This window comes from Rosa rugosa, chromosome 3 (genome assembly GCF_958449725.1).
Source record: "Rosa rugosa chromosome 3, drRosRugo1.1, whole genome shotgun sequence".
NCBI classification, from domain to species: Eukaryota; Viridiplantae; Streptophyta; class Magnoliopsida; order Rosales; family Rosaceae; genus Rosa; species Rosa rugosa.
Genome location: NC_084822.1, coordinates 18,363,868 through 18,429,313, shown reverse-complemented (window position 1 = coordinate 18,429,313; position 65,446 = coordinate 18,363,868). Strand labels below are relative to the sequence as shown.

General features: G+C 38.5%; 5 protein-coding genes across 13 annotated transcripts; 3 read left to right on the top strand and 2 right to left on the bottom strand.

Annotated features, from left to right (window-relative positions):
• Positions 1-7,950: 7,950 nt before the first annotated feature.
• Positions 7,951-13,593, bottom strand: LOC133738656 (DNA replication licensing factor MCM4). The gene is made up of 18 exons (XM_062166234.1): positions 13,446-13,593; positions 12,689-13,345; positions 12,429-12,557; positions 12,263-12,344; positions 11,405-11,537; positions 11,240-11,311; positions 11,021-11,143; positions 10,817-10,930; positions 10,487-10,699; positions 10,295-10,393; positions 9,812-9,972; positions 9,493-9,589; positions 9,241-9,402; positions 8,764-8,844; positions 8,593-8,671; positions 8,370-8,506; positions 8,222-8,275; positions 7,951-8,136 (listed from the first exon to the last, which is right to left on the bottom strand). Exons 1-18 carry the CDS (start codon positions 13,480-13,482, stop codon positions 8,062-8,064), a joined length of 2,505 nt encoding a protein of 834 aa, XP_062022218.1. The 5' UTR covers positions 13,483-13,593; the 3' UTR covers positions 7,951-8,061.
• Positions 13,594-22,959: 9,366 nt separating this feature from the next.
• On the top strand, positions 22,960-24,035 carry LOC133737360 (uncharacterized). Its single transcript, XM_062164931.1, has 2 exons — positions 22,960-23,638; positions 23,746-24,035. The coding sequence occupies exons 1-2, from the start codon at positions 23,092-23,094 to the stop codon at positions 24,033-24,035; spliced, it is 837 nt and encodes a 278-aa protein (XP_062020915.1). The 5' UTR covers positions 22,960-23,091.
• Positions 24,036-24,195: 160 nt separating this feature from the next.
• LOC133735749 (uncharacterized) lies at positions 24,196-26,105 on the top strand. Its single transcript, XM_062163186.1, has 4 exons — positions 24,196-24,451; positions 24,546-25,348; positions 25,449-25,526; positions 25,630-26,105. Exons 1-4 carry the CDS (start codon positions 24,304-24,306, stop codon positions 25,867-25,869), a joined length of 1,269 nt encoding a protein of 422 aa, XP_062019170.1. The 5' UTR covers positions 24,196-24,303; the 3' UTR covers positions 25,870-26,105.
• A 1,815-nt stretch (positions 26,106-27,920) lies between these two features.
• On the bottom strand, positions 27,921-33,777 carry LOC133741053 (pentatricopeptide repeat-containing protein At2g17210). 9 transcript variants are annotated; one of them, XM_062168990.1, is made up of 8 exons: positions 31,208-33,777; positions 30,772-30,837; positions 30,441-30,558; positions 30,264-30,331; positions 30,118-30,166; positions 29,212-29,373; positions 28,888-29,018; positions 28,726-28,798 (listed from the first exon to the last, which is right to left on the bottom strand). In XM_062168990.1, exon 1 carries the CDS (start codon positions 33,688-33,690, stop codon positions 31,429-31,431), a length of 2,262 nt encoding a protein of 753 aa, XP_062024974.1. In that variant the 5' UTR covers positions 33,691-33,777; the 3' UTR covers positions 28,726-28,798; positions 28,888-29,018; positions 29,212-29,373; positions 30,118-30,166; positions 30,264-30,331; positions 30,441-30,558; positions 30,772-30,837; positions 31,208-31,428. The 9 variants fall into 9 exon arrangements, 7 of the variants coding, with proteins under 7 accessions (XP_062024974.1, XP_062024976.1, XP_062024972.1 ...); XM_062168992.1 differs by lacking the exon at positions 30,118-30,166 and having other exon boundaries at positions 30,225-30,331; XR_009861581.1 differs by lacking the exon at positions 31,208-33,777 and adding an exon at positions 27,921-28,513 and having other exon boundaries at positions 28,598-28,798; positions 29,212-30,331; positions 30,772-31,199.
• A 15,945-nt stretch (positions 33,778-49,722) lies between these two features.
• Positions 49,723-60,615, top strand: LOC133736236 (V-type proton ATPase subunit a3-like). The gene is made up of 18 exons (XM_062163673.1): positions 49,723-50,019; positions 50,770-50,814; positions 51,559-51,678; positions 51,752-51,859; positions 52,523-52,630; positions 52,724-52,897; positions 53,609-53,746; positions 54,461-54,568; positions 54,718-54,825; positions 54,974-55,122; positions 55,844-55,997; positions 56,974-57,134; positions 57,221-57,427; positions 57,625-57,808; positions 58,880-58,963; positions 59,066-59,259; positions 59,826-59,885; positions 60,125-60,615. Exons 1-18 carry the CDS (start codon positions 49,885-49,887, stop codon positions 60,327-60,329), a joined length of 2,442 nt encoding a protein of 813 aa, XP_062019657.1. The 5' UTR covers positions 49,723-49,884; the 3' UTR covers positions 60,330-60,615.
• Positions 60,616-65,446: the final 4,831 nt, after the last annotated feature.

Sequence of the window (65,446 nt, the reverse complement as noted above, 5' to 3'; positions counted from 1 at the left end):
CGATCACATTTTCACATCTTAACCGTTCAGTTTTTAGGTCCTAATGTATAGATCACCTCTGCAAAATTTCAGCCAATTTGGTGATCGTTAAGGCATCCAAAACTGCAAATTACAACAATGTACACGAACGGTTCCGGTTCGACAGATTCGGTTCGTTCGTGTAAATTACAGTTTTGGATGCCTTAACGATCACCAAATTGACTGAAATTTTGCAGAGATGATCTATACATTAGGACCTAAAAACTGAACGGTTAAGATCAAAATATGTGATCGGAAAGTGGGTGAAAATCGGAAATCCGTACCGAAATTTCGGTACGAACGTCCGCACCTGAGAAAAATTCTATATATATATATATATATATATATATATATATTATCTATTAGCCTATCTATTTTTATCTTAACTTTTCTTTCTTTTATTTTATCAAATTCATTTTCTATTTTAATCAATTTTACAAAGGAAAAACACAAATTTTTACAACAGGTTTTACCGTCATTGCCACTTTTGAGGTCAACTACGTAACCATTTTGCACTGGGTCTGCATTCTGCAAGAAAGTTCCCAGCAAACACTTCATGGGTATGGTCTCCTAGTTTGGGGATTGTGAAGCCTTATCACGGTTCGGGAGCATAAATTGGCCTTTATACCTTCAAGTTTGATCATGACGGGTTTAAATATGTACTATGTTAATTTTAACCCAGTCACTTCTCTAGCCCTAGTTCCGGCTTAACCTCAAGTTATATTATCATGTCTAGGCTTTCAGAATGAGGCGACTGTTCATACAGTTAATTAGGTCCTAGTCAAGCGAATCGATATTATATGCTCCAAGCTGATGAAAGCAGTTATTGATAAAGCCACCTAGCCTTATGCTTAAGATGCCTCTTTCTACAGCATTCGGATGTGATGCCAAATCTCCTAGTTAACACCAGCAAAACAATCACGATTGATCGACTAAGGTTCAAATAATTGAGAGGACTCCTCAACCCTTTTGGCATTGACCCGATTTTAGCCCGTCCTTCATCTAATGAGATGAGATCCTCATAATATTTCACCGGCAAAACTGTAGTGACGTATTGGCCGCCTAATAGAAAGCATAAGTATACCTGATTAAGGACGGCCAGAGCTAGCTAGTTATGTAGCAAGATGGTAGACATAGCTCAAAGGGACGTGTGATGGTTTTTGGACCTGAAATCAAGTCTTTTATTGTTGGTCTTTGTCAGAGGCCCAGTTTGGTAAAACTAAATTCAAGAAATAAACAACTTTCAGCTTATGAGAGTAGACTGATATTTAAAAAAAAAAAAGATAAATTATGAGAGCCATAATAGTTCACGCACACTATGAGCCATATGAGGGAGGAAAAAAAAAAATCTCAAAAAAAATTTATACATTTTTTTTTTTCTACCTTAAATCAATTTTTTTTTTTTTTATAAAGTATTGATCAACTTCCACATGTATACTGTGATCATGTTGTATTGGGTTCTGAGATATGTCAATAACAGCCTTAATATCATAGTAGAACTTTAAGGCGTGCTAAAATTTAAAATCCAAAGTCAAAAAGCAAATTTCTTAGCCATAATAATTCACGCACACCACGAGCCATATACGGCCCCTATATAGTCTATGCACTAAATTTATCAACTACCTCATGTTTCTTGCTCCTCTAAGTAACCAGATTTCCTTCAACAAAGGTGAAGTAGCCAGAAGTAGACTTTCGATTAGTGATGCAATCAGCCCAATCTACAAATGTATAACCACTAACCTCTAGATGATTATGTTATTTCATGAACATGAGTCATTTTCCTTGTGCAAATTTCAAATACCCTAGGATTCAGACTACTACATCCATATGATCTTCACTTGGATTGTACATGAGTTGGCTAACCAAACTAACAATATTGCATCCTAATCTAGTGTGAGAGAGATAAAAAAAATAATAATAATAATAAAATAAAAAATAATTACTCATCTTACCGACCTTTAGTATCTAGTCCGATTAAATCTTCCATATTCGATGTTGAAGATGACCTAGTATTGCTCTGCTAGGGTTTACTTTCTAGATTTCTAGGAAGCAAAATTCTCTCCTGCCATGGATGTGGAGATTCTTAGTTGGAATTGCAGAGGGATCTGCAATGACACGACAACAAGGGCGCTGAAGGATCTGATCAATCAGAATCGTCCCCAAATTATTTTCCTTTGTGAAACCAAGATCAATCGTTTGAATGACTTCGCACTTCAAGCCGCATTAGGGTTTCCTAATTCTTGTGAGGTGTTAAGTGATGGACAGTCAGGAGGACTGGGAATGTTCTGGAGTGACGAAGTGAAGGCGACTGCTGGTACGTCTTCTGCACATCATATTGACCTTATCATTGATTGTGGAGCCGGAAACCCTAATTGGAGGTTGACGGGTTTCTACGGCTATTCGCGCACTGCAGATAGGGATCGATCATGGCAATTGCTAAGGGACTTAAGGGACCTTGACTCATTACCTTGGGCTGTCATTGGGGACTTTAATGAAATCCTCAACAGCAGTGAGAAAATAGAGGGGCCAGTCCGATCAGAACAGCAAATGCGCGGGTTCCGGGATGCCCTAGGCTATGGTGACTTGTTGGACTTAGGGTTTTCTGGCCCTCAATCTACTTGGTGGAATTCGGAGACGCAGCTTAGATTGGACAGAGTAGTCTGCACGCCTTCTTGGTGTGACATTTTCAGTTATGCTCGTCTAAAGCATTTACCACCAAGCGACTCGGACCATGTTCCGATTCTGTTACAAGCCAGTACAGCTCCTTTGCCAAAACAGCGACATCACCGTCGCTTTAAGTTTGAGGCTTACTGGCTACAGCATGGCGAGTGTGATGGGGTGGTAAAAGAGGCTTGGTGCACTGACATTGTTGGCTCATCGATGTTTCAAATTACTAAGAAGCTCACACGAACACGTTTGGAGTTGGATAAATGGAAAAAACAGGCCTTCAAAGGAAGGCAGCAACAAATGCTCGGGATTAGAGCAAGACTCAAAGAGCTGCTTGATGTACAGCTATCTGAAGCGGTACAGTTGGAGAAAAAGCAGCTGTTCACACGGCTACAAACTCTCCTTGCCCATGAAGAGAGTTTTTGGCAGCAGAGATCTAAAGTGGCTTGGCTAAAAGAAGGGGACCGGAATACCGGTTTTTTGGCAGCAGAGATCTAAAGTGGCTTGATGTACAGCTATCTGAAGCGGTACAGTTGGAGAAAAAGCAGCTGTTCACATGGCTACAAACTCTCCTTGCCCATGAAGAGAGTTTTTGGCAGCAGAGATCTAAAGTGGCTTGGCTAAAAGAAGGGGACCGGAATACCGGTTTTTTTCACCGGAAAACGGCCAACAGAAGAAGGAAGAATACCATCTGTGGTCTGTATAATGCCAACGGTGAGTGGTGTGAAGATGACGAGGGGATGGAGAAAGTGATAACAGATTACTTTGACTCTATGTTTACTGCCTCGGATATAGATGTGGAAGCTATGGAGACAACTCTAAATGCTATTCAACCATGTGTTACTCCAGCAATGAATGAGCAATTGTGTGCTCAATACTCTTATGAGGAAGTAAAATCTGCTCTATTCCAAATGTATCCTACCAAGTCTCCGGGTCCTGATGGGATGCCTCCTCTATTTTTCCAGCACTATTGGGAAACGATTGGACTGGAAGTTACTGAAGCAGTTCAAAATTTTGTGCATTCAGGTCAGCTACTGAAGCAAATTAATTTTACTCATATATGTCTCATCCCCAAGGTGCCTCATCCGGAATATGTGTCAGAATTGAGGCCTATTGCCTTATGCAACGTTATTTACAAGATTTGTTCGAAAGTTATTGCTAACAGATTGAAGGTGATTTTGCCAACTTTAATTTCTCCTTTCCAAAGTGCCTTTGTACCGGGACGATTGATCACAGATAATATCCTTGTGGCTAATGAAGTGGCCCATTATGTGCACAACAAGAGGGGAGGCAGTGAGGGTGTTATGGCTTTGAAGCTCGATCTTAGCAAGGCATATGATCGAATGGAATGGCTTTTCCTTAGAAAGGTCATGGAGAGATTTGGATTCGCTTCCAGTTGGATTGACATGGTGATGCAGTGTGTATGCTCTGTGAGATATTCTTTTTTGGTGAGAGGTAAACCTCGGGGACTTCTTGTTCCTAGTAGAGGGTTGAGGCAAGGTGATCCTTTATCACCTTACTTATTTTTGCTTGGGGCTGAAGGTTTTTCCGCTTTGCTTCAACAAAAACAGGAGCTCGGTTTTCTGCCTGGGATTGAGGTATGTGATGGTGCTCCTGCTGTTAATCATTTACTTTTTGCAGATGATAGCATGCTCTATGCAAATGCATCCTTAGATGATTGTTATCAAATTCAAGATGTCATTGAGACTTATGGCAGGGCTTCTGGTCAGCTGGTTAATTTTGACAAGAGTTCAGTGGTTTTTAGTAAGAACGTTTCTGACTACATGAAGGAAGAGATATCTAGCCTTCTGGGGGTTGAGGAGGTGGAGTCTCACGAGAAGTACTTGGGGCTGCCAACTTATGTTGGGAGGAAGAAAACCTCTACTTTTCAATATATTAAGGATAACTTGGCAAAAAGACTAGCTAATTGGCAAGGTAAATTGTTGAGTGGAGCTGGAAAGGATATACTCATCAAGGTTGTGGCTCAGGCGCTGCCTACTCATGCGATGAGTGTTTTTCAATTAACCAAGAATTTTTGTGATGACTTAGAACAGATGTGTGCTCTGTTTTGGTGGGGAAGCTCTCTTGATAAGAGGAAGATTCATTGGAAAACTTGGAAGGCACTGTGTAATCCTAAGGAGGAAGGAGGGTTAGGCTTCCGAAGTTTGTCCAATTTTAATTCTGCAATGCTGGCCAAACAGGCTTGGCGGGTGGTGAACAATCCTAATTGTTTGGTTGCTCAAATTTTCAAGGCCAAATATTTTCCGGATACTTCTTTTTGGTTAGCTACTCCTCATGCGACCCCTTCCTTTTCATGGAGAAGCTTATTTTCCACAAGAGAACTGTTACGGCAAGGTTCTTATTGGCAGATTGGTGATGGAAATACCACTAATATATGGGCTGACTGTTGGCTGCCAGGGGTGCCAGAGTTTAAACCTTTGGGGAACAATGGTGCAATTGAAGAGGTTGGACAGGTCCGAGATCTCATTACTAATACAAGGCTATGGAATGTTCCCTTGATTAGACGTCTATTTCCTTTAGCTGAGGCAGAAGCTATTTTGCGTCTCCCTTTGAGCAGAAGGGTTGTTCCAGATAGAGTTGTGTGGCGGTTGGAGAAAGATGGCAAGTTTACTGTGAAAACAGCTTATAGGTTTGATTTCTCGTCTTCTAATTCTAGAAGCCCATTCCAATTGTCTGTTGGTGTGAATTTTTGGAAAAAGTTATGGAAAATTACTATACCTAACTCTGCCAAGGTGCATATCTGGAGAGTTTGTCATAATATACTACCCTCAATGGAGAGGCTAGCATCGAAAAGGGTAGAACTGGACTCCCAAGTTTGTGTATTGTGCTCTTCTGCTTTGGAGACAACATTGCATATCTGTAGAGATTGCCCTTACACTAAGCTACTGCTGCAATCTAATGGAGTTTTGACTCAGGTGTGTTTTAGTCCTCGTATTGCCAATTCCACATTATTAGATTGGTTCAGTTATTGCGTTTTTGAGCTAGCTTTGAAGGACTTGGGCGACTTGGTCTATCTGCTTTGGGGAGTATGGAAGGAACGAAATTGTAGAGTTTGGGAAAATAATAGTCTGCCTGCTAGTGATGTGCTAATCAAGTGCTTGACTAGGTTGAGTGCCTTCAGATTTTACAACATGAAGATGGGGGTTGTACGTACAGTAAGGGTCGAGCGTTGGTCTGCTCCACCTGAGGGATGGTGTAAGATCAATATAGACGGGTCTTTTAATCACATAACAAAGAATGGAGGCATTGGTTTTGTTATTAGGGATCATCAGGGTTTGATGCTTGCTGGGGGAGGTCGACCGCTGTTTGGCCTTTTGTCTCCTGAACATGCAGAAGTGTTAGCTTGTTCTATGGCAGTCCAATTTGCAGTTGATAATAATTTCGTTCCAGCTTTCTTGGAAACAGATTGTCAAATCATGCAGAGGCAATTGTCTATGAGGGTTGGAATTAATACCTCTGTCTTGGGTAGGCTATATGAGGATCTTGGACTGGTGTTGGAAAGTCAATCCAATATGCAGTTGATTCATATTAACAGAAGTGCAAATAAGGTTGCACACCTTCTGGCAACAAGAGCTTGCACTGAGTTGCACGAGTTCTTTTATTTTTCTTCTCCTTCTTTTTTACTAGCTGCATTAGCAGCTGAAGCTATTTCCATGTAATTTTCAAAAGTTCAATAAAGTTATGACCTCCTTTCTCTCAAAAAAAATCTAGTCCGATTAATTAGTACATTGCTAGTAGATGGTTTTGGCAGTCGATGGGTTTGCAAAAGTCTATCATTAAGTCAAGCACATATTTTTGTTATGGGTCTTTCTAAATGTACCCAGCAAATATCTAAATACACCCAGCATATTTTTTACACTCATCATATGTATGAGATTTTTAACTGCACCCAAAATATTTTCCTATAATACCCTTTTCTTTTATTAAACCCAGCAATCCTGATCTGATTAATGCTATTGGAAAATTCATTACATTACCTATCACATATATACATGCTACCAGAAATTCATGAACGACAGCAGAATGATAGTTGAAGACTAAGTTTCAAAACTTGCGCTAGGATCTCAATTGTCTGATAATCTCTCTGGGCAGAAACTCCATGAGACATCAGTACAAGAGCCTAGCTAGCATTAAAAAAGGCCGATGAAAGAGGAACGGGAGAGGATATTAATTGCACCAATGTTTATATACACACTAGCGTCTATGAGGCATCAGTACAAGAGTCTAGCTAGCATTTTGTGAAACAATAACCAAATCTGTAGATAATTCAAGGGCTTAGTGGGGCGAAAAGAGGTTCGGAAAGAGGAAGACGAGTGCAGCTTCCAAGAAATTTACAAACAATTGAGAAAGCAGAAACAAACCTTCCAGAAATTCAAACCCTAAACAAAGAAATTAAACTCCTAAAAGAATTTTGGAAGGAAATTTAAACCAATAAAACTATAAGAGAGATACGTTCAAAGTCTGCAGGTGCAAGAGAGCGAAGGAGATTGAGAAATTCTTGAGTTTGAGACCGGGTATTCATCCGTCATACCAAATCAAGGTGAATATCAACGAAGTTTGGTATTCTTCATCTCAGAAGAACGAGGGAGTTTGCTGGGTGTTTGGTATTCTTTGTCAGGGTGTATGAGTTTTGCTCGGTTTAATTAAAGAAAATGGTATTATAGAAAAACTTGTTAGGTGTAGTTAGAGATTTTATAAATTTGTTGGGTGTAAAAAATTACTAGGTGTAAATATACTGGGTATATTTAGAAATACCATTTTCGTTAATACAAGAAGATGCCCCTTCTCATCTGGGCTACCTTAGTACCAAGACACCGTACTGCCCATTAGTAAACAAGACACCAATTTGGGTCAAATCCTAAAGGGAAATATACGCATCCCATTATGACGTGTAAGTGATGTTCGTTGCAGGAAGCCAGTAGTCATAGAATATATAAAACTGTTTATCACACGGTGGTAAATGATAGCTTCACGCCTGCTCGACTTGTTTCTAATCATGATCTTTAATACGGAATTTACAAAATAATCAACATAGACATCATTGTGTGGTGGTTCGAAATGGTCCTCATTTTCGTGTGATTTCCTCAGTGACCAAAACACGGATATCACCTCTGCAAATTCTAAAATTTTTAGTTTTTTACTCTAGAGTACTTTTTGTTTTACTCTTCACGACTGAAGAACTGAGTTTGTTCAACTACTTGCTACTTGATGGCGGTGACAACTACACGAAAATAATTTACATAATTCCAGCAAAAACACGATCTGAAAAACCTATATTAATCTTGAGTAGCCTCTTGTTACAATTTAAAAAGCAATGTCAAATGTCAACCAATACATTTCTTCTTGATCCTCCTATCATACTCTTTTGACACTGTCTCCATGAACAGCGACAAATCCCTCACTTGCAAGAGTAGCAATTGCATTCCTAAGCTGAAATACCAATAAAAGAACATCAGTATGACTACTGTGTGTGTGTGTGTGTGTGTGAGAGAGAGAGAGAGAGAGATGTACTAACATCGTTGAGGTGAATTTCACTGCCAGAACTCTGCTTCTTCAGCTCCTCCAGCAGCTACAGGACATTAATTAAGCACATTGAGATATTAGTTCTAGCTTTTCTAGACATTTGGATTTTGATTGTATATACATCTTGTAATAAAGCATACCTCTAACAAACGCATTGAGGGTCCCCCAAGTTGCATCTTCTCCATAATTAAGTTGCGAGCTGATGACACTAGATTCTCCCGTCTCATTCTTTCACTTGCCGAAATTCCAGTATTAATAAGATCCATGTCGATCGTTCCTTGAGTAAAAAGTCATGACATTAAAATGTTGTCTTCATGGGAAATAGAATTAGAAAAAGTATGCACAACTGCAGTAAATTTATACCAGTGGAGTGATCTGTTGCTGATTGTTGCATTGCAACTTCAAGAAGCCGAAATGCCTCCATTACATCATGCTTTTCAACCTGCATATGTTAGGGCATAGTTAAGTTTATTTTACTCATACTCGTGATGTAGTTATTGAAAATTGTCAAGGTAGAATGCAATCTTTGCTAACCGATTCTGAAAAACGAATCCGAGCTAGAGCTTCACTAAGACGTATCAAACTCTCGATTTGCCTAGGAGTTGCTGTTATCACCTGTTAAAATTATCACACAAATGATCATGATATATAGGCATCTCAAATAGGTATTTAAAAGACAAAAAACAGCATAATAATGGCCAAAAGCATTAAGAAATCTTTCTGGTCAAAAGCACATAATAATGGCCACATTAATGTTTTTCTTATGAAAAGAAATTGCAAATGCAAGTGCAAAAAGATAAGCACTTGATGGAAGAGAGGATATTTTTGATGGGGAGGGAACAATTCAATTGTATCTAATAACTGCCATTTGTTATCATTAAATAATAATCTAGTACAACTCTCAAAAACTGGTATTTGTGACTAAAGTAGAAGGCAGTGACATTAAGTTTATAATGATGCAAAACAAGTGTTACATGAAGAGAATATGTAGAGATGCATGCAACATTCTACCTTTTTGCTGCTGCCCGGAAAATTTCCTCTCCTCCTCAACTCTACATAGCCACGAGTCAACTCCTCTGCAGCTTCATCAGATAATTGTGGGTGAATATGCTTTCGGGCATATCCCACATAAGCAGTCAACGTGGCAAGGTCTAAAACATCCTGCTGTACAGTCTGCAAGGGGAGACAAGGTGTGTTAAGTAAAACAAAGGATTTGCTAAAATTATTCCATTTTCTTGAACAGAAATCCCATATTCACCAGACCTCAGGATTCTCAAAGTGCAAGGCAACAATATGCTTTGCAAGGCGCCTGTCTGTCTGCTCATCAGCCTTGTCAAGGATTAAGTAGATCAGATCAAACCTGAGAAAATCACCAGAGAGCAGCTCAAGTCAGTAATAAACTCCAGTATGTTGTCAATGGCTTCATAACAGAGAGAGAGAGAGAGAGAACAATCAGAACATATTCAAGAGAAATACAACATTATTACACCAATTCATTAAATTGGATGAACAGTGCCCTTTTAATGTCACTACTGGCTCAAATAAATCATTCTTCTATTGGGATGGGTCAAGTATTTCTTACCTGGATAATAAGGTAGGAGGAAGGTGTATGTTGTCAATTACTGACAAGCGAGGATTATAGCGAGATCCACTTGGATTTGCACAAGCCAGGACTGATGTCCTAGCATTAAGGGAAGCAATGATTCCCGCCTTTGCTATTGACACAGTTTGCTGCTCCATCACCTGTAAATATAAACATAATTAGAAACAGAGCCATCAATTGCAAGCCAGGGAATACTAGAATGCAGTTTCTCAAACGTCTTGGTTTATAGATAATACAACTTAGCATAGTATCTAGTGGAGCGTATTATATGCCTGACATATTAATCGTTAAAGAAAAGCAATTATGCCATTAAACTGTAGAATACAGAATTTCGGTCTTCATATATCATGAACAAAAGGTAGAAGACAAAGTTAAGCAATTATAAAAAGATAAAATGTTATAGCTTGTAAAAGAAATGCACATGTCTGCCATATATTTATAATAAATAACAAAATAACCAACCTCGTGTAACATGCTCCTTGCACTGTCAGACATTTTGTCAAATTCATCAATGCAACAAATGCCTCGATCACTCAAAACTAAGGCTCCACTCTCTAAAACCTGAGAAGTCGTATATTGTTTCCGCTCAACTTCATATGTTTTTATGAAATGTGTAAGAATAAACCATTTAAAAAGAAAAAAGAAGAATCATACAGTTTCCCCTGTTTCAGGATCTTTTGCAACATAAGCAGTCAAACCAACAGCAGAACTCCCTCTTCCACTAGTGTATATGCCACGGGGAGCAAGCTTGTGTATGTACTGGAGCAGCTGGGACTTGCTGGTTCCAGGATCACCAACAAGAAGAATATTAATATCCCCACGGAACCTAGCACCAGATGGCAACTTCAAAGCATTCCCACCAAAAAGCTGCATTTAAGACAAAGAACAATAAGCATCGATTCAGAAATTAATGAAAACAAACTAATTCCTGTGCTTATTCAAACAAAGTACTGAAGGAATCAGTATGAGTAACATATAATGTACCTGGCAAAGAAGGCCTTTTTTGACATCATCTAACTCCCAGATGTTTGGTGCCAAAGATCTGGTTAGGCGATCATATATATCAGGCTGTTTTGCCAGCTCTTTCAATTGTTCCACCTGCAATTGAAACAATGGGATATGATAAGTGGAGACCGTACTAACAATGCCTGATGCAAGTACAAGTGAAAAGACAGTATATTGATCTACCTTCTTTTCATCAAAAAGAATCTCATCTGAATTTCCACCCAAGGAATTCTCAACTTCCGTCTGCTCCTCCGCCAGCATTCTTGACTTGTCAGACTTTTTTATATGCAGACAATCAATATAAGTCTGCAATCAAAAGAAAAAGATCATTGTATGCATTATAGGCAGCCACCTCAATGACAAAAAGCTTGACCTTCAATGGAGGAAAAGATAGAAGCATGCCTTGAATAATGATTTTACAGTTCTCTGTGTAGGTCCAACTCTTACGCTCATAGCCCGATATATCCCAGTAACCTATTGGAAACAAACAAATTGATCAGATAAACAAAATATATATTTATCTTTCTTAGGACCGACAACACTTTTCCATATGGCATATGGCCTTACCTCAACTCTGTCACCTGGTTTTCCCGCATCAACCAGTTTGTCATGCATCAACAAACTCACAGTATGCGGTGTCCCTCCTTCAGGGATCTCATCAGGCGTCTCCTGGAGCCTCACAATCTGTTTATCAGTAAACCTGATTCACAAAGTAGGACCCATTAAATAGTCTCATTACAAAACTCAGTTCTCAAAACTACAAAAGTCTCATTTTGAAATCAATTATTAGCCAAATAACTTCATCTGATAAAAGTTTTGCTCTTTGATCTCTCTCCTTTTAGGTGTTTTCCTGAACATACTTCATCCAAACCAGTTTAGAACAAAGGCAGTAGATTAACATTGCCCCCATTTTAGTCACAATTCCAAGTAAGAAAATGGTTTTAAACTTTAGCAAAGAAAAGCAATTACTGCCACTTGCAATCTTATTAAATTTGGTACCCATCTTTCATAGTATTTAAACGTTTAGATTTATACAGGACTTGTGATCCACTAAAACTAAAAACCGCATATGTTTCAGAATGCCCCCAGAAATAAAAAAAGGTTACAGACGACAAACCAATGTAATATAACTTTAAGAAAGATAAGAACAAAAAATTAATTAATTTCTCTTATGTGCTGACAGCTTCTAGCAAACAACAATCATACAGAGAACTCAAAAGATATTTACGAAGAATACCCACTACAAGTTCAAGATGTCAGTAAGAAACAAATATAGAGCAAGTTCGTAAGAAAGGAAAATGGGATAAAATGTACCATTTCTGGCCATAGAGTGATAATCTAACAATTAAAACAGCATAACAAGCGCACTTGTATGTTAACGGCATGACCTCAAGACAAAAACTCCAACATAATGCCATGAATTACCTGCAACGGTTGTGAACAAGTGTCATAGAATTCTTGGCTTGACACTCTTCCTTCATGCATCTTGTAGGTTCATTTATTTTCCCTGACAGCACTCAACATTCAGCAAACTATAGATAATTACATACAGAAAATTAAGCTAACAAACACAAGCTTCTGTAGTGTTAACCTTTTTCTACAGGAAGAGGGTCAGAGTAGTAACCACACACGAGGCATCTAAATATTGCTTCCCTTATCTCTGGTATTATTGAACTAGACCGAATAATCATCCCCTTTATTGAAACCATCCTCTCAATATCTACAAACAGATATACTCAAATCAGTCCATTTCTCCATATCCACATCACACATGATCAACAACAAACCAAAAAACCCAAAACCAAAAGACGAAAATTGAATTGAAAAACAAGAAGGGTGAAGAAAACTAACCAGATGGGTTCAGATTTCTCATGGATGTTGATGTTTTGAGATTGAAAATGCGAGTCTGAATGTGCTTCTCGAACAAGGGGTTTATGACAGGCAACATTTCCATCAAAACAATGTCGAAAATAGCAAGAACCTCAAGTGGGTACCTGACCATCTTGGCATACAAATCGGAATCATAATCAAACACATTGCGGGCATCCACATCTAGCGAATCGCCTTCCATTTCCAGAATTCTCTTGATGGCCTCAATGTACTTGCCTTCAGTAAGATAATCGCTCTCGGAGTTCTGCGATTGGTCCCGAAAATTCTTCAAAAACCTAATAATGGCGAGCTTAACATCATTGACGCTGATATTGGTGCCCCAGACGAAGGTGGGGCGGTCCTCGTCCATGCCGTAGCTGTCGCCGCCTTCCGAAGAGGGGGGGCCATCATCGGTTGAGGAGGGGGTGCGTGTGGTGCCGTTGGGGCGGCGCGTGCGAGACGATGGGGTTGGGGTTGTTTCGGAGGCGGCGAAGCGGGAGCGGGAGGCGGGAGGGGTTGCGAATGCGGTGGGTGTGGTGGATCGGCGGCGGGTTCTCTGGCGAGCGGCGGCGGCGTCGGCCGGAGAAGAGAAGGTGTTGCCGATTGGGCTGGAGAAGGAGTCATCGGGAGAGGAAGGCCCTGTGTTGAAATTGGGAATCAGAAAGAAACCAAATTGGGATTTAGGGAAATGCACCGAAACAAGCAATTTGAGAGAAATAGAGAGAGAGAGGGAACTTACCGTTGTTGAAATTGGGTGCAGAAGAGTCGGAAGCCATTGTTAGAGAGAGAGAGAGAGAGAGAGAGGGAGTTAGGGTTCAGAGAGTGTGAGCAGCACAAACTGTTTGCCTCTATTCCTTCTAAAGTTTTAGATTTAGCGGGAAGAGGCTATAATTTTCCCGCCCAGATATGTTGCTGGATTAAATGGTCTTTTTCTTCTCTCTCGGCTAGTCCCAGCTATTTTTTTTTTTTTTTACTTTGTCAAGGGGAACCCAAAGGCTTCCTAAGCCCAAGATAAACCCCTTCGGCGCATGTGAAATGCTCCAACTGTGCATTGCAGCACAGTGTCTGACCACTTTTACAGTTTCGGGGTTCGAACCTAGGTTGGGGAGCACCCCTCATTTTCATTGTTTGTTCTTTTTAACTCAACCTCGAAGGACTGATGTGTGACATGCATCTGTTAGGTATGGTTTTCACATGAGATTTACAAATCGCGTAACCCAAAGCAGGATTGCCGGCAGCGGGATTGAACTTAGATTGGGGTTCAACCACAAACACGACCATACCAACTGAACCAACCAACGTTGGTATTGTTTGTTCTTTCTTTTTTGATAATCTAATTAACATTTATCTTTACCTTTTTTCCTTGCAACAACATAATTACCCATAAATGTCTCTTAAGATTTTTATTAGGGCCGTGACCACTTACCCAATTTTAGCCTAAAAATTGTTCACTTACTCTACTAAGAGTTTTTTAACCTCATTTACCCAATCTAACATCTATTGACAATTTTGCCCTTCGTATAATTAAGAAACTGTATAAATGCCACTATTTCCTCTCTCTCCACACTCTCCTTTCTCTCTCCCCGATCTCCACCTCCAGTTTCTCTCTCTCTCTCTCTGCCATGGCAGCTCCGGCGGCCCATTAATCCAATTAACATTTGAATCTGAGTCGCCCCTGCTAGGAAGAAGGCGGCCTCGATAAGGAAGAAGGCCACAGAGGTCGGCGCCCGAGTCGACGCAGTCGAGACGGCCATGCGGCACCACAGGGCTGGATAGCCATTGGATGCGGTAGTCATTGTCCGGTGAAATTCTGACCGGCGTCAGGTGGAGGGACAACCATTGGATGAGCCGCATAGCGGACTGAGAGTCGTCCTCCGCTGTTAGATCTGAAGCTGAAGAGGAGAAGGGATGGCGCCGCCGCCGCCCTCTGAGCGGCCACCTCCTTCGAACTCGCTCCTCCGCCTCCTCCGCACACTACTTTACAGTCTCACTGTAGTTCAAGCTTCGATCGGGAGCAAACATGGAGGAGGAGCCTCAGAACGGTAACGCGATCGCAGCGGAGGGTGAGGAGGAGCCATGGTCGGGCATGGCCCAACCCCTCAAGCTCGGCCCAAGCGCCCTCTTCAGTTCGAGCAGGCATACCTCGACTCTTTAATCTTCTCTGGATTTGACCTGAACTTTTAGTTTAGGAAATTGAATTATAATCGTTGGAGTTTCACAATTTGTGACAAAAATTGGCTTTGTCTGTGGATTTGGAAGTTTCTGGGTTCTGATTGGAATTGGGTTTTGAACTTTGATGTTGTGATGAGTGATTTGGAGAGTTTGGCAGACATTTGAGGTGATTTTCATAATTCAATCGAAATTGAGTCTCCTTTATTGATGTATCTAATTAGGAGCTTTTTTTTATTTCTTTTTCTTTTTTCATAAAGAAACGTTTTTTTGGGGGGCAATGATATTATTATTAGGGGGCAATAATATGTTTATTGGGCAATAATATGATTACTGGGGGGCAATAACATGTTTATTCAACTGCAATAATAAGATTATTTATTTGGATAAACCTCCGAAAGCTTTCAAAATTCAAAACATCTTCATTTTTCACTAATTATTGATCCCCAATAAACTTGTTGTTATTGAGGAGCAATAACATGTTTATTGGGGGGCAATAATATGATTATTGGGGGGCAATAATATGATTACTGGGTATTATTGGGGGGTAATAAAATCAGAAGCCGGAATCCGATCACCTGTCCCAATAGCCGAATTCGAGATTCCGGGCACCGGTCGCCGGATTCCGGTCACCGGTCGCCGGAGTCCGGCAAGGTCCTATCACTTCTCTCTCTAAGTGACAAAGAATGAGAGGGCAAAATTGTCCCAAAGATAAATAAAAAAGAATAAAAAAAATACTTAATTGGGTATTAGGGAAATAATCTCTTAAAGTGTTTGGGTAAGTGGGCAATCTCTTAGAATGTTTGGGTAAGTGGGCAATTTTTAAGCTAAAATTGGGTAAATGATCATTTCCCCTTTTTATTAATCATTAAGCCTTAATTTTGTTGTCGGTCATAACTCATAAGGCCAATTGGCCAAGCCAAAACGCATGTGTTTACCTTCAATTTTTCCTCCCTGATCATTTTCCCCTTCCAGCTTCTTAACTAAGAATACGAATTGATTTGAATCTCCAATCAAATCGATCATACCCAACCTAATGTGCTGTTTTTGGAGAGTTTGGAGATTGTTGTTCGTCACTGATAGTGTTCGATGAGCTTGATGCAACCTCTCTTGCATACAATCCTCCTCACTCATCTTCTTTCATCGTTGTTCTCGTCTTATCACTGCGATGAATTTCATCGATGTAAGTAACCTCTTTTCAAGTTTTCCAGCACCGTTTTGAGTTCCATTTGAGTGATTTTATGAATGTTTCAAACTATTAGGAATTCAATAAGAATTTCACTCCTGTATTTAATCCCAAGTTCCCCACTTATACACTAGTATGCAGTCTGATGAGTTTTTGCTCCCACTTATTTGATTTCTAAGTTTCTCCTAGCAATAATGTAGGGGAATAAAATTCACACTCCCTATTTTACAATTTACCCTCTATATTTATTTTTTTAGTAACTTAAATTCTTTTCTTTTTTTTTTAGAAGAATTTATACAAAACAAAAAATGAGCGTGAATTGCAAATTGAGAGCAACTCCGATTTCAGATATTGTTGTAAAATAGGGAATTTGTTGGAGTTTGAGAAGAAAAATTGCTTAAAGTTTTAACTTTAACTTCCCTATACTACAAAAATTATAAAGAAGCTGTTGGAATTGCTCTGAGGAGTATGAATTTCATTCCCCATATTGAATGAACCAGTTGCTAATGAAGTTAGAGTGATAGCTGTGGAAAGCATTGTTTCTTACATATATATCATTACAGAGATGCGATTGACCGGCAATGCTCAAAATGCAGTGGATTTTTAGGGTAGAGATGACTGAAATACAATCAAAAAGAACCTCCAGAACATCTAGAGTTATTGGCAAGATTGGGATGCCACTTGGATTGCAAGATAATGTGGGCATATAAAAAGTACACTAGGCCTGTCATCCTAGATTATATCTCAGATCGTTAATCAAAATGAATGGTTGTTTATGCTCTATAAATTAAATCAAGTAAAAAAGAACAGTTAATCTTCAACTTGAGACCAATGTTGAAGGATATTCGATTTATGTGTGCCATACCAAACTAGGATTACTTTCCATTGTTGTAATAGAAGAATATTGTTCTAGATTTCTAGTCTTAATTAGAATAGTCATGTACTCAAAGGAGTTGTACTTGTATCTTCCATATATAGAGGCTCCTATTATTAATGAAAGATACAACTATTCTTTCTATTCCTCTCTGTGCATCCGACTTCCTAAACCCTAAAGATAAGTGGAATACATCACTTCTCCAACTTTAAGATAGTTCGTAAGTACAACTCAGAGACTCTCCGCATCAGATCCTTGATGCATGCAATTATGTAACCAACCGCTTACAGAGAATGATTTGATTGAGAAGACTCTCTTTACCTTCTCCGTTTATGCTATGATAGTAGTTATGCCTTGAGGTAAATAATAAATACTAGATGGTTCACGAGGCTCCATCAATTGATGACGGCTATGTCTGTGGCTGAAAAGCATGACAATATCCTCGTGAAAAATTATAATTCTAGACCAGTTGGGACCAAGCCCATTACGGAGTCGAATTATAATGGCAAGACCAAAGGAGGTCATCGCAAGCGAAACCCTAAATGTAGGGATTGGTCCATATAATCGCTCTGCTCAAGAAGGTAACCGCTAAAATAATGAGCGGACACGTGACCATGGGGGCTGACTTGGGAGAGAAGCAGCTGGCAGTGGTGGCTACGCCACCGCCAGTCCTAGAGGACGTGGCTCACATGCACACGTGCCTCAATCAAAATAGAGTAATTCTAGTCATGGTGAAGTATGTTTGCAATGTGGGTCATCTGATTATTAGGCAAAAATGTGCATAGCACCTAAGAACGTAGCTACATCATACAAAGCGTTTAGGAATGCAAGAGAAGCTCATCTCATGGAACATGAAGATCAGAATGTCAAGCTAAAAAGTTGATGACTTCAAATATGGAGTAGATGACATGATCACTGCAAATTTTGATTAAAGTCTGTTTATTTTTCCAAGAACTTTTGTAATGGCACTTGCCATAGAATTTATCAATAAGACCATGGTTATAACTCTTTCAAATGCAACTAGGCTCATCTAATTAAATGCGATGTCTAGGGAAGGTCTGATATGAGAAAAGTGTTTTCAAGTAAGCCTTACTCCACCAAAATCTCGCCTTACCTTACCTGATCGCGGCTAATTGGAGTTACCGAAAGGATTGAGTAATGACCATTGGTCAATGGTCAAGAAACTTTGACGTAATCATTGGCTTTTGAGATATTCAAGCCAACATGCGGAAATGCATAGTGAAAATGGGAATAAATTTCTTTACATCAGCTCTAATGATTGCGGATAAAAGCGCATATTAAAGAAACATATGTGTCTCTCTAGTGGGTTGTATGTCACTACTATTCGAGCAATTGAATCTAACAATGTCATAAGAGATGACTTGTGAGATTTAGATACATATTGGCTTTGGCACAACAAGTTAGGTCATCCTGATCGTGATATGATTATCTGTATTCTAAAGACTTCACACAGACATGCATTCTTTCTTTCGAGCGAATAGAAGTAAGAATCAAAAGTTGATTCACGAGAACACTCGAACAGCCTCGTCGCCACTTGGTACCGCCGTCATCCACCGCCGGCGCTGCCACCTTCCCTTGCGGCAAGCACATGTCTTTGACGCCACATGTGACGTCTTAGTTTCCAAACCTACTTCTGACCCCCATGATAGCATTTTGGCCGAACCAAAATCCTTATTGGTTGTTTCTAAGGCCCCTCGCTTATTCTGCAAAGTCTGTTACTTGAGGAAATTAAGACCGAGACCGTCCTATGCAAAGGATATGAAAGTTCACATTGTATTCTTACATAGAATTCGAGGGGATTTTATGGACTGATTCAACCAACTTGCAGACCGTTTAGATACTTTATGGTGTTGGTTGAAGCGTCGACATGCTGGTCACATGTCACGCTATTGTCCACCCCTAATGCTGCTTATGCTAAACTCCTAGCTCAGATCATAAGGCTACGACTCACTACCCGGATCATCTCATTCAGTCAATTCAACTTGACAATGCTAGAGAGTTTACATTGAAGATTTTCGATGATTATTGCATATCATTGGGGATTGATGTTAGACATCAAGTTTCCATATACACACCTAAATAGTCTTGCAGAAGCCGCCATTAAACAACTACGATGGTAGCCCGGATATTGATAATGCACACCAATCTCCCCATTTTCACTTGGGGTCATGTAATATCACATGCAACTTTGCTAATTCGTCTACGACCTACTGCTGATCAACCTTCCTTTGCATTACAGCTAGTGACTGGGTACGAGTCTGACATCTCGTACTTATGCATATTTGAGTGCGCGATTTATGTTCCAATTGCACCGCCACAGTGCATTAAGATGGGCCCTCACAAACGGATGGGCATATATGTTGGATTTGAGGCCCCAACAATGATCCGCCATTTAGAACCCTTGACATGCGATCTCTTTACCGCTAGATTTGCAGATTGTCTCTTTAATGAGATAGTCTTCCCATTGTTAGGGATAGATGAGAACGTTAAACGTTCAACAGGAATGATAGGAATTGTCATGGTCTGTTCCCACTTTGTCTCATCTCGATCCCCGCTAAAGTGATGAGATCACATATACTGCTGCAAATATGCGTGCAAGGATTGATGTCTTCTCAAGAGGACATCACGCCACCAAGAAGAGTTGGCACGGCGGCGCCGCCATAGATGGTGGCATGGTGACGGCACAAGGTGGCATGATGGTGTCACAAGCCATGGGTTCCGCGTGGGTAACCCATAGGTTTGATGGATTCTCGCCCTAGGAAGAGAGCGAGTTTGGCACAACCTGATTCATTGATCATCAATTCTCAAATCTGTCTCCTGAGAATGTTTTGGATCATGGTTATGTCCAAGATATATCGTTGGGGCCCTCAAAGTTAGAACCAATTCAGTCTTGAGAATATTGAGATCTCTACAACTATAGTAGTGTACATGGGATGTGGGATAGAATCTCCATCATCCTTGATAATGTATTCGCGTATTCTGTAGCGCGTGAGATTATTGAGACCGATGACATTGATTCTCGCTCCGTTGAAGAATGTCAACGTGAAGCAGATTGGCCTAAATGGAAAGATGTGATTCAGGCAGAATCGGATTCACTCACGGAGAGGAAGGTTTTTGGGCCTGAGATGCCGACACCTCCTAATATAAAACATGTTGACATAAATGGGTCTTCGTTAGAAAGCATGATGAGAAAAAAGGAGGTTGTAGACTCGCCTCATGGCGCAAGGCTTCTCACAATGCCCTGGAATCGACTACAAGGAGACATATTCTCCCATAATGGATGTCATTACACTCCACTACCTTGTCAGATTAGTAGTTTCTAAATAACTGAACTTGCAGTTTACGAATGTGGTCACTAAATATCTTTATGGGGATCTAGAAACAGAGTATACATGAAAGTTCCTGATGAACTTCATTTACCCAAGTCAAGTGGCTCTAGACCACGGATGGCGTTTTCAATAAGCTTGGAACGCTCACTAGGTGACTACTTGATTGGGAAGGGATATTTCAATAATGAACTATGCCCGCCCGTTTTTATGACAATTTGCTATGGTCGCGGTTTATGTTGATGACATGAACTTCATTGGAAGCCCTTAAAAAGTTAAGGGGACCCGTTGAAAACTTGAAATCCGAGTTTGAGATGAATGATCTTGGGAGAACACGGTTTTGTCTCGATTTGGAACTTGAGCACTATGCGATGGATGCTTAAGCATTTTCATAATGTCAAGCCTTCAAGCACACTCATGATCTTTCGTTGTCTTGATCTTAAAACGGACCCACTTTGTCTCAGGAATGATGACGAAGATGTATTAGAGGCAGAAGTGCCCTACCTAAGTGCAATAGGCACATTATTGTACTTAGAGTTAATTACTGTTTACTCCCTATACTTTTAGGGTTTCGTCGTTTCAGTCCCTGACATTCGAATTTCACCTAAAAAGTCCCTAAACTCTCAATTTCCTCTCAATTCGTCCCAATCGTCAACCTTCAGTCAAAATTGTCTGTTAAGATGCTGATGTGGCAACTTGAGTCGACACCTGGCGCCACTTGAGTCGACACCTGGTTCCACGTGGATCCACGTCGGTTGTAAAATGACGAAAACAGCCCTGCCTCTATTACGGTGCGTTCGATCTGATATAGTCGAAATCAGATCGTAAACTCCGAAGAAACCCTAAAAAATCGATTTTGTGAGAACGGATCTAATCGCTTCCAAGTTCCAAACTCCCAAAAAACCCAGATCCGGCAACATTGCAAATCGAAAACCCAGAACCTATCATGTTACTAGGAGCGAGGAAGGCAACCTGAGTCAAATCGATTTTGTGAGAACGGAGCTAATCTCTTCCAAGTTCCAAACTCCCAAAAAACCCAGATCCGGCAACATTGCAAATCGAAAACCCAGAACCTATCATGTTACTAGGAGCGAGGAAGGCAACCTGAGTTGAAGAAGAGCGACGTTTTGTGGTGGCGACATGGTCGCGAACGATGCTGATTTGTGGGTTCCTCGAGCTACAGACCGGGAGAATGAGAAGGATGAAATCCCGAATTATGGTAAGTTTTGGAGGGGAACTATTCATCTCCGATATGAAGGGATTAAAGATGACGAAATCTAGGGTTTTGAAATACAAAATTGGGGGTTTTTAAATTGGTTAGGCCTTCTGTTTCTGGGTTATTGCAATGGGATTGCTGGTAGCTAAAAATGGTTTTTCTTAGTGTGGTGATGGTTTCGAGTGCTAGGGGTTTGATTAAAATTTGAGGATATGGTATGCTTTATGGGTTTCTGCCTTTCTGGGTTTCGAGAAAGATGGCTTCTTGTATTGAGTGGTAATAGAGATTGTGCCTACTATGTGTGTGGGTTTAGTGAATTGAGATTTGCATTCGGTGGTTGTTGAATTTGCTAGGCTGGCTTTTAATACTGTCGAAATTGTGGTTGGATGTGTAGGTTAGGCTTTTAATATTGCTGTTTCTGTCTGGTTTCTGGTTGTGGTCCTAGTTTGGCTTTTAGTAAAGTAAAGAATTGTGCTTGTCTTTGTCTCCCATGTGTGAAGAATATTGGCCCTGTAAAGCCTTTTTTGTTTGGTTCCTTTTTGTTTTCAGCTATTCATGGAGGCAGTTTGGTTAAGTGTTTTTTGCATTGACTAAATGTTTTTGGTTGACCATTTTCATTGACTAACTATTTTTAATTGACCATATGCATTGACCAACCATTTTCATTGTTGAATTTGCAGAACATGCAGACTATTTTACGGTTAATATCATGGAGGGTGCTTGAGGCAGGGCACATATGTTGCTGGAAAGGTGGATTACTTTGATAACGTAGACAAGGACAAGATGTCCCTTGTAGAGGTTGACAACATGGCTAAGCAACTGAATCCGGGATATGAACACCAAAGAATCGATTACTGGTATAGGTGTGGGGATGAAACTGATGAGTTGATGAAATTGGAAACAGATGCAGACGTGATGGTTATGTGTACAGCTATTCCCCATTGGCGGTTGATCATACTTTATTTGGACCACATGGAGCTTAAAGGGGTGTTTGGGGAAGAGGATGAGGATTGCTTCATATTTGAAGATTTCTTTTTCAGTCAAAAAGGTAGCTGTGGGGTGGTCATAGAAGAATTACCGGATGAACCAAGGAAAAAGCCAGGTGTGGTGATTAAGGAGATATCAAATGAACCAATACCAAGAAGAAGCAAGGGAATTGAGATCAGAGAGGTTGACCAAGACCATGTACCGACTCAAGCAAGCACAGCTTGTGGTCTTAATCCAAAGGACAAGGGAAAACAGAAGCTGTTGGAGTATACTTCAAGTGGTAAGCAAGGCTCAACTGGAGGGAAAGTCAGAAGTGGTGGAGGGCAGTTTAGCGTCCAAAGGCAATCTAGTGTGCAAGGGCAGTCTAGTGTGCAGGGGCTGTCTAGTGGTGTAGAGAATGAAAGTTCAGGTCTTCATGATGTAAATATCGATTACTTCAATGCTATTCAGACCAATGATGATGGGGGCAGTGAGGAAGGGGTTTTTGATTAAGATGACAGTGAGGAAGTCAGTTCTGGTGAAGATGGCAGTGAGGATGATGACTATGACCCCCAGGCCAATGATGAGGAGTATGAACAGTATGGTGATGAGGACAATGAGGATTGGATGGAAGGAGTTGTGCATGAAGAAGCTACACAAAGAGCACCTAAGGCTGGTGTAAAGCTTACTAGTAGTCAAAGGGAAAGTGAGCAAGAAAATGTGACTGAGTTTGAAGATAATGAGGCCATGTTTGGTTTTCAAGATTCTGATGATGAGAATTTGGGTTTTACCATAAATTCCGATGGGGAGCTTGAAGATGAAGGACTGGAATTCAATCCCAAATCCGACATGAAGAAACCAGAATTTAAACTAAAACAGAAGTTTGCCACAGTTCAAGTATTGAGAGATGCATTGAGGGAGCATGCTATTCAAGGTGGATGGGAATATATCTTCATCAAGAATGATAAGACAAGGCTGCGGGTTGTATGCAAGGAGGACAATTGTCCCTTCTTTCTGTTTGCTTCCAAAATGCAGCATGAGAGCACTCTCATGATCAAGGGATATGATGGTACACACAAGTGCACAAGAAAATTTAACAATAGCATGGTGAAGCTTAGATATTTGACAGCAAAGTTTAAGGACCAGATTGTGGTTAATGAAAGTGTGAAGCCAGGTATGAAAGTTCAAAGTCTAAATGTGTTGTCCATTGGTGTTGGTTAATTATGTTTGCAGTTGTGTTGCTTTACCATATATTAAAGTGTTGACTGTTTGTTTTTGCAGAATCTCTTGCAAAAACAATGTCCTCAACCATTCGAGCAAGGGTTTCCAACTCAATGGCATATAAAGCTAAAAGGCAAGCTCTGTTGGAATATGAGGGAAGCATTCGAGAGCAATATGCAAGGCTTTGTGATTATGGCAGGGAGCTTCAGAGGGTTGATCCAGCAACCTCTATTGATATTAAGTGTAGTTTTCCTAAGGGTAGCAAGAGGCCAGTTTTTAAACGGATGTATATTTGCTTGGGAGCTCTAAAAATGGCTTCAAGGCTGGATGCAGATCTGTCATTGGACTAGATGGGGCACACCTGAAGGGACCTTTTGGGGGGCAACTGTTAATAGCTGTAGCAATTGATGCAAATAACACATCATGGGTGGTTGCATATGCGATGGTGGAGCTGGAAACCAAGGATGCATGGATCTGGTTTCTGGAGTTATTGGTAAGGATCTGGACATTGAACATGAAGGAAGGGGTTGGGTGTTTATAAGTGATAAACAGAAAGGTTTAATACCTGCATTTGAAGAGGTAGTCCCAAGGGCTCACATTAGATTTTGTGTGAGGCATATGTGGACAAATTTCACAAAGCTCTTTCCGGGAAAGGTCATGAAGGATAAAATGTGGGCTTGTGCCAAGGCAACCACCTTGCCTTATTTTCAGAAAGAAATGAATGAGATGAAAAGCCTAGATGATGATGCCTACAAGTGGATGACAGGTACTTTTATGTGCTTTTACTTGCAATGTTCCATTTTTCTATTTTCTTTACAATATGATGTTTTTTATCACAACCTAATTGATTATGTTTGCAGCACCCGAGAGACCAGCTATACATTGGTGTCGGGCTTTCTTCAACACAGATGTGGACTGTGACATCATGATTAACAACATCTGTGAGAGTTTCAATGCCTGGATATTAGATGCTAGGGGTAAACCCCCTGTGACTATGTTTGAAGAATTAAGGGTGAAGCTAATGAGACGGATTGCAGTGAGGAAGGAAAAAATGGAAGGATACCATGGGAATATCTGCCCCAAGCCAAGGGCTATTATAGAGACAAACAAGGAAAAGGCTGTTGTGGATTGTATTGCAACATTCAATGGTGGAGACATTGCTGAGGTTGACAATATTGAGGGATCAAAGAATGTTGTGAACCTTGCAATGAGGACATGCACTTGCAGGAGGTGGGACTTGACTGGAATTCCCTGCAAGCATGCTATTTCTGCCATTTACATGAAGAGGGAAGACCCGGATGATTATGTGGCAGCTTGCTATCTCAAGAAGACCTATATGAGTATCTATAGCAACCTGGTCCAGCCTGTTAATAGCATGGATTTATGGTTTAGAGGTGAGGATCCACCTATCTTACCCCCCCAATATACAAGGCAACCTGGAAGACCAAAAACAAAAAGATTCAAGCATGCTTCAGAAAAGGTGACAGATGGTGGTGTTAAACTACGAAGGGTACAAAGATCGCTGAGGTGTCGTAATTGTGGCCAAGTTGGTCACAACATCAAAAGTTGTCAAAGACATTTACCCCCAAAAGAAAAGAAGACTGCAGCATTGAATAGGAAGAGGAAGAATTCCAATGAGGAGGGACAAACTTCTGAAAATCAGGTAAAATGGGAGCACAAAGAGCACCTATGACTCAAGTAATTGTCATTTAAAGTGTTGTTGTCAATTAACATGGTTATTACTTGTTCCTTATTTGTTGCAGTCCAAGAAAGCCAAGAAACAGTCCATGACCAATAATGAATTGAGGCAAAAAGCCAAAGAAAGGGCAGAGTACCAAAGGGTAACCTAATTGATTATCTTTTCTATATCTCCATGTATGTAATGCTCAACCTTTTTAAAACTCTGCTCATGTACTTCTATTGGGTTTTTGTGTATGTTTCCAGAAAAAAATGGCTGCCTTAAAGGCATCAAGGTTGGAAGCAAATAGGTCGGCTCCAAAAGCATCAAGGCCTCAACAAGCTGCAGCATCTGCTAAGCAAACTTCGAGGCCTGTTCAAGCTGCATCTGCCCCAGCAGGTTCAAGGCCAGTCCAATCTTCGAAGGCATCAAGGAAGCAGGATGCAACAGCTACAAGGTCCTCTCAAAGGATCAAGCAATACTCAGGTAAAGGAGATGGAAAATAGTTGTCGAAATGGAATTGACATTAGCAAGCAGATTATTAATTTTTAGGCATCCTTTTTTTGGGCAACCTTGTGCTGTGACACTTGGTTGCTAGCTCTAATCTTTTGATAAGATGATTAGAGCTATCTTCAATTCTAGCAGAATTGGTACTTGAACAATTATTGAGGATGTAATGCTCAGATTTTTCTTATTTTGTGTAAATTAGATCTCTGTTTTGTGGCTTGCTATTGCTGAAAATACCATGTGTTTTGAGTTTATTATGAATGTAGGTGAATGGTTGTCTTGAACCTTCATACTTGATGAACCTTAATTGCTCAATTTATGCTTCCAGCTTGCTCTGATTGTTTGGGTTATACCATGTGTTTTGAGTTTATTATGAATGTAGGTGAATGGTTGTCTTGAACCTTCATAGTTGATGAACCTTAATTGCTCAATTTATGCTTCCAGCTTGCTCTGATTGTTTGGGTTATTATGCCATGCTTCCAGCTTACTCTGATTGTTTGGGTTATTATGCCACAAAAAATTAGCAGAAATCATTTTTTGGTTTATGATCTATGTGATTTGGGGATTTGGAGCAAAAAATTGACCGAGTTAGGAGTGAAAACATGGAAAAATTGAAGCACGGGGTAAGTTGGTCATTTTTCCTTTGAAATTTAATGCACCCAGCTGACTTGGCATGGAAATGACTGCCACCTCAGCGAGATAACGGACTGTTTGACGGAGGGTTGACGGTAGGGACGAATTGGGAGGAAATTGAGAGTTCAGGGATTTTTTAGGTGAAATTCGAAGGTCAGGGACTGAAACGACGAAACCCTATAAGTATAGGGAGTAAGCAGTATTTAATCCTTGTACTTAGCACAATGCACAAGACCGGACATCGTATTTGTTGTGAACTTGTTAGCTATTTATAACTCTGCGCCAACTCAACGCCATTGGAGTAGTGTAAAGACAATCTTATACTTAAAAGGTACAATAGATTTGAGCTTGTTCTATCCCTACAGAGAGAAAAGAAAGGACGACATGATGGAATCGGACTCCATAGGCCATAGGGTAGTCGCCACCTCCATGCATGGGGTCGCGCGCCACCTCCACAGGCGAACGAAATTCCTCCTCCCTTCATCGAAATCATGGTGACGTTTTGATAGGATTTGTTGATGCCGGGTAGCTCTTTGACTAGCACAAAGGTCCTTCCCAAACTAGTTATGTCTTTACCATGGGAAATACCACGATATCTTGGAGATCTACAAAACAGACCCTTGTCGCTATGTCTTCGAATCATGCAAACCCTTGTTTCCTGTTCTAGAGGAAACAAAAGTATACGCTGACCAATGCACTGCTTTTGTATCAAACCTTAACGTAAAGGCAAATAATGAACATTTTCGTCAGTTCTTCAGTGATGTTGGAGGAGTTGTTGCTATTCGAATACTGAAGGACAAGTTCACCAGAAAGTCAAGGGGACTAGCATATGTGGACTTCTCAGATGATGCACACCTTGCTGCAGCCGTAGCAAAAAATAAGCAGACACTCCTAGACAAGAAGCTGAGCATTGCACGATCAGATCCAAAGCGTGGCAAGAAAGAACATGGGCATACTGATCAAACTGGCGCAGCCAGGGGATCTCATGAGACCTCCAATGAACCTGGAGAATGCCGAGGAAGCGACAGTGCGATTAAGGGGAAGAACACATTTGCGGTTCCAAGGAATGTTGCGCACTTGGTTGGAGCACGAATAAGCCAAAAACTCAGGATCCGGATGATGAAAAGCCAAAATCTAATGATGAGTTCAGAAGCATGTTCCTAAAAGGTTAGAGATATGTTGTTGGGTTTAGGGGATGTCTGTAATCTGCATCAGGAACATATCAAACCAACTTTTGCCATGCATAGGGATAGTATTGGGATTAAGAGCTTTCAGTTTCTGGATGTATGGAAAAATAAAAAAAATAAAAGAAAAAAAAAATTTAACCTTCAAAGGAGGCATATAGATAAAAGTTAAGGAAACTAGAAACAAGCAGTCTCCCATTCCAATACAGTAATACACATACATCATGGCTGGAGTTACATTATTAAGCAAAATCTGCATCAACTTAGATGGCACAGTTCTGGCCATTATTCTTCCTTAGTCGAGTGGAAGATGAAGTGTCTGCAGCAACTGAAAAATTAAAGGCAGCAAAAATAGAATAGATCAATGATATCCCACTAATTTTATTGTGGCCCAATGGACAGAAGCACCAAAGTATCTGCTAATTGAAAAACAAGAATCCAGTACATAAACTCACCCCCACCTTGTCAACCTGCACTATAATGTGCCTTGATGTGAGAGAAAGGTCCTTCATTCAACATGGAACCGACAAAGAAAGGAGATATAGGCCTTACAACTAGACTCTCAGTTATAGTAAAGATTGCAAGTGTATATAAATCTTCCATAATCACATCCAGATTCGTAACACGTAAGTTTGAGTGGAGTAACAGTCTGAAGTAAAAAACCTAGGGGAAATAGAGTTGCATTAGTAGTCAGCTCCTTCTGCCAAGATCGCCATATTCCCTCCTGTCCGTGCTCAATTCTTAAAGATGGTTGAAATAGCAAAAACCAGGATAAAGTTGGGAACTCCTTGACATTAAAGTACTGCCTGTCAAGGTGGACATTCTTCTGTAGAAGATCAATGGGTGCTTTAAAGGAACTATCTTGCATTTGTTTCAGGAAACTGAAGAGGTAAATTAACAAAATCCTCACCTGATTCTGCATAACAAACCACCTTTTTGGTAACCATAAGCTTCACAGAATTTTTTTTTTTTTTTTTGCTTCTCATTTGTCGTGTCTAACCAACATTGGACATTTGCTACACAATTTTTTGACTGAGATTTTCATTGCTCAATTTTTGTAAGGATCTGTTCAGAAAAGTCTCTGTAAGAGGCATCTTTGATACAAATGAACCTTGCAGAAAATAGAAAAACAAACAGGTAAGCAACCACTCTGTAACAAACAAGAAAAGCATAACCTGCAATTTGAATGTTAACCATTACCTCAGCTGAGTGGCAAAAACAGTGGAACCAATTAGTTCTTAACCCTGCTGCTTTGCTACAGCTAATCTCAGCTGTATAGATTAGATGAGCATTCCTGTTGTCCACTCTTTGCACACTCCACCAAGGCGTTGCTGGAGAGACAAATTTCTGGTTCAGTATATCACGAATTGATAAACAATTACTAAATCAGATGAGTACCGAAGCATAATTTTCCATATACTGCTCAAGGGATTCCGCTAAAGTATATCACAGATGACAATTCAAAGCAATCGTGAGAGATATATAAATCATGTTTAACATAAGACATGTAACAGATGCACCAACCTGATCATCAGGTGGACACTAGGAACCATTTAAATAATTCCCACCGCAACCAAAAGCCTCGGGAATATCCATACACACGAGAAAATCACCAAGCCAAAAGGCAGCCGACTGAGAATATAGGTTCATTCTGGTATAAAGATGCTCTTGATCGAGTCTTGATATCTGCAGCATTACACATGAAAGGAGGATTGGAAAAAAGTGCATGCTCAATTTATATTGGGTGATGGAACATAACTGGTTAGTACGTCTTGATTCTGAACTGACATAACCAAACACTCACTTGTTAACTATTATAAGACAGACATTCTTAGTTTTTTTTTTTTTTTTTAACTGTGGGGTGAATGTTTTAGCACAGAACAGGGGCTTGTACTAACCTTCTTAATATGCAGCAGTCATAAAAAGACAAATAATAGCATAAACCATAACAAAGTTTTCTTACAGTTTTACCATAAGACAAATATATTAAGTCACAATAAACCAGAACTCCCTTGAAATGAAGTCACCTAATCATGAATTTCTTTCGAAGAAACTCATGTCAGTTATCTTACAGGTTTACCAGACTGACAGAGAAAGGATCTTAAGAGTGGACAGAATCCATCTAATATGTGCTTAGTCAGAGAATTATTTACCACCTAAAAGAGACAGAAATTGACTGTATAAGGCATGGATATGTTTGCTTTATAATAAACAATAGAGAGAGAGAGAGAGAGAGAGAGAGAGAGAGAAGGGTCAAGTAACGGAAAAATTCATGTTTTAGACACCTATCACTCATTCACTCATAGTTGCAATGCAATTATTCAATTTCTTACGCAATATCTTCTCACATGGTCATTGATCGAAAATAATCCAAACTATAATACAGAAATGAACATTTGAATGAAATTAGAATGAAGACTGCATCAATACCTGTAGTTGTAATCCTGTACAACAAATTTGGTGGTCCAAACCAAATACCCTGATATATTATTGAAATACCCTTCAAAATTTGAATGATTAAACTGCCAAGAACTTACGAGTATAAGGTAAGAAGATTCCAGAAAACAAAGGGAGACCTGGAGGTAGGAGTCCAGGGGAAGGACAATCTGCTGGTCCAAACCAGTTCAATCCTAGTACATCATGCCTACAAGGACCAACTCATGTAAAAAACTTACGTGACGAACTCAAGAAATCGATATAAATAAAAATGAATAACTACGAGTTGTAAGCATCATTAGTGGTAAGCTACTTACAGTCTTGCCAAGTTAAAAGCAACAATGACAGCAATGACGACCATCTTAGCCACACAGAAAATTAAGAATGTGCATGCATGCACTTCCTACAACATAGCCCTGATCAACATTTCTCTTCCTTCAAGAAAAGAAAGGAGAAGATGTAGGATTACTTTTTTTAGGTAAAACAAAATAAAATAAAAACGAAAAAAATAATCGCCCATTGTTTATCTCCAAATATAGAAGAAGAAAAAATAATTGTTTCACTTATTAAAATGGCGAATAGCCTCGTAAATTTCGGATGACTATGACTCATATCCTGTGAGAAGACCCAGAAATAAATAACATATACCAAGGGAAAAAGTTATCTTCATATAGCTGGCCAGCAATCCAGTTCTTCTATCATAGATTCCTACACCTGATATGATAACTAGATTAGAACTAAGACTAATGTGAGAAAGGAGAAGAGAATGTGTATATGACATGAAAGAGAAGACAAACTAAAATCAGTAGTATACTAAAGGCAAAGCAACCTCAACTCACTACATGGTAGCATGCAAATATACATTTAGTAGTTTCGACAAAGTGAAGAGACTTTTATGCATGGAAAACAATCAACACTGGATTCCTCAGCTCTCAAAAAGTCAAAATATATCAACACAACAAATGCAGTAACTTGGAGAAATAAGTCCAGCAGAACAGGAAGGATACAAAAGAAAGGTAGATTTACATCAGCGTAAAAACAAAATTCCAAATTACTCCTTCTAGGCCATAAAAAAATTATTTACCTGCAAACATGGAGAAGACACGGCACACTGGCATAGGAAAGCAACTTCCCACTGCAAATGCCAAAACCTCAGACTAACTTGCCAGTGTTATGGATGGGCCAACTTCAACCAGTTCACTACTTATTTGTCTTTCTAATGGCAATTCCAGTGCATTACTTACCTTTTTTCTCACTATTATTTTTCTGGTTAAATCTATTGTTATCAAATGGCCTCTCGAGTAACTAATCAATTATATCAAAATTACCAGCATTTCTCTTTTCAGTCTTCATACAAGCATGCAACAGCTCAACTGTAGAGTGCATCTCTCCAGCAGCTAGTGAATGGCAATCAATATCCCCAGCAACAAATCTACATGCCTTGTTATCAACATAAACTAAGCTATAACCAGCAACAACCTTCACCTCTTTTTCTTTCACCATTCTTCTAATACTTGCAGCATCAACCCACAACCCACCTGCTGCATAAATACTTGAGGCAAGTAAATACCCAGTTGAACTTTCAGGCTCTAACTCAAGGACATGAGAAGCAGCTACTGCGCCAACGTCACTATTGCCATAGCTTCTACAAGCACTCAATAATGCACTCCAAGCAGCATTTTCCCCAGTGACCTTTAAACCTTCTGGAATGTTCTTGATAAAATCCATAGCCATATGGAGCTTTCCTGCTCGGCCCAACATGTCAACTACACATGCATAATGTTCCAATCTTGGTTCAATTCCATAAACTTGAACAAGTGAGTTGAACAAGGAGAGCCCTTCTTCAACTAAGCCTCCATGGCTGCAGGCAGATAGCATAGAAAGGGTGGTCACTGCATTTGGCTTTGCACCATACAGCTTCATTTCCTCAACCAAAGCTAGAGCTTCATGTGCAAGACCATTCATGCCATATGCAGCTATCATGGCACTCCATGACACAATGTTTTTTTCGGAAATCTGGTCGAACACCTTTCTTGATTCTCCTATTGCCCCGCATTTCGAGTACATGTCAACAGTTGCAGTTCCGACGGCTACTTGATCTGCAGTTGACAAACCTCTTCGAATAGCAATTCCATGTGCCCCTTTGGCCCATTTCAATTCAGCTGAAACTGAACAAGCTTCCAAAAGATTTATGAGTGTAATCTCATTGGGCTTCTGATCATCCTGCACCTGCAGCCTTGTCATCTCACCGAAGACAGCAATTGCTTGATCAGGTCTGCCACAATGCGTAAACCCTGCAATCATAGTGCTCCACGAAACCACATCTCTTTTCTTCATCCTATCAAAAAGTTTCCATGCAAGCTCGATACAATTGCACTTTGCATAAGCATCAATGAGCGAATTTAGGAGCAACTCATTTGATTCAAATCCCCACCTGATTGTTACACAGTGCACCGACTTGCAATCAACTAGGCGCAAATGCTTGCATATTTGAAGAATATTCACCAGAGTCACTTCATCTGCGTTGATACCTTCCTTCCCCATAGAATAAAACAGTGACAGGGCATCCATGTACCTTTCATTATGGACAAATGCAGACAACATAGAATTCCATGAGACCCTATTTCTTTGCGGCAACTCCTCAAAAACTTTAAAGGCAGAATCCGCATCACTACACTTGGCATACATATCAATTAAAGAGTTTCCAACAAACAGATCAGAATCTAACCCTCTATAGATTACCAACCCATGGAGCGATGTTCCCATGGTCAAGTCCCTCAAACTAGCGCACCCTTTAAGAACACTGACCGCAGTTACGCCATCTGGTTCAACTCCAAGCTCACATACCATCTTTCGGAACATCTTCATGCCGATTTCAGCTTCCACGCAATGCACATGACCTCCTATCATCACACTCCAAGAGATGACATCTCTCTCAGACATTTCGTCGAACAGCTTGTGCGCACTCTCCATGTCATCATCTTCTGCATACAGACTCAACAATGAGTTCTGAACTGAAGATATATAACAAAACCCGCCTCGAATCACGTAACCATGTACTTTCAGTCCTTCATATTTATCTCTAAGCCGACGACAGGCTTGAATCACAAGCACCAGAGTAGAAGTATTGGGTTGAAACCCACAAACCGAAACCCTGGCCTTGTTAAACCACCATAACCCTTGTTCTAAATTCCCCAGATCAAGGCTCCCATAAACCATAATATTCCAAGAAACTTGATCTCTCCACCTCACAGAGTTAAAAACACCCAATGCAGAATCTGGGTCCCTGGTTTTGATGTAGAAGTCCATGGTGGAGTTAGCAATGGAAGTGCATGAATCACACCCAGTTTTGATCAACCACCCATGTATAGATTTTCCATAGGAGTAGGAAAGCAGGTTTGAACATGCTTTGAGAATTGGAGGGAAGACTGAATAGTGTGTTGGGTGAAGTCCAGCTTTGTTTACTTGATGGTAGTGGCAGAGTAATTCTACCCATTTTCCATTGGATGATAAGTCTTTGAGCTTCAAATGCCAATTACAGAGGTTGGTACTGCTTGGAACGCGCATGTCCAACTAGAATGCACGAATTGTTGGTTCTACTTTGGCGCTCTCCAACCAAATTTTATACATCTTATGTTAAAATAGACGAAACATATTGACTCCAGTTATTATTTCAGGACATTATCCATGAGTATAGTTTTAAAGCTTGTAATGCAACTCGGAGTGTAGGTTTACTGTCCCCTCCGAGGTCTAATGTTTCTACTGAATAATCATAATGGGTTGGGTTTAATTGCCACAAAATATGACACAAGTTTTTATACAAATTCATTACCATTAGGCCTTGTTTGGTTCACGGAAATGAAAGTAATTCCTTTTTCTTTCCCATGGGAAGAGAAATGAAATTTCCCAACAATTTTCCATTCTGATGTTTGGTAACGTAAGGAAAGTTATCAGGAAAATTGTTAAAAAGTTGGTAAATAAAGTAGTAAAAAATATGTTGTGAGTAATAAATGCAAGGAAAGAAGAGGGGGAAAGTGATTCCTTTGGGATTTGGAAGGAATCATTTTCTCCCTTATTTTCCCTTCCTTTAGGAAATGATTTCTTTTCCTTTTGCATCCCAAACGCAGGAAATGAACAAGTTTCCTTTCCTGATTCTTACTTTCCGCGAACCAAACGTGGCCTTAGATTTTATGGCGGTCAATGGTATAGATTATGGATGACATGACATATTTCTGGTAACCTAGCAAATTAAATTAAATTAATTTACTCACAGAAAAAAAAAATATTTATTTAAGTCCTTCTCTCCTACTGCATTCATGGTCGCCTTCTACTCTTCTTTTTTTCTTTGTTTGCATTCAAATCAACGGTAACAGTTTCTCTCAAAAAAAAAATCAACGGTAACAGTGATTATGCAGGGAGAAAGGCATAGGTCATTATAGGCATTTGCATCATCTTGGAAATGGATTCCTCGACTCTCTGTGAAACTGGAATACTGGGTGATAATCAATAATTTGCTTTAAAATAAATCTATCAAATTGAGTTTAGATTTGGAACTGTTTTCAGCTTTTGGCTTTTCAACCTCAGCCAATCTGCGTTTCACCTCAACCAATCTGAATTTATAAATTATGATCGATCACTTGATTCACACATTGTCTGTGTTTTGTGAAATCATTGAGGGCATATCTTGGTTTGTGAATCTGGTCAAAATTAGAGAAACACACAATCGATCAGGAATACATATCTTGTCTTTTTTTGGTCATATTCATCAATGTTTGTGTGGAGCTGCTAAAAAAAAAAATCCTAGACCACGAAGGCAGAAGATGAGTAAAAGAAATTAGAGAGAAAGAGAAGTAAATGATTTTATCAAGATAAATGATAACAGCAAAATTAAAAAATTACATTTTTTCTTATAAAATACAGAAATAAAATATTTATCTGATATATCATATATGTCATCATTCATAATCTACACCGTCAAATGTTATAAAATCTAATGGTCAGGAATTTATGTAAAAATTTATGTCATATTTTGTGGCCATTGAACCTAACCCAATCATAATTTGGGGTGTTTTGCCTATCTTTCCCTCGAAAAAAGATAAATGAGCTTGAGTTCGTAGATAGAACGAATCATGGATTTTCTAAGACGATGATTATTGATGAATAATTGAATATGGGCTTGGGGATAAAACCTAGGCTTTTTAAATAGAACCATGAAACATAACATTTAGAGCTTAGCTTATTATTGCATGCAGCTAACTATAGGATGATAAGGATAAGTGGCAGAGCTATAGCATCAATCAGTGCACAACCACCTCTGTACATATTACTATTTCAACGTCCACTCTTACTTCATGCTACAATGTAATTTCAGAGAAGTTGATCCATTATCACTATACAAAAGGGAAGAGATTGAAAATGGATGCAGGTGATGAAATCAACAACTTCGTCAAGGTGTGGATCGTAGCCATTGCATCTCAATGTTATTGTTATTATGTAGCAGCAAGAATCCAAACAAAGGGCATGATGAGGTTCATCTCTCTCCTCCAAGTCTTGTGCCTTCTCATCATCCTCCCCTTTAACCTCCACTCAATTCATCTAGTGTTAGTGTTATATTCATGTAATTGGCAATGCAAGAATCATGTCTATGTTGTAATAGTCCTTACTCGTGGAACTCAGAAGTTTAGATCACATACAAAGATTCGCTACTGATCAACTCACCTTAGCACCTTCAAAAGGTAAATCTGCATTCATGTGTGTTTAATTACTTTTAGAAGTGAACAAGTAATTATGTCCTAGATTAGGATAGCACAGCTTTTTCGTTTGTTGAGTTACTGAGTTAGAAATACATTGAAAGGTTTTTATTATCAGGCTAGGGAGTTAAGTGTGTCTTAGTGTACTTAATGGGCTTATTATGAGATAGTTTATTATCCATGCCTCTTTAAAAACGTTTTAAAACCCATGCACAACAGGAACCCTAGCGAAGCTCCAATATCTCACTAGTATAAATACATGTTGTTTAGCATGCTAGGGTTACGACTTTTTTCAAAGAACTTTGAGCCTAAATAGATTTTTGAGAATTCTTCATGAGTTGTTTCATGTTTAATTCTTGAATGATTATCAAAACTTTAAATATCTCCTTTCAGAGTTTTGGTTTATGCTTCTGTGTGTTGTTGCTTTCATGCATGGTTTATGCTTTGAGGTGATTGACAAGCGAGTCTAGTGTTGTGCCATTTCAAGATTGATGAAGCCATGAAGGTGATCAGATCCACTCTTCAAATTCAGTAGCAAAGTAAACTGCCTTTCTAGTGGGGTCTAGTAAATAGAGTTTGTGTGAGTTCTTTATGTACTAAACTTTTATTAGTGGATTGTTTACTGACATAGTGCCCGTAGTTGTTTTCTTCTTTGGAGGGTTTTACCGCGTCAACATTTCGTGTGTTGTTGATCTACTACTTATACTTTCTTTGTGTTTAATGTTGGCCTATTGACAACATCTCAATAGGTTGGGTGATACTATTTCTACAATTTCATCTACGTTGCCCTTCAAGTTTCTTCTAGTTTGGCTTGTCGTCTCCAAACTCCTTCTCTTTTCTTTTGTCTTCGGCCCTTTATCGCCGACCCTCGACCAGACTTTTTCACTTCCATTTCATAGCTTTTCTTCCCATCCAAACTCAACAACTAGTCCCCAAGAAGCCCAGTTGCAGTACTACTTATATTATTACAAAGGTGGTGCCAAACAAGTCACCTTTGTGGGCAATAAAGACCTTGCTCGTGGGTGTAGTTATTCATGTATACCATGATTATGGAAAAGATTCACACAGTTATGTAATTACAGCCTTGTCATGTACCTACCTTTGCCTTGTGGAAATAGAATTTGCCATGAGCGTAGCTTTTCCTTGAGCCCTATTCGGGTTTGAACTGAAGTCACAGTTCAACAAGCCTTACCTTGCCACCTCTCTTCAAGACTTTTGGGGACGCAGATGGAACCACATGGTCACAAACATTATGTGTCCCATTGCATACCATCATGTAAGGCGTATACTTGGGCCTCGGTGGGGTTCACTTTTAGGTGTCATCTTCGCTTTCGCCATCTCAGGTTTCATGCATGAGGTTCTCTTCTATTATGTAACTCATGTACGTCCCACATGCAAAATGATGTGCTTCTTTGTCCTACAAGGTGTGTGCTTGGTGATTGAGCTGGGGGTGAAGAAGGTTGTGGCTCAGAAGCTGCGGTTTCACACTTTCACCCATTAGATTCGGGGCCACTGATATTGGTGTTCTTGATTTTGCCACATAACTTGAACTGGTGTGGATATATATATTTTTAAAGAGTCTGCAAGTATGGTGGATTTGGTGAAACCCAAGATGCCATTACATTACTATTGGCACAAAACTTAGCTATTATTACTCATATTTGTTATTCGATAAGTGCTTCAATGCTAGTTTCTCTTATAAAGGTTCATTAAAATTAGCTATTATTACTTAGATTTGTTGTTCGATAAGTGCTTCAACGCTAGTTTCTCTTATAAAGGTTCATTATCAACTGCACTGAGAACTCGTCGTTAGAAATAATTAAGAATATACAAAGTAGCTTCGAGTTTGAACAAGTACATTGTACACTAAGAGCAAATCAATTTTGTGATCTATTGAGAGGAGAATGTAGTGTGAAATGTTATGTTTTTTTGTCTTTTGTGTTTTATTTTTTAGGATTAAATACTTGTTACTCCTTAAACTTTTCCTTAAAAAACAGTTTAGTCCATCGCCTTTTAAATTAAGCTGGATAGTCTTTATTCTCTCTAATTCTCACACAACAGGTCCACACCAGGTCCAAAATGACTATTATATCTCTCACTTGCTCTTTTATTATTATTATTATTATTTTTTAAAAAAAAATCTCTCTTTTTTAATTTATTTTCTCTCTCTCTCTCTCTCTCTCTCTCTCTCTCTCTCTCTCTCTCTCTCTCTCTCTCTCTCTCTCTCTCTCTCTCTCTCTCTCTCTCTCTCTCTCTCTCTCTCTCTCTCTCTCTCTCTCTCTCTCTCTCTCACTCCAGTCCTCCAACCCCAATTCTAGCTCCGATCTCATTTCCAACCAGCCCGCCTCTACCGAGCTCCACTCAAACCCCTAATCTCTCACCCTCCTCTATCTATTATGCTCCACCGAATCCCAACCCGAAACCCCAACCCCCAAATCGGATCCACATCTAATGTCCCACTTGACCCGCAAAATGGATGATGCTAGTTTCCTTCTCGGCCCAAACGATGATACCGGTCGTAACGTCCTCGACTTGGAGAACTCGGAGTACAACCTGGAGCTCGAACTCGATGATGCCCACCAACCCAATTCTGGATTGCTCCGATTTCCCTTTACTCTGAGATCACTTTTTGGTGACAATTCTACGGTGACTGTGGTGGCTGTGACGACGAGTCGTATGAGCTCATAGCTCGACCCGCAACCGGGGATAAAAGAAAAAATGCCTTGCCCCATTTCGCTCTTGCCTTGCGTTGAGCGTAGAGGGGAGGGGGGGAGGTAGGAAAAAAAAAATTAGGAAAAGAGAGGAGAAAAAAAAAAGGAAGTGAGGGGTATAATAGTCATTTTGGACCGGTTGTATGCAAATTCAAGAGAATAAGGACTTAATTGTTTAATTTAAAAGGTGAGGGACTGAACTGTTTTCTGGAGCAAAGTACAGGGAGTAACAAGTATTTAATCATATTTTTTTTATTAAGAATTCAATAGTCTGTTGTTTCTTAACATGTGTGATAAGACCCCACAAGTATAATTTTTATTTTTTGAGGAGTATGAAGAAGTTTTCGAACGACATACTAATACTAAAGTCAGCAATTGCATTTAGAGAAAATGTTTTATAGTTTACAATCCAATAAGCCCCTCTTTTTTATTAATTTCTTTTTAAGCCCCCTTTATAAAAATTTTAAGATAATTTTATTATTTTAACCTTTACATTTGCAAGTTCACCTTCTTCCTTCTCTCTCAGTTTCTCTCTTTCTCTCTAAGCAATTCATTTTCCAATATCTTCAGTCCTCAATGTAGATCTGAGTGTTCCTCGAATTTCTCTCATTCTCCACCGCTTCTAGAATATTTCTCTCACAAAATTTGCGAATCGGAGGTAAAAATGGTGGCATCAATCTCCTGTGGCATCTTCATGTGCCTAGAGTGCTCCAGCAAGCACCGCGGCCTCAGTGTCCATATCTTCTTCGCAGACGAAGAAGATTATCAACATTTATCGAATTTCTGGTTATCTGAAAAATCTAGGGTTTACAGAACCTAATCAGAGACCACCGCCATGGATATTTGGTTCCAGTACTCACTTGTGGAGGTTGCGATGCTGAGCTCGTTCCAGTTGGCTCAAGTAGAGTAACCATCACCATGAGGCATAGGTCATCAACTACAAAATTGCTCTGTAAAATGTGGTCTTTATTATTTACTATCGCAAAATGTAAGAAATATTTGACAATTTTGATCCAACAAGGTAATAAGCAATTGTCTATTTGTGTTGGGCATGACTCTGAAACTACCAACTAAAATTGAGTGAAAATGTGTATTGTTGATACAACTTGACGTGGCACGCCCATGCCCCAAGGGTGATTTGAGACAAAATTGAGTGAAAATGTGTTTTTTTGATATAGTTTGATGCATCTTTCATACAACTTGATATAGTTTGATACAGCTTGATGTGGAGGGCACAGGCCCGCCCGAGGGTGATTTGGAACAAATTGAGTGAAAATGTGTTATGTTGATACACATTTAATATGGCTTGACATGGCGGGCCTGATTCTCAAGAGTGATTTGAAACAAAATTGAGTGAAAATGTGTTTTGTCGATACAGTTTGATACACCTTTAATACATTTTGATATGGCGGCCCTGAGCCCCGAGGGTGATTTGTGACAAAATTGAGTGAAAATGTGTATTGTTGATACAGTCTGATACACCTTTAATACAACTTAATACAGTTTGATACAACTTGACGTGGCGGGCCCAGACCCCAAGGGTGATTTGAGACAAAATTGAGTGAAAAAGTGTTTTGTTGATAAAGTTTAATACACCTTTAATACAGCTTGATATAGTGTGGCGGGCTTAAACCCCGGAGGTGATTTGAGACAAAATTAAGTGAAAATTTTGTTTGTTGATACAGTTTAATAATCTTTGATACAGTGACGTGGCGGTCCCGGGCCCTAAGGTGATTTGGGGCAAAATTGAGTGAAAATGTGTTTTATTGATACAGTTTGATACGCCTTTGTTACAGCTTGACATGGCAGGCCCGGGACCTAAAGGTGATTTGGGACAAAATTAAGTGAAAATGTGTTCCATTGATATAACTTGACGTGGTGGGCCTTGGCCTCAAGGATGATCTAGGACAAAATTATGTGAAAATGTATTCATTTGATGCAATTTTATTTGAAAAGGGTTTCAAAAGAAATAGAAAAAAAAAGGGGTATTAAGATGAACAATTTTTTTTTAAAGGGGTCTTAAAGGAACTACCTCTTACATTTATTAGTCCTAATGACATGGGCAATTATAAGACTTATATTAGTACTTTGGGGATTCCAATTGTTGCTTATCATGAGAAGTATTTGGGGTTCCCACTTTTGATTGGGAGAGGTAAAAGAGTGTTGTTCGAGTCAATAAGAGACCAGGTTTGGAGGAGTTGGAAAAAAAAAATTGTTGTCTTAAGCGGGTAAAGAGATTATACTCAAACCGATGATGTATGCAATTCTGGCATATCCAATAGGGGTGGGTTCAGGTTGGTTTTTGGCCCAACCCGAGTTCAATTCAAATTTCTCAGTTGAGCATAAATTTAGACCGATAATTGTTTTTGAATGGGGTAGGCCGAAATATTCGGGTGAGCCGAATTGAAGGAGCATTATATGCAGCGTTTTAAGTGTTTTTCTACTCACATTTTGCTAAGTTATTCTTTTAACATCATCATTTCTTAGTTTAGTGTTTTAGGTACATTTGAGCTACTAATGAAGGAAATGAGCTAAGAAGCAGAGCCGAAAATGATACAAATGAAGGAAATTAAGGAGGATATGAGGCGCATAAATGGAGAAATGAAGCATTCCCAATCCTACAAGGAAAATGAATCTCAGTTGAAGTATGAATCTTGAGTCAACTAGGAGTTAACCTTGGGGAAATGACGAAAATGCCATACTAGGAGTCCCTGTTGAACAAGGATAGCTCGTGAATGTTCCAGAAGGTTCAAGAATATTTCGACATAAGAGTCCTTATTGGACTAGGAAACCTATTGGCATAAGGAGTCTTGATGATACCAGGATACCTGGGAAGGCTAAAAAATCACGTGGCTTCAAGATGACTCAGGAATGTTCAAGAATACTCTAGAAGACTTATGTATTTAAAACAATTGATGGAATCTAATTAATAGAATAAGGTTTCTAGGATTTTGAAAAGGAATCCTAGATGGATATTGAAAGTTTTTGTCTATCCTAAATGAAGATTTTAGAAGATCAGGACGTCATATGCAAGAGAGGTGGTTTGTGCAATCAGTTTTGGATATGGAAAAGAAGAATAAATGTCAAATAAGGATTAATGATTGCATAATATTTGTTGCCGAAATATAGGAGATAATTAATAAAGATTTCGGCACTGAATAGGTTTTTCAGATTCATTATGGATTTCTACTTCTTTTGGTGGATTTCTATTGGTTGAAATCGTTGAATGATGCAGAAGAAGTAGTGAAAGACCAAGACATTAGGGCATGCCGTGCACTATATATAAGGGGGATCCTTTGATGTTAAAATCATCATCAAAACCCATAATCAATAAAGCAAATACCTTCCTTTTCTCTCTCAAAGTTTCGACCCCTCTCCATTGTGCAAGCTTTGAAGTCGTGAAACAAGCTCCATCATCTCCATCACATCCTTGCTGTAGCCTTCATCCTCTTGAAGTTCGTCTTGTGTCCTTGAAGATCTTCAAAAGTGTAACCACGACCATCTCTATATTTTTTTTTTCGGTTTTATTAGTTTGTAATTCAAAACATAGTTTTGTTTTGTTTAATTAATGGACGTTTCGAAACCTTGCTAGATTAAACTTTATATATTGATTCAAAACTTTGAAGCATGAAAATGTTTTAGGATTTTCAGATTTATAAATTGTGATTTCTTTATGTGTTGATGAATGATTTGTTGGTTTTGTACTTCAAATTGTCTTTTATGTGTTTGTGTTATTTGATGGCCAACTTAGGATTTCAAGCATGTAAAAGCATGTAATTGCATGTTTCTAGAATTAAAAAGCTAGCGTTCTAGGTTTTAATTCACAAGTAGAAATTTTTTTTAACTAAAGTAAATCAACAATGAATTTTGCATGTTTGTATGACATTCCAACTTATGTGCTTTGCTTAAATCAATCAAACTTTCATTGATCTTTATGCTGTAAATGTGTTTATTGTTAGGGTAACGTTTTATCACTAGCAAGAAATGTTTATTAGGTTTAACTATGGTGCGTTCATCTAGTTAAATAATTGAGGGAAGTAAAAAGAACTTTGTATGCGTTCATCTTTGTTCTTGATTGATTTCTTTCTTCAACATATTTTGATTCGTGATTTGTGTTTGATAAACTTGTTTTCGTGTTAATGGTTGTTGACTACATCTCTATATCTCCGCTCACCTTATTCTATCTTGATTCATGGTTTGATCAATCACTTAGGTTAGATTTTAATTAAAACACTTTTAAAACCCCCTTTTACTTTGTTTTCATAAATACCTATGTAGTATATTTAAATTTTGTGAAAAATAATTTCTAATGTTGATGTTTTGATAGGAGTACTCTTAATCCCAAGGTTGAACGATCCCTACTTGCTTTATACTAACAATTGATTTTCAGGGTTAATTTTGAGCACTCACTTTGAACTTATCAATTTTTGGTTCCGGTTCGGTCTAAGTTCAGTTTTTTTTATTTTATATATATATATATATATATATATATACACACACACACACACACACTGCCCATTTGGCCCATCTGTTTTCCAGAAAGCATAAAACCATTAACACAAATCTTAAAGCTATAACTTTTCTAGCTAACTTTCTTGATATTCACGGCCCAAGTGGCCTAAATTTTTTCCAGCAAGTATAAACACAAAAAAAAAGTTCAAATGTTATCCAGTGATCAATACTTGGACTGCAACGACTTAACATGGTAGACTACTGATCATGGGTGTCAGTATGGGCTAAATCAGTGAAGGAGAGATTCATGAGAGTTTAATTTGTAAATGTACTGCTTTGTGCAGGGTTGTATGTAAATTTTATGTTAATTCAATCAAATTCAAAGGATTGTGAGATTTCATCAAGTCCAGAAACATCCAAATTTAAACCATAGAGGAAAGTTCAATACAACCACAAGTCCAGAAACTTAAAGCTTAGTTTATTAGTTCGTTACAAACCCAAATTAACTAGTAAAGTTTCATTTGAAAGTTCTTGATCGAAAAAACTTAAAATAAAAGTTCATGAAAACAAAAAAAATGCATATCTGCTCATCTGCAGCCAATAACAAAATAGCAGCAACACAACATGTAGACAGTAGCTTTGAACCATCATTCACTCTTCATTATCATTCACAGAGTTACGATAGAACATAAACACATAAGCAAGTCAACAACAGCTTCAATGTTCAAACATAAACACATTCATCAAATTTCCAAAAAAATTATTTGCAAATTGAATGAGAATTATAAACAAAGATTGGCAAGCCTGCCTAAAGCAATAGAAGTAGAAATAGAGAAACAAAAACAAAACAACTGTTATAGAGAGAAACATGAACAAACAAAGTCTTTCCTAAGGGTCCGGATCCTGGGACACCTTATTTTACACCTCTTTTGAGCCATTAAATCTAGCTAAATTCAATGGTCTTGATTAAATTCACTCAAGTGTGGAAATGACATGGAATTTAAAAAAAAATCATCAACCAAAAAATAAGTAAGAAAATTTAAATTAAACTTTTCTATAAATAAAAATCAAAACAAAAGCTTAAGAAAGAGCATCATCTTCTCCGGGCAAAAAAAAAAGAAAAATCAAAACCATACTCAGATGATCTGAGATTCTTAGAGGATATGCAATGCTATATAGTGGACATTGATTTCAATGCAACTCACGTTCTCCTCTCTAATTGATAGTCTATTCTATCACAATTCACCTCATTCACACCCTCCGTAAAGCAATGTTTTTGGGTTAAGAGTTCTTATAATTGTCATCATCACCAAGTAGGCAAGCAACCAATATCACGTCGTACAACAAATATTCTGGGTTCATGACAATCATCCCACATGAACCCTAACTGATTTTCCCCCAATTGCAATTATTAGATAATCAAATTCAAGCCCCATTCCCTTATTTAACGCACCACCCCCTTCATCAAATGATTCTATTCACTCAAAAACCCTAATTTTTAAGTTCCACTCAACCCAAACCCATGTCACCGGCGTTTGTTGTCTTCTCCGGTTCTTCCTTTTCCTTTTCTTTTTCTCAAGAACATAAGCCTGTTCTTCTCATTGTATTTTTGAAACTTTATTTTGATTTATGTTTAGAAAATGACTGTTTAAATTTATATATTTTTTGGTTGAGAAAAAAAAAATTAATTCCATGTCATTTGCCACATCATCCGAGAAATTAATCAAGACCATTGAACTTAGCTAAATCTAATGGCTGAAAAGAAGTGTAAAAATTTGTGTAAAATAATGTGTCCCATGATCTGGACCCCTTTCCTAAAAAGTTGATAGTTGAAAATCAAAGTCTTAATAAAAAAAAACAATTTTCTCTTTCAAATTGATAGTTGAAAACGAAATCAAAACCGTTTTTCTTCATCCTGAACCTTAAAATCAAAGTCTTAGTAAGGTAATAGTTGAAAATCAAAGTCTCAATAAACAAACAATTTCCTGAAATCCCTTGGTAGTTGAAAATGAAATCAAAACTGGTTTTCTTCAACCTGAACCCTAAAATCAAAGTCTCAGCAACCCATCTATACAAATACTATCAAAATCAAAGTCTTAGCAAGCTATCTATTATCGAGTCCATCTGAACAAGAAGCAGAGGAAGCAAAAATTGTAGATAATACCGAGTCCATCTAAAGAGTAAAATGGCAAGAGCCCCTATTAAAATGGCGAGAGATGAGCTGATCTTTATGCTTTGTGGTGAGATGAGAGAGGTGTTTGATTTTCAAGAGAGAGTCTCCTAAGTAGAGAGAAAACGAAGAGAATGAGAGAGGTAGGCTGAATGAGAGAGGCCGAGTGGGTATTGGGATATGTTAGGGTTTTTTGGTTACCAAGTGCAGTCAAGTTCACATGAAACCAATTTGTAACCAATCAAAAATTGAGACCATTTAAAAATTAATAAAAACTAATATATTTTATGAAATTTGACCGGTTCCCTTTTTTTTTGGTCGGTTAAGAGGATTAACCCAGTTTGATCCGGTTCGGTCCGATTTACTATATTTTTCTCCACTGTTTAGTCCGGTTTGGTAACTATAACCTCTTTTGCTGCCCGGTTCGGCCAGTTTTCTTCCCTTGGTTTGGTTTATGCCTACTCTTATCCAATGAGTAGTATCAAAATTCCTTTGACTCTTTGAGAAAATTCTTCTATGCACCACCGATGGTGCAAGCAAACCAGTAGATCTCAGCTGTTGATATTTATAGGCAATTTTTTTTTTGAATAATCAATAAATGTACTTGCACGTTATATATCTAGTTCTCAATTCTTGTTGGTGCAAGTGCACGTCGATGCATTAAATACTCTCTTGGCTCTTTGTTATGAATTATCTTATATGAGTGCCAAGTTCTAGCAGGGGTGCAAAACTTCAAGTCAAGGTCTTCATAGGTTGAGTTGACAAAATTGTGCAATCACAAGTTGGAAAGGTGGTATAGGATTCAGAGATTATAGTGAGTGATCCATTCTTTTGGCCATTTTAAGGGATTACTTATTGACTAACTTTTCAGTCACATATCAACATCTCGACCGTTCTGTTTTTAGATCTCCATGAGTAGATCAGTTCTGCAAATATTTATTCATATTGATAATTTTTAAGGTACCGAATTAGATCAAATAAATGAACGAACCAAATTTGTTCAACCTATACCGTTCAGGTTCATAATGGTAAATCACGATTATCAATTTGGTTGAAAATTTGTATAATTGATATATTCATGGAGACCTAAAACCGAACAGTCGAGATGCCGGTATGAAATTGAAAAGTGGGTCCCACATCCCTTAGTGAAATGGCTCTACACACACACACACACCTACATATATATAAATACTGATTTGTGGACTCTAATTTCTAGTTTTTTGCAATTCTTGGTCAATGTTGAGTCACTCAATCGATTGGTTTGGAAAACTCTTTGATCTCTTCATATTCCAGGTTCAGTGAAAAAAATTTCTCATGGAAAGAGTTGCATGATATATTGTCTAATCGTGCTAATCTTCATCATCGACATATCATTTCCTCTCTTGTCCGTTCATTCTCATTTTCTTTTAGATCTCTCTGACACTTCTTTATTTTGATAGGAGCATTTTAATGCGACGTTTTAACTGCATTTCCCTACATTTTCTGCGTTATTTCCTTAATAAAACTCTGTTTAGGAAAGTTTCCATTCTCCGATTGGGAAAGTTCCTATTTGTAGAAAGTTTCTATTTTGTAGTTTCTATTTTTCATTTTTAGAAAGTTTCCATTTTCAGTTTAGGAAAGTTGCCATTTTTCATTTTAGGAAAGTTTCTATTTTTCTTAATCGTTTCTATTTTCAGGACCTCGGAGCTAAAAAGTGGAAATGAACTCACAAATGGAAAGAGGAGCTTGCAAACGTTAAGGGGAGCAAAAATGAGGAACAATGGACCACAGAAATGAGCAGAAATGAAGAAAAGAAGTTTTCCTGCTTCAACCAAGAAACCCTGCGAAAATGAGGAAAGCTTACCAATGAAGTTTCCAACGTTACCATGAAAAAGAAATGGAAAAATAAAGTGTTATGGCGTTGGAAGGTGACAAGGCTTGAAGTTGAAACAACAAGGCCCAAGAACTCTCAAGACTTATTGGATTTTAGCCAAAATGGATCAAAGGCCCACAAAGCCCATGCAATTAGGGTTTGTGACGCAATGAAGAACCCTAGAGAGAGTTTGTCGTGAAATCCCAAGAGATAAATAAGGGAAGTGGCGTGAGAATCAAGAAGAACCTAGAAGATTTCGGCAAGAGATTTTCTAGGGCAATTTTAATGGAAAGATAAACCCTAGAAAACCTTTTGCCGTCCAAGCCAAGAGGAAAAGAAGGATTTGCCGTGTGAATCAAAGAGAAAATAAAAGATTTCAGCAAAGAGATATTCTCTAGAGAGTTTTAAGGAAAGAAAATATGTGTGGAGACCAAGAAAAGCTCAAAAGGTGTCTAGATTCATCCCTAGAATTCCTAAAGGAAGTTTGGCCGAAATAAAAGAGAAAAATCAGAATATTTGCAAGGGAATTTCGGCCAAGATTATTAGGGAATTAAAATGGAGTTTTGTGATTGGTTGGACCACCTCATAGGGCTTATGTGGCAAGCAAGCATTGGAGGAAATTATGTGGAGTTATCATGTTAATTCTGTGGAAAATAAAGGAGTGCACGGCTTGGAGACCAAGTTGGCCGTGCTCCTATATATACTCCCCCTTTCTCAACGTCAAGGGTTCCCAATCTTTACGTTTTACACTTTAGAAAAAATCAGAAAAATTCCTTAGCGTAGCCGTGAGTTCCTCCATCCTCTAGGGCAAGCCACGAAGTTCAAGCAAGGCCAAGGAAGAGAAGAAGAAGCCGTGACCTATTCCTCCACCATCCACCTTTGAAACTTGCTTTCGAGTTTCAAAGGATTCATCGTTATTCACCCATCATCATCTTCCATCCACGGTGTAATTCAATCTCTACTTTGTAACATTTGCTTTGAATTTCGTTGGTTTCGTTCTAGTTGACATATATGTTTGAATGGATATTAATTTCTGGAATTTTATATGATTGAATGAAATTTTCAGATTCATATTATTGTTCTTCGAAGGTTGCTTATGTGAGTTTGTTTAATTAAATTTGCGTTATAGATAACTTTTGTATTTTAATCTTATGTGGTTGCAAACACTTAGGGTTTCGATATGAATGGTGCTAGGTTCAAGAACATGAAATCAACTTTTTGTTTTGTGTAAACTTGAATCAAAGTAGTAAAGGTTTTGTACAAAGATCGAATTTAATTAAAGAGAATTGCAATTAGGTGGACTTTTCCATAACTAAGTTGTACACTTGAGTTGATAGCCTTTCTCTATGTCTAATGCGTTAAACATGTCATGATTGACTAGCTTTCTAGGGTTTGATTACATGTTTGATAGGATTAATCTAGGTGCTTTCGCTTAGGTTAATTAGCATTGAAAAGTAAAATATGGGAAATCATTTGCTTTCGAATGTTTCACATGATCAACTCCTTTCTCATGACTTAGATGAACAATATTAGGGTTTGAATCAATTTTAATCATAATTTCGGTTTTGATCTTTGTTCTCTCATTCCATTTGTATTTTTATGTTTTAATTGTTTTAATTATTTAGTTTTATTTTCTAAAAACCAAAAACAAAATCCCTCCTTTTTCGTAAATAATGTTTATACTTGTGAATATCTTTGTGAATATTATACTTTGTTTTAATTTTAATTGGTTAATTGTTTGACAATGACAGGTGTACCCTCAATCCCCGGAATAGAACGATCCCTATTTGCTTATACTACTAACGATATTTTCAGGGTTAAATTATGCGCTTGCTTAGAGCGTATCATATTTTTCTTCAAAAGTAGGATAAAAGTGAAACCGTCTCTTTGATTTCCCTCTCTAAATTCAAGTCCAAGCAAATCTGGACCGCTGAAGACAAAAGCGCAAGGCCGTAGGATGATGCCACGTGTCCCACGACGCCCTAGATTCTCATGGAAGCCAAAGCATGAACCAATACACCTTCAACAATTATTGCCCTTCAAGAAAATGGAAACAACAAAACAGTGCCAAAAGGAGCAGGACTGACAATTATTGCACCCCTTAGGAAGCCAAGGTCCAATCCCTTACACCGACTCACCGAGCCCTCACCTCGAGCGAGGCACCTCATCGAGGTAAGTTAAGGTCCAATCCATTACATAAAAATCCTCTTCTCAAGCGAGCTATCCCCATTAGGGTAATTGAAGGCCTAATTCCCTGCAAAAGTCAATGTCTAATCCCTTGTATAAGTGAAGATCCAATCTCAACGAAGTCAGACTAAACCCTAGCCGCATCCATAGGCGCACGAACCCTTCAGACTCTTCAGACCCTTCAGACTCTTCAGACCTACTGGCAAACATATTGGTGGGAATTGGGACTCGAACGCTAGATATGGGGTTCCATGCTAAGCCGTTTGACTAACCTTACTAGTTACCACTACTTACCATACTAGGGGTTTTGTCTGAAAAATGTATAAAATGACAAAATAAAAAAATTGAGGGAGCTAAGGGAAAATATGGAAAAGCGACGAAGTTGAAGGAAAGTTCCTTACGTAAAATCATTACTGGACCCAACATAAATTGAAGAGATGAGGAGGGACTCGGTGGACGTGTTGCGCGTTGTGTGGCAAACAAACAAACAAACAATCATATATCAGTAATTCTAACACGATTACTCAAATTCATCTCTCCTCTCTGGGTTTTTGACTGTTTGTGTCACACAAACTCAATTTATACACAAAGGGCCAGAGGAATCCCAAATCCAGATACAGAGGGAGAGAGAGAGCGAGAATGGGAGGATGCTGTCCCCCGATGGATCTGTTCAGGTCGGAGCCTATGCAGCTCGTCCAGATCATCATCCCCATCGAGTCCGCCCACCTCACCGTCTCTTATCTCGGCGACCTCGGCCTCCTCCAATTCAAAGACGTATTTCCCCTTCCCTTTCTCTATTTGTCAAAATTATCATCGCCTTGCCTTCCTTGTCTGGATTTGATTTTTCTTGCGATTTGGGGTTTCCTCTGCTTGTTTTTTTTGTTGAATTGTTTGATTTTTTTTTTTCACGCTTTCTCTTTCGCATTTGTCTTTAATCAATCAATTGATTCTAATCAATCGTTCACGATAAAAAGAGTAGCGATTATCGTAGTGTTTAGCTCTGTGAACATGTAATGCGAACTCATGTCACTCTCGGATTTTGGTGGTGTTTGGAAATTTAGTTCTCCGATACGATTGGTACCTCCTTTACTAAAGGATTAAAGCTTCTAATAGTTTATTAACAGAAGACATAAAAGCAAACAAGCAAGGTATAGCAATCTGGACGGTTGTGATACAGTAGGGAGTGCCATGATTTGAAACACGCTACACAACGAAAGCAGTGGGTCGAAAATTGGGGCAGTGTTCTGCTTTCCAAGGAATGATAGTGTATAGTGGTTGGGTGATGAAAACGGTAGCGGTCTATTAAGATCCCTTGGCATTCTCTGGGGTTCAAACACACCGTTTCATCTTATCTATAGAAAACATATGCAGGAAAACGAAACAATTTTTTTTTTCTTTCCAATTTATATTCCTGAATGTACAATATCCTTAAGAATTAAATTTGAAGGTGAAGCTTAGTTTAGTCTAAGTATTTTTTTCTATTTTTTCCTGGCAACTAATATTCTGGTGTCTGATTTGTTCCAGCTTAATTCAGAGAAGAGCCCGTTTCAGAGGACGTATGCTACTCAGGTGTGGTTATGCTCTTATCATACGAAGCAACTATATTGTTATCTTGCGTTGTGGATACTTTGAATGTTTGTTTGGCCATAAATTGCTACTCCTCCATAAACTTGAGCTGTAAGGCTTGGCACTTGGGGATTGAAAACAAACTTCGGGCACTTGTCTTTTGACATGTATTTTGTGATTTATATAATAATACCAAAAATGCTGCTTATAAATTCCCAATGATGCGTGTCGGTTGTATTATTAGTGCCTCCTGTTGATATTCAAGAGATTGGACTTTCTATTTGTTTCTAGTTTGCAGCTGAATTTAGAAATTACACTCCGATCTGTTTCATATCTGCTGAAGTTTATGGTCACTTTAGCACCAGACCTGACTTAAAGTGACAGAATTGAAAAACCGGTGGATACTGCTGTGCATGCAACCGATATAATTTGAAAAATTGACTTGATTAGTTGAAACGTGTAGTTCAAGTGCATTTTTAGCTGTTCCCCTTCCCTGGGGTGTGTGCACAGAGACAGAGAGAGAAAGAGTTGCACATTTGTTTCTTTCTCTCCTTTAGTATTTCTTGGTAACACTTGGTGTTATTTTGAACTGTTTCAATTTGCTTCCAACCAAAAGGGTACTTGATATCCAGTTTCTAAGAGGAAGACTAAATACCTGCAATCCATTTCTTTTCATAATTGTATAAGTACCTAGGACTTTTGTTTGCATATCGGTTGCTAAGCCAATTGGTTTTTTCTCTTTTGTAGATTAAAAGATCTGGTGAGATGGCACGCAAATTACGTTTCTTCAAGGACCAAATGTTAAAGGCTGATCTGCCTCCTACAAAGTCTAGAAGACAAGTTGACCTCAATGTAGATGATCTAGAGGTATAATAAGTTGTTTGTTGTCTAGCAAAAGATGCTTGGTATTGTATGTTTTAACACTGCTTTTGTGTGCTAGGTAAAACTTGGTGAGCTCGAGGCTGAGCTGATTGAAATGAATGCGAATGGTGAAAAATTGCAGCGTTCATATAATGAACTCTTAGAATATAAGCTTGTCATGCAAAAGGTAACAGCTTCTACTTGTTTGGTCTCTCCTACCATGCCACTAGTGTTACTAGGACATCAGTTCATTCTCTATCCTCTGGTGATAGGCTGTAGGTTCTTGATTCTTCTTAAAATTTCTTATGGAAAGGCTGAAGTTTGTTATAAGGAAAGGAAAAATGCTAGTATGATGAAGGAGTGAATGCTCCATTTTATATTCTGTAACCTCAAGTCAAAGATGAAATCTAAGTTATAACAACAATGCCCCTTATTGTCAAGTGTTTGATTTTCCAGCTTGTAATGATCAGCAGGCCCTTTCATCCCTGGAGGTTAGTACAGCAACCAACAGAAGTAACCAAAAAAAAGGAACCATATAATCCCATGTCCAAACAATATCATATTAATATATACTTCGAACTAGTTAGTGACATTAACCTGTTCAAAAATCACAAGTTACGCATGATCAGATAATATGAGTATTGTCTGTGTACTAACGCAGGCATTCTAGTTTAATATTGGATTCATTCAGGAGGTTGTCTATGATTATTATTCTAGAAGCGATTATGGATTTGATCTGTTGATACTTGATAGAGGAGTTTATAGAGTTCTCTCGCATTTGAGTTTTGTCTCGAATTGCATGTTTATCTTATTTTATACCTGTCATATGACTAAAAAATGTATCTTTCAGGCTGGTGAGTTTTTTCATTCAGCTGAAAGCAGCGCCAGGTCGCAGCAGAGAGATGAATCCCGTCATACTGGTGATGACGCCCTGGATACGCCGTTATTGGTGGACCAAGTATGGATTTCAATTTCTTTTTTCTTGTACCAGGACTAATCACTTTGTTTTACTTCTGCTGAGTACAATTCTTTTTGTTTGGCTGCTCCTCAGGAATCATCAACTGATCCATCAAAGCAAGTTAAGTTGGGGTTTCTCACCGGTCTTGTTCCTAGGGGAAAGTGTATGGCATTTGAGAGGATTCTATTTCGAGCTACTAGGGGTAATGTTTTTCTAAGGCAGGCTGTTGTTGAGAATCCTGTTACAGATCCTGTGACAGGAGAGAAGGTATTTTTCCTGCCTTTCACACACACACACACACACGAATTTTTTGTTAGGAAAAATGAGAGTCAAGTTTTTCCCTTTTTTTTGGTTTTTTTGGTTGCTGTACTACCTTTTTCTCTTTGACCTTGATTGGTACGTGGAGTGGAGTTCTTAGAAGAAAAGAACGTTGGGGTTGTATGGGATAACCTCTGGACTTGTACAGAAGTAGGAGATACTTTAGTTTCAGTCGCAATAAGAACTCAAAAGCTCTTAGAATGATGGATATTATAAATAGTAACTGTTGACATGAGTTGGATTATGGACATCCAAGTTATATTTTTGCCTTGATATATACCATTTGGTCAGAATGTTAACAAAACATTTATCGTACTATTGGAAAGCAATTTATGAAGCTGAGGGCCAATAAGGTTTTCGCAGGGTAGTTGTTCTTCCAAGCATGGGAAAACTAGGCTGAAGATGCCAGATTTCCATTGTTTTTTATTTTCTTAGGGCTTGTTATTAGTCCTTATCTCTACCTTAGAGAACGTTTCTACTTGTGTTCACAGGCATCTTAATAAATTATTGTTTGGCAACAAAAAAAGATGAAGTGCACCTTTATGTATGAATTACCGAAAAGACTTCTACATTCAAATAATACATGGCACTGTTTTTTGGTTATATCATTTTTCTGTGTAATTGAATACCCTGTCTCTGACTATGAATGATGATCTGCAGATTGAGAAAAATGTTTTTGTTGTATTCTATTCTGGAGAAAGAGCAAAGAACAAGATTCTTAAAATTTGTGATGCTTTTGGAGCCAATCGTTACCCTTTTACTGAGGACCTAAGTAAACAAGCGCAAACGATTAATGAGGTATGCACTGTGATTCTGCTTGGATTATTATTATTATTATTTTTGAATGAGAAGGTGGCTGCTCTCTTTGTTCTGTTACATCTTTTCTCATCCCAATTACCTTTCTGTTCATTTCTCATTGTTAATGCTTTTTTTCCCAGCATTAAGTACTGCCCATAGAAATGTTACTGAATGTTATCTCTGCATTAAGTTAATTTGCTGTCTTTGAGCCCATGTTTATGTAGTCATTAAAGTGAACCTTTTACTAGGCCAAATATTTTTTTTGCAGAGTGCCTGTAAATACTCCTTTCATGAAGTAATAGGGCACAAGTCTCTTTTCTTTTCTTATTAAGTTATCTATCATCCATAGAAGCACCCTCACCAGCTGCATTAGTTGACTAATAGATCTATATATTAGTGATACAGCAAGGATCCTGTTAGCAATATAACAGAATGGGGCTCTGCTAGTGATTTTTAAAAGATCGGGTTGTCTCTTTGTACTATTTCAATCATTTCATAAAACCCTATGTGTTCAGTTTCTTTATATTTTAATCAAAAATGATGAAGCTTCGATTTTAGAACAAGAATTATATATGTTTGACTTGGTTGTCTATCTGAGTTTGTGCCTTGCATTTGTGGTAGAAAGCAGCATTTGTGTTAATTTGTAGTGCAGTTCATCTGATTAGAATTTTCTCCGTCACCTTCATTTGATATAACCATATATTTCAAATTCAGGTTACAGGTAAACTTTCAGAGCTAAAGACTACTATAGATATTGGAGTTTCACACCGGGAAAGTTTGTTACAGACTATTAGCGAACATTATGAGCAATGGAACCATTTGGTGGGTATAAAATTATTTCTTCGATAAAGTTAATTGATTATATGCGTGGGAATATGAATAATACTGACTCAAATACATGGTGTTTGTGTGTATTGCAAAATTTTGCAAAAAGTTGAGGTATTTGACAATGTTTCGTTTTACTCATGAAGGTGAGGAAGGAGAAAGCCATACACCACACTCTTAATATGCTTAGCCTCGATGTAACAAAAAAATGTCTTGTGGCTGAGGGGTGGAGTCCTATTTTTGCATCGAAGCAGGTATCCATTGGTTTAAAAATAAAAAAATAAAAGTTCTGCATACTATGATGAGTCCTTTCTGGTGCCCAATTTGAATTAAGAGGTTTTGAATTGTGACATACAAGTCTGATATGTTGTGGAATTTCTTTCTTCAAACTGATTGTTGCAGATCCAGGAGGCATTGCAGCGGGCAGCTTTTGACTCCAATTCTCAAGTTGGAGCTATCTTCCAGGTTCTGCATACAAAGGAAGCACCACCAACATATTTCCGCACAAACAAGTTCACTTCTTCATTTCAAGAGATTATTGATGCATATGGGTGAGTTCCACTCCAATATTGTACTGTTTTGTGCTCCTCTTTGGTAAAAGAAAGGATAATGAAAGGAGTATGTGTGCACTCCTTACATAAAACTTGTCATGTGTTAGCATGCATATAGCCCTCCCTCTTTATCTCAAAAACTGGAATTGTATTATATAGAAATAACTTAAAGCTAATTGTTTTTTTTTCTTCCCTAAAATGCTAGTGGCCCTCTTCTGGACTCGGTTAATTTGGTCCTCTTGTCCATGATAGTCTGGCAGATATTAATACTTATTATCTTAACCTTTCATTTTTGGCACTTTCCTAGTAAGGTATAGGGGCATATGCTGGAATAACGTATCCACATTAACTAGTTGGTTTCTTATGTGAATGCTTTACTCTCCCTATGTTTATTACCCCTATCATTTGACAAGATATGTTATTTGTTTGGCATTTCCTTGACCATAGTCTAGTAAGTAGTTGTACATTAATAATGTTTCAAGTAATTTGTAATAGCAAAGATTAGTAATCCCCTCAATCATCGCCTGCTTTAACTCTTATATCTAGAGTAGATGCTAACGAAGGACGATAGTTGAAATCAATGAACCATTAGTAAGTGTTACACACTTAAGAGTATTGTGAATCTTAGAATTTTAAATCACAAGGTATGATGACATTTTTGCTTTCTGAGAACAGAAATATAAACCGAGTACTGAAATGTTTTTGTTTGATGTAATTGCAGTGTGGCCAAGTATCAAGAAGCAAATCCTGCTGTATATACTATCATCACATTTCCATTTCTTTTTGCTGTCATGTTTGGTGATTGGGGACATGGACTATGTTTGCTTCTTGGGACATTATATTTGATAGTCAGGGAAAGGAAATTTTCTAATGAGGTAATATTTACTTGCTTTGTAATTACTTAAATGTGTTGAAATGTACAGTGGTCGGCAATATATAGTTGCTATATTGGACATAGAGTATACACAAAAATATATGATATGTATTTCCAGGCGATTTGTATGGTAGTTGGTTGTTCCGTTATCTTGGCTTGGTTAAACTGGAATATATCTCTTATCAAGAAAAATGTGAGCAGCAGCCATTGATAACACCTGATGCATGTTGCTTATTGCCACAATTTTATTACCAGTATTGGAACGTCTAATGTTCATAATTTTGCATGTTAAGCCACTTCAGTGGAATGTTATGAATGTTTATGCTTTCTGATCACTAGTGAGTCTAAAATCTGCGTGGAAATAGCTTCTGCCTTCTAATGGGGGTAAAACTCGAGTTGAAAAGTGAAAATCTAAAGGTTTTAGCATTTGCCTTAATGCTATTTTATTGTCACTTTATCGGTTATCATAATGTTTTATGCTCTTCAACTCTAAATCTGTTGGATAATTGATTATAGCTTATGCCTACTAATTTGAATAAAAGGTTTGTAGGCTTGATTAAAAAGTAAAACATAAAAAATGAAAAATCATACAAGTTTGGCCTTCTATCTTAGTTCTTCTCTTCCCCCGTCTTATTCAGGGTTTTCAGATGAATACATAAGTTGCAGGACTTCTGTGATAGAAAAGCTTTAGTTTGTCAACACTTGGACATTTGATATTGGCTAAAGCTATCCCTTCTAAAAATGTGTCAACTCCCTTAACCCTGCAATTGCTGTGGTTTTTATCTTCATGAGCATGTTGCTCTGCTTTTTGTTGTTTATGTGGTTAGTTCCTCTTTTCACTTTGTTATTTGACGTGAAAACGACATGGGGAATTTTAGTTTTGTTGGTAGGTAATCTATGAGCTATTTCTCATCACTTGCAGTATCAATTTTATCTTCCATGTTCGATTCTAATTGAATACAGTTATACTTTTACAGAAACTTGGAGATATCATGGAGATGGCATTTGGTGGCCGTTATGTTATTCTATTGATGTCAATTTTCTCAATCTACACTGGTTTCATTTATAATGAGTTCTTCTCTGTCCCATTTGAACTATTTGGTCGCTCAGCATATGCATGCCGTGATCTTTCTTGCAGGTATAAGCTTAAACTCTTGGTATTATATCTTCTGCTGGATCCTCTCTTTGAGGTTCTGATAGTAAACTGAAATGTTTTGTTTGCAGAGACGCCACTACTGCTGGCTTGATTAAGGTGGGTCCCACATACCCATTTGGTCTGGATCCTGTGTGGCATGGATCTCGCAGTGAGCTGCCATTCTTAAACTCATTGAAGATGAAAATGTCAATTCTTCTTGGGGTGGTCCAAATGAACCTTGGAATTGTGATAAGTTATTTCAACGGAAAGTTCTTTCAAAATGGTCTGAACGTTTGGTAAGCTGCGCATTTCTTACTTTGACTTTTTAATGAAGATGTCAATTTGACTATTAAGGCAGCAAGTTTATACACTGTAAATGTGAGTTGTTCACATATATACTGTGAATACTTGCATCTGTTGTATCACTAGTTGCTTTTGTACTCTTCCACCCTCCTTTTTTGCTTGTATTCATTCTTATCCTGCATTGATCCAGGTTCCAGTTTGTCCCTCAGCTGATATTCTTAAACAGTCTATTTGGCTACCTGTCTGTTCTGATTGTTATGAAGTGGTGGACTGGTTCAAAAGTTGATCTATATCATGTAATGATATATATGTTCCTCAGTCCTACTGATGAGCTAGGTGAAAATCAGCTTTTCAGTGGTCAGAAAACAGTTCAGGTAGTCCCTCTTACCACTCTCTCTTGTTTATATGTTATAATATCTGACATGCTAGAAACCAGCTATTCTTCAAGAATATTAGAAAAGATATTATTCAAATTGCTTTTGCAGCTGCAATATGGTTGTTTCTTATGACTATCGATATGAAACAAAACAAGAAAAGAATCACTTTTTCAAACATCATTCGCTGGAAACCTCCCCCTAAAGATATTATGATGCAGTATAATCACTGCCTAGGCACCAGGATCAACAAACTCTTAAGGTACAGGGCTTTAACACACAGGTTGTGTAGGGTAGAAAGTGAAAACTAAGAACTAGGATTCCCTCCCAGGTTTCTCACTCACACACAAGGCTTCACACCAACACTCCAATCTCTGCAAAACTCAGAAACACTCTGAAATTTTTATTCATCACGACATATCTGGCCACTTGGCACTTACGCTTATTTATATTTGAGCAGATAGCTCATATTAACTAGCATTAAAGACTCTTTCATAGCTAGGGCTGTTACACTTCACAAAACTGAAGCATAAAAGACCTAATAAAGGAATTTAAACTCCTAACTGAAACTGAAATAATAAAGAAACCTTAAAATTCCACACTGAAACTGACCCAAACTGAAACTGAAAGACACCTGCCTAGAGACTTCTAGAATGAAAGCAATTAATCAAACCATATGGAAAGGGAATGACTAGCTGCTCTCCTTTTCCATTTCTTTCGCTCATAAACCTTAAAAGGTTTGGCTATGATGTCCTCATCATATTATTAAACTAAATTTCGATGGTTCTCTTTAGGGTTTTTGCCGTGATTAGAGTCTGAACTATTTAGCACCAAACTCAATAGTGTACCCAAACTTTAAAAACGATCAAATAGGTACCTGAACTCTAAAACCAAATAGAAAAGATACCTCCTTCAAAATTCAGTCTATTCCTCGTGAAATATGAAGGCAAGTATGACCTTTCACATGAAAATTACTTTCATGACCTTGTACCTCTCTCTCTCTCTCTCTCTCTCTCTCTCTCTCTGTATAGAATAGTAGTGTATTGATCATATTTCATTTTCTTTTACCAGTTAGTGCTATTAGGTTTGGCTCTTATAGCTGTACCATGGATGCTGCTTCCAAAGCCTTTCCTCATGAAGAAGCAACATGAAGCTGTATGTTTGCTGACATCCTTTCACTAGTTTCTCTCAGTCATTTTGATCCATCACTTTTTCTTCTTATATTGTTCTGCTGTTTCTGATATTATGTTGTTTCAGCGTCACCAAGGCCAATCATATGCTCTACTTGAGAACACTGAGGAGAGTTTGCAAGTGAATTCAAACCATGATGCCCATGGTCATGAGGAGTTCGAATTTAGTGAAATTTTCGTACATCAACTCATACACACAATAGAGTTTGTACTTGGAGCGGTCTCAAATACAGCTTCCTATCTTCGACTATGGGCCCTAAGGTAGTCTCTGGCTCTTTTCATAAGAATTTTATGTCTGTCCATCGTGCATGCATATACTCAGTTTGTATATGACTCACAAATGCAAGCTTACAGCTGCATGTAAATGTATGCCTGCTTTTCTACAAGTATTGGCATTCTATATTAAAAAGTTTGAAATCATATGAACTTTCTAGCTTTTGCGTAGTGTGATATTAAAAAATAGGAAAATTTGCATCTATGTCAAGTTGTTGACCTTTTTTCTCTGCAGAATTTAATTTGTCATTCTGCCTAATTGTTGAACCATGCATGCCGTTGTTTTAAGATTAGTCATCAATCATAATGGAACCCTATTCACTGCTGATGGCTGTTAAAATGTTAAATAGGATATTCTTTTCCAATTTGGTTTTTGGCATGACTTGTGTTGTCAGGTCAATGTGTTGCTTGGGTTCTACTGCATAAAGCTTTTTTTTGGTTCATAACTTATAAATGATAACAAATAGAATATGGGAAGAAGTTGTATATGCGGATTTTATATTATCATCCATTTGTACAATTAATGCTAATATGCATTTGTCTGTCTTGAACAGTCTTGCTCATTCAGAATTATCCAGTGTGTTCTATGACAAGGTTCTCCTAATGGCTTTTGGGTATGTACTCATTCTATAGTGCAGTCGTTTTTAAATACAAATTCTTTGTCGACTCTTGGGTGTAGAAAATAGATGAGTGAGCATAATTGACCAATGAGCATCCAATTCATGCCATTGGAGGAGTTCCTTCCCGTGTTATTTATGTTTATTCATCCGTATATTCTACCTACACTCAAGGAGTTGATAGTTGAGGACTAGTCTTGCTAAATATCTACAAACTAAATTTATGTTTCTCACAGGTTCAACAATTGGGTTATACGTATTGTGGGCATCATTGTCTTCGTTTGCGCCACTGTTGGTGTTTTGCTACTGATGGAAACTCTCAGCGCTTTCCTTCATGCTTTGCGACTTCACTGGGTGGAATTCCAAAACAAGTTTTATGAGGGAGATGGTTACAAGTTCTATCCATTCTCATTTGTATTGCATGACGATGAAGACGAGTGATACCCTAAATCAAGCCATAGGCAGTGTTTAAGCCGTGGAATTGAGTGTGAATAGTTAGTTATGAACTCAAGTTGATTCTTTCATTTGAACAGTACAAGAAGGCAATTGTGGTGCCCCATGAAGGAGTTGGCGGATGGTTTTCAAATTATCAGCCCTTCAGTATTTTTATTGTTGTTGGAGGAATAAGCAGTTTAGGCCAGCATCTTCATCTGTAGTGGCAGTTGTGACCGTGTGTAATAATGGGAATGGTTAATCATCTTTCTATTTATATATTTATTATTTATTATTAGGCGAAACCAAAACATTGTTTACTTGGTGTTTTTGTTTCAAATTTATTCTCTCAAAATGCAAATGATATAGGCTTCCCTATCTAATAGCTTCAATACGTAGTTCCTACCCTAAAAGGGTACCATTAAAGTCCATTAAAGTGAATAAACACAAACTCATGCCGATTTTAGTCCTAGGAGCTCAGGGCAATTGTACACTATAATAGAAACCTTCTCATTATCCATTGCAGATTTTAACAGAATGAGAGATGTTGATCGATTCATTCTGCGTATGATTCATATTTGATAACCATGAACCTGATCGAATGTTTCAATAGGTAAATTACTCGCATGTACAAATTTTCCCTAAGTTACAGTTGAGACTTATTTAAAATTTTCTCCACGACTTCGACCATATTATAGGGATGACAAAAATCCCCATCGGGTATTCGACCCTAACGGGCAGAAATTCGGGGGAAATAGGGTAACGGGGATGGGGATCCCCAATATTCGAATTATGAAATCGGGTACGAGGCGGGGATGATATTTTGATCCCCATACCCATACCCACCCAATAAGAATTATCTGAATATATATATATATATATATATATATATATATATATATATATATATATATATATATATATTATGTCAAATTACCCCCTGATTTATCCCATGATTGTCGATTGACCCCCTGATATTTTAATTTTGATTATTTACACCCCACTTTTTCAATTGTTGCCGATTTACCCCCTACCATTAATTTTTGGATTTTTCATCTAATTTCTCCGTTAGCTTGGTTAGCATGTGAGGAGTATTTTCGTCTTTCCAATTGTCTATCAAAAAAAAAAAAAAATCAAACCAACAATCAATGTCAGATTTTAGGAGAGAGGGATCTGGAGAGAGACATGCCACCGATCGATGTCCATATATCGTTAAGATATAAAATATTGTTATTAACGTTCCTTCACTTTTTTCTTTTCATTACACTCAAGCTTAGATTTAAATAACAAAAAATATGATTTTTTCTTCAATCAAAAAAAAGAAAAAATGTCTTCATTCTACTAATTCTTAGACTACAATTGATTGTTGTTCAACACCAGATCATGTTGAATCCCAATTCTCAAAATTGCTCAACCTGCAAATAAAAAGAAAAGTGCAAAACCAAAGCAATACACATCAACACATGTAATGCAATTAGTAGAATTAGATCAATAGATTTCACATACATATGGGGGTACATAACAAATCTCTTGCATTAACACATCCATATGAATTTGAAGTTTGTTGGACTCATGCAAATTATGAAAATATAATGTGAAAATTAAATATTCATATTGTGTGTGTGTGTGTGATTCTTCTGGAGGTGACAAAGACAAGGAGAAAAAAGTGGAGGAGGAAAAAATGGTTTCATTTTGAAGAGCTTTGGTTGCGTGAGGAGGAGTGTAAGGCAGTTGTTGAGTTTGGATTGGAGAGTGCAACGGCGATGGACCCTTTCACCAGGGTTAGTAATAAAATTTCGAATACTCGCCACGCATTGGTTGAGTGGAGTAAAGCGAAGTTTGGGAGTTTGAAGAGGGAAATAGAGGAGGCCGTGCTAAGCTTGCGGTATTTTTTGACCAATCTCTTGCAGCGCTGCCTGGGGAGGATAGATTGTGCCTTGAATTGAAGTTGCAGGAGCTCCTCCAAAAAGAGAAAATTTTCTGGAAACAAAGGTCCAGGATTCTCTGGTTGTCGGAGGGAGATATGAATACGCGGTACTTTCATCAATGTGCTTTAAACAGGAAAAAGAAGAACCTGATTAAAGGGCTTAGAGATGTGAATGGTGTGTGGAGAACAGATGATAAGGAGATTCAAGATGTCGTCCTTAGTTACTACAGAGAATTGTTCCAGACGTCGTACCCAGCTAATATGGGTGAGGTAACTGATACCTTACCTAGGGTTATCACTGAGGAGATGAATGTAGTCTTGACTAAAGATGTTTCGAATGAGGAAGTGTGGATGGTGTTGAAGCAAATGAAGCTTTCGAAAGCTCCAAGCCTAGAGGGCTTTGCTCCTTGTTTCTACCAGTAGTTCTGGTCCATAGTAGGGGGAGATGTAGTTAAGGTAGTTAGGGCATTTTTAGACTCAGAAGAGTATTTGCAGCAGATTAACTATACATGTTACCCTGATACCCAAAGTCAAGGCGCCGGAAACAATAAGCCAACTTAGGCCCATCAGCCTATGTAACGTGCTCCTTAAGATTGGCTCCAAAGTATTAGCAAACAGGTTGAAGCCCTTGCTGGAGGAGCTGATCTCACCTCGCCAGAGTGCATTTGTGTTGGGCCGGTTGATTTATGATAATTCTTTGATTGATTTTGAAGTTTCACATTTCTTAAAGAGGCTATGGGGTGGACGTGTAGGGTTCTGTGCCCTAAAATTAGATATGAGCAAGGCGTACAGCAGAGTCGAATGACCATTTCTGGAAGACGTTATGAGGCGGTTAGGGTTTGATGAAAGGTGGGTGGCTATGATCATGAGGTGTGTTAGGATGATGACCTACTCGTTCTTAATTAATGATGAAGTTAGAGGGGTGGTGAGACCGTCTCGTGGGTTGAGGTAGGGGGACTCAATATCCCCATACTTGTTCCTGCTGTGTGCAGAAGCATTATCAAGGATTATTTCCATTTCTGAAGCTCAAGACCGTTTACATGGTATTGCGATATGCTCAGGAGCTCATATTATCAGTTATCTGTTTTTCGCAGATGACTTATTTGTTTTCTTCAGAGCACAGGACGAAGAGTGTGTTGCAGTACGAGAGATACTTCAGACTTATGAATGGGTTTTAGGGCAACAAGTTAATTTTTAGAAGAGTTGTGTGTCGTTTAGCCGTAATATTCCTCTTCATCTACAGATTGAGCTCGCAGATAGGCTACGGGTGGTGAGGGTTGCAAAGCATGATCGCTACCTTGGTCTCCCTACGGAGATTAGCTATTCCAAAAGTGAGGCATTCAACTTTGTCACCGAGAAGATTGAGAAACAAACTAAAGGGTGGAGTGATAAAACCTTGAGCGTTGCTGGGAAGAAAACCCTAATTAAAGTTGTGCTTTCTGTGCTCCAATCTATCCCTACCTACGTCATGGGCTATTTTGAATTGCCAAAGCATCTGTACCTTACTATGCACAAGCTACTGGCTAGGTTTTGGAGGGGGGAGACCAGGGGGAGGACAGGAAAATCCATTGACTTTCTTGGGATTGTTTGTGTCAACCTAAAAGTGAGGGAGGCATGGGTTTTAGGAACATGATCCAGTTTAATAGAGTGTTATTAGCGAAACAAGGGTGGATGATCTTGCACAGGCCTGAGGCCCTTGTGACGAAGCTGTTAAAGGCAAGGTACTTCCCAAACTCAGATTTTTTACATGCTACGCTAGGTGGTGATGCTTCATATGCATGGAGGAGCCTGTTGGTAGGGAGGGATGAGGTATTGATGAAGGGCTTGCGATTTCAAGTGGGGAATGGCGAATACATAAAGGTATGGACTGATCCTTGACTTCCTTTGCCCGACCCTATCATTTTAAACCCTATTCACTACCAATGGAGGGGACGAGAGGATTGGCGGGTTTGTGATCTAATGATACTGAGGCTATGGAGTGGACAAAACCGGTTACTAAGGAGTTGTTTTTAGCTGAAGAAGTAGCCATCATACTTCAAATTCCTTCGAGCCTGAGAAACATCAGTGATAAGGTGTCATGGTATTTTGATAAGCATGTCTACAACGTCAAGTACGGGTACCACGTTGCTCGACTAACGTAGAACATTTCTTGGAGTGTATCATCATCAAGAGGTTCAAGGGTTAGTATAGGCAGTTATTGGAGGAAGATTTGGGGGTTAAGGATTCCACCAAAGGTAAATGCTTTTATTTGGAGGTTGTGTAGGAAGGTTATACCCACCAGGGCAGCACTGTTGCGTAGATTTTTTAAACCGGAGGTCAAGTGTGCGTTTTGCTGTGATGGGGTAGAGGACAGTTTGCATTTGTTTCGGGATTTCCCAGTGATGAAAACCTTTTGGATGCATAGCCCTCTTCATCTTAAGTGTTGGTCGTTCCCTGCATCCAATATAGCTGACTAGGTTTTTCCGGTGATGGATAGCTTAACGGTGAAGCAATAGGAAGTGTTCTTCATATCTCTCTGGGGAGTTTGGTGTGAGTGGAACAATCTAGTATGGAAGGGAGGGACCTGCAATCCACTTAATATGTTGGTTTGGGTTTTGCAATTTCTGGATGATTATCAGAGGGTTCATTCCAAGACAGCCCAGAAGAAGAAGCTGCCTATGGCTAAATGGTGTTGCCCCCCAGTGGGCGTCTTAATATTAATGTTGATGGCTCGTTTGTGGAGGGTGCTGGGGTAGGTGGAATTGGAGTGATAGCTAGGGATGGATTTAGGAACTGTGAGGCGGCTCTTGCACATCATGTGCCTTTTGCAAGCTCGGCAGTACACATGGAGGCAGAGGCTCATCGGGTCGGTCTACTAGTTGCAATCCAGCAAGGATGGAATGAAGTAGAGATAGAGAGTGACTGTGCTTTGTTGATCATCGCCCTGGCTACAGAAGGTACAGATGTGGCTGAGGTAAGTTTCATCTTGATTGATTGTCGTCATTACTTGAGGACTCTCAACTTAGTGTCCCTTAGACACATCTTTCGTGAAGCAAATGGTGTCGCCAAAGCGCACACCTTGCTAGGTTATCGAGTTTAGATGAATTTTGGGTTGGTGATACTCTTGATATTATTCAGGATGTCCTTATTGATGATGGGTGTATTTTAACACGAGGTATAGGCTCTATGTCACCCTAGTTGTACTATCCTAATTTAGATA

Coding starts and splice junctions, on each gene's coding strand:
- LOC133738656 (XM_062166234.1), bottom strand. CDS start 13,482: ATGGCTTCCGACTCTTCTGCACCCAATTTCAACAACG. Junction 9,973..10,294: donor CAAGGAGCATGTTACACGAG/GTTGGTTATTTT, acceptor TTATATTTACAG/GTGATGGAGCAGCAAACTGT. Junction 9,403..9,492: donor TGCACTTTGAGAATCCTGAG/GTCTGGTGAATA, acceptor CTCCCCTTGCAG/ACTGTACAGCAGGATGTTTT.
- LOC133737360 (XM_062164931.1), top strand. CDS start 23,092: ATGGAAGGAGTTGTGCATGAAGAAGCTACACAAAGAGCACCTAAGGCT. Junction 23,639..23,745: donor TAATGAAAGTGTGAAGCCAG/GTATGAAAGTTC, acceptor TTGTTTTTGCAG/AATCTCTTGCAAAAACAATG.
- LOC133735749 (XM_062163186.1), top strand. CDS start 24,304: ATGTGGACAAATTTCACAAAGCTCTTTCCGGGAAAGGTCATGAAGGAT. Junction 24,452..24,545: donor TGCCTACAAGTGGATGACAG/GTACTTTTATGT, acceptor TTATGTTTGCAG/CACCCGAGAGACCAGCTATA. Junction 25,349..25,448: donor GACAAACTTCTGAAAATCAG/GTAAAATGGGAG, acceptor TATTTGTTGCAG/TCCAAGAAAGCCAAGAAACA.
- LOC133741053 (XM_062168988.1), bottom strand. CDS start 33,690: ATGCGCGTTCCAAGCAGTACCAACCTCTGTAATTGGCATTTGAAGCTC.
- LOC133736236 (XM_062163673.1), top strand. CDS start 49,885: ATGGGAGGATGCTGTCCCCCGATGGATCTGTTCAGGTCGGAGCCTATG. Junction 55,123..55,843: donor GAGATTATTGATGCATATGG/GTGAGTTCCACT, acceptor ATGTAATTGCAG/TGTGGCCAAGTATCAAGAAG. Junction 57,135..57,220: donor TGCCGTGATCTTTCTTGCAG/GTATAAGCTTAA, acceptor TTTTGTTTGCAG/AGACGCCACTACTGCTGGCT.